We start from the raw sequence: 60331 nt of genomic DNA on the forward strand, positions 1-60331 counted from the left end.
TGACTAATCCCTGACACAGAGTAGGCAATCAATAAATATTTGTTACATGAATGAATGTACATTGTTGAGAATTTACCTCCACAAAAATTTTAACAGCCTTACATATATAGCATCAATGTACCCAAGTTATCTCACTACCTAGATCCCATTTCTTTTTTTTCTTTACATTTCTTTTTATTATTTCTTTTTATTTATTTATTTTGGCTGCATGGGGTCTTGGTTGCGGCATGCGGGATCTTCCTGAGGCATGCAGGATCTTTCATCGCGGCGTGCGGGCTCTTCACTGCTGTGTGCAGGTTTTCTCTTTTCTAGTTGTGGCGTGCAGGCTCCAGGGTGCATGGGCTCTGTAGTTTGTAGCATGCAGGCTCTCTAGTTGAGGCGCACAAGCTCAGTAGTTGTGGCGCATGGGCTCAGCGGCCCCGCAGCATGTGGGAACCTAGTTCCCCGACCAGGGATCAAACCTGCGTCCTCTGCATTGGAAGGTGGATTCTTCACCACTGTACCACCAGGGAAGTCCCTGGATCCCATTTCTGACCCTCAAACATCCCTCTGCACTAAGGCTTCAAAAATCCCAAACCTGAAGCCTCAACATCTACTTACATCAAAACATACTAATATACTCACCTATGTCCAAAAGAGTTTACTTTTACAAATTAACCTCAAATATCGCCACCTATTTAGTATTCTTGCCAAAAACATTTAAATGAGAATCTAATCATAAGGAAGCAATCCGACAAACCTGGACTGCAGGACATTCTGTAACACAGCTTAATTTATGTGGACTTACTTAAATATCAAAATCATGAAACATACACACAAGGGGGAATATTCTGGATTAACAAAGCAATGATAACCAAATACAGTATGTGATCCTTGATTTGATCATGAACAGAGGGTTATTAAAAATTAAAAAGCTAGGAAGAAAAATTCACCTCAAAAAAGACAACACCACATACTCAAAACTTTGTCTGGATTAGGAGTGGAATACCCTGAAACTAGAAAACAGTCTTTGTAACAAGTTTGTAATTTAACTCTGGATTTGTCTAAAACAAGAAACAGTAAGCAATTACTACCGTTCTCTAGGTAGAGCCAGGTGCGGGGGAAATCTGACCCAGGCCACAGGACACGGCCTGACCCATGGGCACATGCACCCTTGTGACTGCCACCGCAACCTCGCGTGGTGGGAGCGCGGCCCTGCCAGGTGGGGCAAGAAACAACCACTAGCTCCGAACAAAGTTCTTGGTTCCTTCACTTCGTTACAAATGCTAGATTATCCAAAAAGCCTTGAAAGCATTTACCTATTCAGGCTAGTGGAGTAAGATGATTTTTTTAAAACCTTCACACCACAAGCCCAAACCTGTGGCTGTGTTCCCCTACATATACCACAAGACAAGCACTGGGTAAAGATGAATATTTATTCACTTTACAAAGAGAATGGTATTAAATTGCCATAAACAGCTCCATTTATAGACAAATATAACTATACATTACACCAGTAGCTGACTCTAACTTTCCCAAGATGCTCTATATGGCTCCAGCTCTATTAGTTGAGCACAGAAATCTGTCTGCCACCGATATCAGAAGTCCCTCGGAGATAATGGTTTTATGTTTTACATATTCACAGGTGGGAAAAATAAACCCATCTGCCCAGCCCTTTCTTAGAGTTGAGCTTCCATCTGCATGTTCCCTAGAGAGCACTAAGCAAATACTGGCTCATTCTTTAAAAAAAAAAATTACTGATAATTTGAAAAGGCTTTTGTAGCACACCAAAATACTTTATACATACATAAAAAATCTTGAGTCGGATTTATTTTAAGGTAAACATACCCTAACACTGCCAAGAGTGGGTAATGAAAAGGAACACATTAAATTACGGAATTATAAAAATATTTTCTTTGGAAAAAAATTCCAACAAGGTTATCATTAATATCTAAAACCAAAGAGAAAAAATAAACAACTGTTCTTTGATCCATTAGTAATTTAAATAAAAATGAAAACCTCTTCAAAAGCAGCTGTAACTGAATCTTTTAAAAAGTTGCAGGTAATGAGCACTTCTAAATCTATACACTGATGATTCTTTACAGGCAACTTGCAATCAAGAAAAATCCTTAATATGGCTAATTCTTTAGTTTTTTAATTATCATAATTTTTCTGTGTTTTAAAAAAATACTTCACATGACAGGTTAAAAAATAAGTGGTTGTTTTAGGGAAGCACTCCAAATATTCAATCTGACCCAAATCAGATTACCACAGTCAATAGAGAAGCTAGGGATACTGGTGATTTTATTTTTTTTAGTCACAATCATTTTTACTCGTTTTTAGTTTATCCCTTCATATTTTATGAAAACGTACCAAATTAAAATTTTTCCACTAGTGCTGCTTCATACCAGGATGTGATGAAAGATACCAACCTGAGATAAGAGCTGACTCCTTCACAAAAGTCCAGTTCTTGAACCCTTACATGAGAAATGTCTTTATCTTCATTTACATCAATTCTTGGCATAACCAATCATACCGGGATATTACATTATAAAAATATACCATATATTGGACACTCATGTCAGTACACTGCAGAAAATGTATCTATTTGCTGTGTAAAGTTTATTAACATTTGAATGAAACTCTCTTATTTACACAGTTAAGTCTGGGGTGCTCAAGATAGCAAAGTGGCATGGGAGCCACCATTAGGAATTTGGAAATGTGCAGCGGTCCTTGGCATCTGTCACAGAGACAACCCTCCATAGGAGAACTCGGCAGCAGTGGGTAAGGTGAGCCAGTTTACATAGTTCGTTTGACTTGTTCTTCTCTGTTCATTCTTCTTCACTTTCGTTTTCAGGATCTAAATCAGAATCTCCATTTAATTCCTTTTCACTTGCCACATCTCTGTCCTCACCATTTTCTTCACCTTTTTCTTCAGCATCCTCTTCTTCCTCTTCATCAACATCCTCATCTTTTTCACTTCCTTTCTCTTCCTCATCTTCATCCCAATTATCCTGGTAGAAATATTAAGCAAGGAAAGCATGATTGAAGGCCTTGTTCTCACAGGGTACAAAGATATAAGGCAGATTTATGTACCAGGAAACAAATTACTCACATCAGAATCCTTATCTGCTATTTCATCATCAGACTCCTCTTCAGAAGATTCTGTAAGGAGGGGGAAACAAGCTTTAATTCTGTGATCAAAGCAGAGGACATAGCCCAGAAAGCTAAACAGAATCAGATTCCTGAATTTATTTTTAGAAATATATTCAGCTATCATCCATCTAAGAAGGAACATTGTTTATATTCTTATCTGCATAAAAGTACATGTATTATACTATTCCATCAAGATCTCATTGAGCAGGACAAAGTATCAAAACCCTAACAAAATCCCATCTAAAAAACTAAGTCATTGTACATTAACTATACTTCAATTAAAAAACTAATTAAAAAAAAAAAAACTAAGCCAAGGATGTGGAGAAAAGGAACCCCTGTGCACTGCTGATGGGAATGTAAACCGGTTCAGCCACCATGGAAAACATTATGAAGACTCCCCAAGAAATTAAAAATAGAATTACCATATGATCCACCAAGTCCACTTCTAAATATATACCAAAGGAAACGAAATCAGGATCTCAGATATAACTGCACTCCCATGTTCACTGCAGCATTATTTACAATAGTCAAGACAGGGAAACAACCCAAATGTCCACTGATGGAAGAATGGATAAAGAAAATGTGATACACACACACACACACACACACACACACACACACACGCACACACACACAAAATGGATTATTATTCAGCCAGGCAATAATAGGAACTCCTGCCCTTTGCAACAACATGGATGGACCTTGAGGGCCTTGTGCTAAATGAAATAAGTCAGACAGAAAAAGGTAAATACTGTATGATCTCACTCACATATAGAATCTACAGAAACGAGATTCAATCATACAGGGAACAGACTGGTGGTTGCCAGAGGTGTCAGATAGGGGTGGAGGAAATGGGTGAAGGTCAAAAGACACAAACTTCCAATTATAAGATAAGTCAGTCCTGGGTAGATAATGTACACCATGGTGACCACAGTTAGCAATACTCTAATGTTTATTTGAGAACTGCTAAGAGAGTCAATCTTAAAAGCGCTCATCACAGGAACAAAAGATTTATAACCGTGTGGTGATGGATGTTAACTAAACATTGTGATGATCATTTCACAATATATACATATAGGATCATTATGTTGTACCCCCTAAAACGAGCACAATGCTATATGTCAATTATATCTCAATAAAACCAGGAAAAAAAAATCGCAAAAAGTGTAATTAATTAATTCAGGTATGCTTTTATGTTCTTCAGTTATATTTTATAGTTTTCTCTATAAAGGTTTTGTTTCATTTTTTAGAGGTATTTCTAGGTACTGCATAGTTTTGGTTGCTGCTGTGAATGAGATCTTTTTTTCCTAAGACACTTCTGACCGGGACATTACGGACATACAATACATTATTGGGACATAATAATGCTACCAATTTCTTTTTGCTAGATCTTGGTACCTAGTAAACTTGCTTATCTGAATATTTCAATGGTGTGACTAGATTATCAAATAATGAGATGTACAAAGATGGAATTTCATTGAATTATTTTTCTCTATCTATTAAAATAAGTGTTCATGATAACCTGTTAACATGGTAATAACTACATTAACAGATTTCTTGATGCTAAGTCATCTTACAATCTTTAAATAAATTCTACTTGGTAATGACATATTATTTTACTTAAGCACTTCTGTAATCAATCTGCTACTTAGGATATTTGAGGATGGCCTAAGATGTTATTTTCTTGACTATACTTGTCCGGTTTTGACTCATGAAATGTCTAAATTGTTTGTGCACGACAAAAATGACTTGCTCCTTAAAGACTGATAAAAGTCACTTATAAAACCTGTGTCTGGTACCCTACGGGGAAAGGTTTTGATTAAATCAATTTAAAGCTATTAGCTTGTTCTAGGTTTCTATTTCTTTTTATTTTTAAGTCTATTTTGGTCATTAAAGTTCCCCAAGAAATTACCTATACCATCTAGGTTTTTTGTATTGGCATAGTTTGTTCATAGTGTTCTTCAAATCTCTTCCGTACCTAATGCCCTTTTTTGTTTCTGTATTATATTTGTGCCTTTGCTTTTATTTGATCACATTTTTGCCAGTTTTGCCACAAGCTTGCCCGTTTTATTAGGGAAGGTGTGTGTCAAAGCACGATCTCACACTGATGTTTTTACAAAGTCACAGAACTGGGTCAATGTGAAAAACTAAATGTTTAGCCTATGCCCCAAGCTTTACCTTCTTCATACACCAACTTTGCCTTCTGTGCAGGACAAGTCGGTCCCTTTGTTTTTTCTGACGCTGTAACCTGAAAGATAATCAAGTGCTATTGTGAAGTAGAGTGTAAGTTTATCTCAAGTATCACAACCTTCCCCAACAGTAAACTCATCCTCAACCACTATAATGGATGACCTTAATACGATGTAGATCAAATACAAGGCAAAAGGCATATTCATCAAATACAAGAAAGAATTACTCCATAAAAGCTGAAAATACTTTTAAGATAATCCAATTTCTTTCTGCGACAAAAAGCTGTAGAAATACCCTGTGACTCGTCGTTCATAGCACCACAACCACTCTAACTGTATTAACAACTGAAATATGACGGTGAGAACCTCCGAGTTAAAGCTGACACAGGCACAACTAAGTTTACTTACTGTCAAATACATAACATTTCCTAGTCAAAGACTAGGTCCTGATTTACCAATTTTTTGCTGAAACAGGGCACTTTCAACATTCAGGTAAACAATCCTTATTCCTCTCTCCATTCCCATCACATTCAAAAGTTCAGCACAAAACAATCTGATTTACTCACTTGCGTGATTAGAAGGATGAGCTTTCCGTGAAGGTGGGAGAGTTTCTGAAAAGTTTTTACTCTGCTTTCCATTAACTGGTACAGTGTCCCCAGCTGGGGTACCAGGTCAGGCAACTAAGGAACAACAACAACAACAAAATGATACTTTGATACTATTATAATAAAACATGGATAACAAATATATAAATCATGCTCAGATATGCCTGAGTATTCAGCCCCCAGCAAATGCTTGCACTTCCAGTGGCAGTGGCTGCTTGTCACACAGCCTAGCAACATCTCAAATTTTCAGAGGCCTTTACTGTCCTAACAGCAAAAAAATAATACATTAAAAAAAAAATAATGATGCAAGGTCAGAAGGAGAAACTGCAAGGAGAGACAAACCACAAGGTGGGACTTCTTTGTGTTGATCATATTATTTCAGAGAAGATCAACATAAAGGAGACACTAACTAAAGAGTACCCCCAAGCACATACCTCTGGGCTAAAAAGGGCTTCACTCTGAAACTTCCTCTCTGATGATATCACATTATCTACCTCCATTAGGTCCCAGCAGCTAGAGGAAGCCTTTTCACAGCTTCCAGAGACCAGCAGGACAAAGTGACAGGATACAAAGCTGACCTTATGGTATTTCAAACATACTTCCTGTTAATGAGCCCTCTGAGTTATACTTCAGAAATTAAAGCAGGAAATTATTTTCTTTGTCCCTCCAGAGCTTCAGAAAAAGGAACCCCACTCTTTGCCCTTTAATTAGCCTTTACTTGCCCTCCTATCTCTGACACTAAATAAGAGTGTTTCATTCAAATGTTAAACTTTAAACAGTAAAAATGAGAGTGTCTGTACATTACTAAAGCCCCCATGCCTAGCATAGTGCTTGACTTAGAAAAGGTACTTAAAGATATCTGATAAGGAAAGAAAAAATGAAGGAATGGTGGGGGAAAAGCACTGTTTTCTGAGGAGAGAAAACTGTTTTAGGCTGGAGTCCACCCTGTACCATACTTCCATGGTCTATTTTGCCCTAACCTAGAATGTTATAAGACTACTACTCCAGTGGTTATAACTTAGGGGTTGATTCCAGAAGGGATTTCACTACAAGTCCTCCTAGCGCTCTTTTTGCTTCTAAGCAATTCAATGAGGTCACAAAACGAGTGTCATCCTACGCTTGTGGTAATCTTTCCATGCCCGTCACCACGCCACTCAGACACTGCCCCCAATCCAACTCCCAAGATTTCCGTAAGCAGGGAAACCCAATATGCATTCTTACTGTTTCGTATCTCTTCCCGCATTTTAACATCCTGACAGAGATCTCCACAGACATACAAAGAACGAACTGCCGAACTCAAAACAGGTTAACCAATAGTTTTTCCTATCCCAAACTACTGAAGGAAAAGGATCCTGAGATAGAGAACAAGGGACAGCGATCAGGCAAGAACTGGGTGAAACTGTTAAGAAGGGAAGAGCTATATAGTTTAAGGAGTAATTAAAAAATTTCAACTATCCACTAAAATCTTTCAAGAAAACCTATTGTCCGGTTCTAGATAACCAAATAAAAGAAGAACGAGTCAACTGCATAATTTTACTTCTAGCTTAAACTATAATTAAATTGATGATGTGGCAATAACCCAGCTCATACTGTGACATATAAAACTGGTTTTTTTTTTGGTCTTGCTTTATGATTTTATGCTCCCTCCCTTCCATCTGTATAGGTAATCAAGAGCTGACAGTAGTCCCAGCAAAACGTCAGGTATTAAGATATTCATTTCATTTTTATCACAAGGTAATATAGACATGTTAGCATAGATATAAACTTTAAAAAGCTACTAAGTTTTTAGAAGAGGATGGGAGAGATATACAATGTAAAGATAATTTTGCTAAACAGGTATGTATATAGAAAAACACCTGAAGGCTAGTATGTAACTTTTCTCCTTTCTGTATTTTTCAAGCTTCTCTACAGAATATATATTACTTTTAAAATCTGGGCCAAAAAAGGGCGAGTTTATAAAAGGTAACAATGATGACAACGTGACAGTGCACCTGGGGAAAAAACAAATTCTTTAAAAGCAGCAGCTGATGGTTAAAGGGCAGATGGAGAGAAAATGGTTTTGTTAAGCCATCAGTTGATAATCCTTATCAAAGCCAAACTGTTCAGCAACTACAGATGAAAAGACTTACTGTGGATAAGTAGGATGCATGGATCGTTAACACGCATTTTAGCCACTGAACCATTAAAACAGCACTGAAAAAAAAAACACATCAACTAATATTCACAAATTCAAAATTAAATACAACAGAGTTATAAAGATCTAGAAAATGACTCTAATAAATAAACCACTGTGAATATGACAGTCGTTCATTCTTTCACTGGGTCTATTTGAGGTCTGTGTAATATACTCATCTTTTGAGGAAGGGAGGGGGTAGCAGGATGGACTAGATAACAGGACAAAAATCCCTTCCTCTAAAATAATTCAATTCCAGATATAAAACCTATACTTTACTTCGTAATTAGCTGATACCAAGGCAGTAGACTGGGCTCAGCTGACTTTGCATTTTATGCTCATATCTGAGCCCATCATCTACTCATCATCAGGTACAAACAGCAAAAGATTTCCACACCAACATTAAAAGACAAATATAGACCAAAAATGTAAGCCAGGCCTAATTAATGAAATCTTTAGATTTCCTCTGTGAGCTCCAAAGGCTAATGGAGCTTATCACGAAAAAAAACTTAGAAAAGAAAAACTATATTATAGACTCTGGTAATACTATAGTACAAGCTGAGATCTTTGAGATATCAACACCCTATATAAATATTAAATCACCAAATTAGCAAAAAAGACCCACAAAATTTAGTTATATAAAATCTTTCCTTGTAGTGTCTTAAGCAACTACCAGAGGCTGAGCAAGTTCTACAAATGGCCAGTTTTACACATCGTGATTAGGCCTAAATTATTAAGTAAGACTAATCCATTAAATGACCTGATATAATAAAGCTGAAAAACCTCAAATTTTCTGAAGGGAAAAACTATAATACAATCTTAGAAATAAGAATCATTCAATTTAAAGTAAGTGCAGAGAGCAAAATCTGACACTTTAATTTGAGTTTTATTAGTTAGAATTTGAGGCTACCTACTATGTAATCTCATGTTGCCAGACACTGCTGTTTTTAAACAATCACATTTAAAATACTTATAAAATCAAAGCAATTTAAGTCGCCTAAACATCTTACCTATTAGGATGTCCTTGTAATCTCTTTGTAAGCTGAGGAGGAGAAAAACAGTATTAGCAACAGTACTTCAGAGGCAGCCAATCTCCATCAATTCCCACGATAACACATCCATAAGAACAAAGGAAAAGAATGACTGCATTAGGAAATCATTATTCTTAAATTTCCTAACTCCTAAATGTTCAACCAATTTAACATAATCTAGGAATACATTCCCAAAATAAAAATAATTATCTGATAAAAATCTAGGCTAGGATTTATATGAATGAATGTCCAGAACAGACACAAAGACAGAAAATAGATTAGTGGTTGCCAGAAAACTGGGGGTAAGGACAAATGGGGAGTGATTAATGGGTACAGGATTTCTTTTTGATGTGGCACTTGCACAATCTGTAATATATTATAAAACACTGAACTGTACACCTTAAAGGTATGTAAATTATATCTCAATTTTTAAAATACATAGAAAAATATCTAGGTTAGGCAAATTTTGTCTGAGTAGATCTAGTGATCATCTATCATCGACTCTAAATACCCTGCTTGCTTACATACTGCAAATCCATTTCTCTAAATACTGGATTTTGTCTTTGAGTCATAGCATTAGGACCTTAAAACGAGAAGCGTACTCAGTTACCTCTTGCAACAACGGAATGACAGCATGCAGGGGCATCCTTAATACAGTTCTCTTTATTAGGTTTAAGTTCTTAGTTTGAAGTACTTTCTGTGAGAAAAAAAAAAATGTAAATAAGCATACTCAGAAACTAAGGACACTACAGGGAATACTGTCACTAAAAATTATCTTAAAAACCAAGCAATACTGAACTGTAGCAAATAAAGGTTGGGACTAAATGGAGAATGTTATATTATGTCTTATGGCTATCAGACAAGTACAGTCTTCAAGTATGAGGACATTTACTCCATTAAACAAGTTTCTGCTCCACAAATTCTAAATTCTTATAAGCTAATTTTTGATATAAAACAGAAAAGAACACCTCTCGACATTTAAATACAGGTATATACACCACTTTAGAGAACTTCTCAAACCTCTGTTTTATGAAACGTATCTTGTCATATCAACACAAGAGTGAGCAAAACACACTAAAATCACACTTACAAGGAAACATACCTTTTAAATGTTTTTGATAAAATTTTAAGCCAATCAAAAGATCATATAATGAGTGCTTGAGTCAAAAACTTTAAGGGTGAAACGCAGTCTCCACCCCACGTTGTATGGATAGAAAAGGAGATAGAGCAGATTAGTCCAAATTCTGGCAGGCCTTTCTATTTCTCCAAACCCCACCCAGATGCTTCATCTATAGGAGAGGGTGGGAAATGAGTCCTTTCAGGTTTCAAAATCCAGATACCCCCTTCCTCTTTAATACTTTTAAATATTTATCTTTCAAAAGGGTTTACTGGGGCTTCCCTGGTGGCGCGGTGGTTGAGGGTCTGCCTGCCAATGCAGGGGACACGGGTTCGAGGCCTGGTCTGGGAAGATCCCACATGCCACGGAGCGACTGGGCCCGTGAGCCACAATTACTGAGCCTGCGCGTCTGGAGGCTGTGCTCCGCAACAAGAGAGGCTGCGATAGTGGGAAGCCCGTGCACCGTGATGAAGAGTGGCCCCCGCTTGCCACAGCTGGAGAAAGCCCTCGCACAGAGGCGAGGACCCAACATAGCCAGCAATCAATCAATCAATCAATCAATCAATCAGAGAGAACATTTCTTTTAAAAAAAAAAAAAGGGGGGGTTTACTACTAGAGGAACTTCCCTAATGGTTGGTGCATGCTATGTTTTGGCTGTTGTTGCTATAAAGATCATGTTCAGGATATAAACAGTAGAGGTATTACAGGGCAAAAACATGGAAAGTTCATTTTCAACCTACTTTAATGGTCTTAACATACCCTTTCAGAATTCCCTATGGATTTTATTTGCTTGTAAAAATATCTTTACACCAAGCCCTTCTTAAATCTATCAAGTACTACTTAAAAACTATCACTGACATAATTACAGTTTATTATGCAAAAGAAAGATTATGTATTTTTATACATAATCATTGGGGAACTGACGGATGGACTGTCCTAATATTGTCATTTTCAAATAATGAGAACACAAGATCCAAAGCAAAATATGTTGAGAACTTAAATAATTCACAAGGTGTCTGATGATACTAAACATCCCTCAAATCAAGTCTTTGTTATAAATCAGTTATCACAAAGTTCCAACGATGTACAAGTTACAGGGAACATTGTCTGAACTAGTCTACAAATACTTTTTTTTTTAAATGAAGTACAGTTGCTGTACAATGTTGTGTTAGTTTCTGCTGTACAATGAAGTGAAATGTATACACATATCCCCTCTGTCTTGGACCTCCTTCCCACCCATCTAGATCATCACAGAGCACTGAGCTGAGCTCCCTGTGCTATACAGCAGGTTCCCACTAGCTATCAATTTTACACATGGTAGTGGGTATATGTCAATCCTAATCTAATTCATCCCACTCCCCCTTTCCCCCGTGTCCACACATCTGTTTTCTATGTCTGCATCTCTTTTTGTTAAGGTACTCAATTTTCACAGCATGTTCACCAAACTACCAGGTTTCACTGTCTTAAATGGCCAAGTAAAATAGTAGCACTTCAGGTCAAGGAATACAATCTTGAACTTGCTGCTGCACATTATTTATACCAAAAGCTTGGTTAAGAAACATAATGTAGGGCTGAAGGTTTGAAAAACACGAGGTTTGTGAAATCCTCTAGTGCTCTAAATGTAAAGTGATCAGATAATTTGTTGTCCAAACTGGGACACTTCTGTGAATGAAAGGAGTCACTATTAGTAATTACACCAAGTTAAGAGGTGTAAACCAGAACTGTCACAGGCAAATAGTGGTATGTATGGCCTAGCTATTTAGAAGTTATTCCAAACTGCAGGACAGAAAAATTTAACAAGCTCTCAGATAATCCTTATGCTCACTAAAGACAGAGGTTCTATGGTAACAGTTTTCAAATTAAAAACAAGCAAAAAAAAATAAGTTATCCCAAACCAAGCAAAATGATAATGAATAGAGGAGTTAGCATTATTAACTTCTGCCAAGACTATAAACCACAGCTACAAGTAGCAAGAAGATGATACTGAAGATGGGATTTTAAAAAAAAAACTTTACTGTATTATAACTGAAACATAACAGTGCACATTTAAAGTGTACTATTTGATCAGTTTGACAAACATATTTACCCATGAAACAAACACTATAATAAACATTCTATCACCCTCAAGTCTCCTTGGACCCTTTACATTCTATCCTTCCCTTCCACCCCACCGCCCTCAGGCAACCACTGAACTACATATTGGTTTGCATTTTCTAGAATTTTTCTATAAATGAAATCAAACTGTATGTACTTTTTTGTCTGGCTTCTTTCTCACAGCGTAAGTTTGAGATTCATTCATGTTGTTGATGAAGCAATATACATTCTTTACATTGCTAGATAACAATTTATCCCTTCATGTGTTCAGGGTTCTTTCCAGTTTGGGGCTATTAAAAATAAGGCTGCCATGACCATTCGTGTTCAAGTCTTTGTATGAACATTTGTTTTCAATTCTCTTGGTAAACATCTACGAGTAGAATGGCAGGATCTTATGGTAGATGTGTCCTTCACTTTTAAGAAATGGCCAAACTGTTCTCCAAAGTGGGCGTACTATTTTCCATTCCCCCCAGCAAGATATGAGAGTTCCAGTTACTCCACATCCTCCCCAATAGATGGTACTGTCTTTTAAATTTTAATCAGTCTATAATGGGTATGTAGTGTTATCTCACTGTGGTTTTAATTTGCATTTGTGATGATTAATGATGTATAATACCTTTACATGCACTCACTGGCCACTGGAATTCTTTTTTGAAATATGTGTTCACGCATTTACCAATTGTTTTTTATTTGAGTTGAGTCTCACTATTGAGTTAAGAGTTCTTTATCAATTCTGGATATAAATCCTTTGATATATAAGTTGTTTTTTTTCCCCCAGCCTGTGGCCTGCCCTTCCATTCTCCTAACATTGTCATTTCAAGAGAAAAGCTTTTAATTTTTATTAAATCCAAATGACCAATTTTTCCTTAAGTGTTTCATGCTTTTTGTGATGAACCTAAGAAGGCTTTTTCCATGCAAATCTGCATAACATTTTCTCCTATTTTCTTCTAGAAGTTTTGAGGGTTGGTTTATACATTTATGTCTGTGACCTATTTTTGTGTAGATTTTTGTATAAGATGTGAGGAAAGAGTTGAGATGCATTTTTTTCCATATAGATATTCAATTGATTCAACTGCAACTGTTGAAAAGACTTTGCTTTCCCAATTGACCCAACTTAGTAGTACCTTTACTGAAAACCAATTGCATGTGGTCTATTTCTGGACTATTTTGGTTCCTTAATCTATATTTATTTTTTCACTAATACCAAACTATCTTGATTACTACAGCTTTTTCTTGAAATGAGGTAGGGTAAGTTCTCCAATTTTGCTCTTCGTTTTATAATTACTTTGGTTATTTCATGTCCTTTGAATTTCTAAAAGGTAGCTGCTGGAACTTAACTGGGAATGTATTGGATACATAGAATAATCTGGGGGGAACTGCTCATCTTAACAATATTGAATCTTCCAACCATGAACATAGGTCTTGGTTAATTTCTCTCAATTTTTGTAATTTTCAATGTAGAGGTAGAAACATGTTTTGTAGATTTATCCTAGGCATTTTTTGGTACTACTGTAAATGGGAACTTTTAAGAAATACTTAATTTAAATAAAATTTTTAAAATATTTTAAAATATCTAACTCCTATGGGTGCCACAGATTACATAAATGCCTAAGCATATCTTTTTTGCATAAGCTATAGACTATTTCTTTAGGTCAAATTGCCACTTTCCTAAAAAGCCATAAACTTTAATGTCAAGTGCTCTACAGTAGGGATTTTTAACCTCACCTTTGGTCCTATGTTGCATACCTGACACTGCTCACTTTCTTCTTTCTTTTTTTTAAATATTTATTTTGGCCGTGCTGGGTCTTAGTTGCGGGATCTTTTAGTAGCGGCATGCGGACTCCTTAGTTTTTAGCATGCACGTGGGATCTAGTTCCCTGACCAAGGATCGAATCCGGGTCCCCTGTATTGGGAGTGTGGAGTCTTACCCACTGGACCACCAGGGAAGTCCCCTTTCATTCCTATTTTTAATGACCTCCTATTATATTTCACATATCCTCAGAAGGTACCTTTGGAAATGAGGAACATACTTTCCAGGGGAAAAAATATTTGATTTTTTTTTTTTACTTGCCTCTTTCTCTGTAGAATGCATGATATCCCAGGTAATACAGTATGGGAATACTCCTGTATTCTAGTTTTTATTTCTTTTTTCTTTTTTTTTAAAGGTTATTGACTTCTACTTAAACAATACAACGTATCACCTCAAAATCCTTAATAATGAAAAGGTCTTACACGTACAATTCTTTACAATTTAAGAAGTGCTTTCACAAACATCATTTCCTTTACTCTCCCAACAACTCTATGACACCTGACAAAAGTACACACTGTCACATCTGAAGTGCCAGATGATTCTAATCTGAATCTCTTCAAGCTTCTAGATCCAACTACCATTGTACAGGAAATATGACGGAGAAGAATTATATTAAATGATACTTGTTGGGTTAAATGACCCAGTAAAATGGATTTGCAGGAGGCAAAATCTAGAATGTGAAATCTCTTTAGAGCAAATAACCTAGCTTCCCCAAATTGCAAAAGACAGAAAAGGCAAATCCACCAAATAGTGTGGACTTCGTTGGGATCCAGTTTCGAAGAAAGCAAAGAAAAAAAACTTTACAAGACAATCAGCGAAAGACAAATACTAACTGGATATTTGATGATTTTAAGGAATCACTGTTCACCTTTTTAGGTGTGATAATTGTGGTTATGTTTTTAAAAGGAACTGCTATTGTTACAGTTGAACAGGGATATATTTGTGGATGAAATAAATAATAGGTCTGAAATTTGCTTCACTATAACCTGGGTAGGGGGTGAGCAAACAGATAAAACAATAATAGATAGATTGGCTAGTGCTGATAATTTTTGAAACTGGGTGATGGGTTCATGGTGGCCCACTGTACTATTAAATGTTTTGAAATGTTTCTTGGAAACAAAACAAAACAATAACTGATTCACTTGTACTACTGAAGAAGTTTTCAAAGCACAGTTAAGTAAGCAATGATGGCAGATAAGTTATATTTTTAAAACACTGTCAATTGTTTTCTATAGCTTATTCCTCACCAAATCCTCACCTAGGTTTCTACGCCATGTTAAACTAAAATTGACCCCCCAAAATACATACACTCACAAACTATTTTAAAAGTAATTTTAGGTTTTTAGATATGCCTGGTTTCCCCCCTCCTGTTTTGCAAAATCCCCTTAAACATAAATATAAGATATTCCCATTTAGATCAAAACACAAGTCAGAGAGACCTTAGTCACAGGCTGCATATTACAGTCACACCTATACTAAGTGGCACCATAATATCACTAAGAGTCACTAGCAATAAATGCACTTAGCAAATATAAACTGCTTTAATCTGATCAGGCAGTGCTTAAGTCCAATTTTTTACACTTAAATTTTCTCTACAGACCACTTCCAAATTCTGAATTTAAGAGGACCAAATTAAGCAACATCATACAAGCAGTCACCAACTTACAAACACAGAAATCGTGCCTCCCTTTTATATACCCCCAACCCTCTTGAATTTTTCCCTCAAACCTCCTATCCATTGCCAAGGTTCCACCTCACCGCCCCCTCTCACGGCCAGGGGGAAATAAGTTTCTGGAATCCAGAGTAAAAACTCAGGAACGCATTTTCCTACAGAAAAAAATATAAATTGTGATCTAGAATGCTGAGTATTATAATTCAGCTACACAATGTTTACAAAGGCTTTTGTGAACTAAAGCCTAAGAACCTAGTAACAATCTACAACAATATTTCTATGAGAAAATGCATTCCAGGTTCAAAATAATTTAATACAATCCCTTTGTAGGTTGGTGACTGTCTGTATAGTGCCACCAAGTGATATATATTTGACTAAACTCACAAAACATTAAATTCAAGACAGCTACATAACATGACTATTCACTCTGTAAATGTGCTGTCAATCACTTTCTAAGAAAAATTAACCATCTTAATTCATTTAAAAACTGCTATAATACTTACATTTAGCATTTCAAAATCATTACTTTCTAAACCTTGTGTGAGGAGAACTGGAAAACTGTTTGTCTGTGGAAGGTTGTCCTTTTCTTTTTTCGTATCTATATCCAGTGCTCCCAGGCGTTCTTCAATGCTAACCTACAGAACAGAAATGACCAGTTAATGTTACATCAGACAACACCTAAAGCAGTTTGGTCAAAGTACTTTGTGCTTATGTCTCAGAAGACAAAAACCACTGATTGATTCACACCTCAACACTGAAAAACACAAATATGCTCTTCCTCATTCCAATAGAATCTCATCACCATAAAGCCAATGTCGTAGACAAGTGTAATATCTGCAATCCAAGTTTCCAGACCTTAGTGAAAAAAACAACTGAAAACCATGATTTGAAAATGTAATTCATAAAAAACCCTCTATATGAAGATTCAAAAAAGACAAGGATCTGGCATCTGATTACTAAAGCACAAGAAAAGACCTATAATCACAAAAGCTTCCCCTTCTGTAATTATCCCTTGCCATCAACCTCAGATCTTTTGCTAACAAATATCATCAAAAGAGCATAAAGACAGTTATGTTCCCCCCAAAATTTATAAGATGTCTTCCTATTTTTCTCTTTGTTTGCTATACAAAAACTCACTTGTACATAACTAATCCCTTATGAAAGCAAATCTAACAATTACGTTCTGCCAGTCCCTCGGTAGCTCAATCAAAATACAAACGTTCTATTACTACCAAAGCAAACAGAGAGGCTTTGGTAAAGCCTCCTGTTTGGGTTATGTTTTATGAAAAACATTAAAAAGGTAGGAAAAAATTAAAGGGTAGGATCTAGGCCAAACTAGAGGAAGTTGGCACCTTATTTTTAAATCAGGTATCATGTTATTGAGAAACAATTTTTAAGAACAGCAATGTTATTCCCCAACCCCCCACCCCCAATAAAGCACGACATTTAAAATCAGGTAAAGAAACACTCTTTCTCTAATGATAAAACAGTTAAAATTCTAGATTATTTAGTCAAGAGTGACAAGTGAATGGAAGACAAAAAAGAGGATTTTTCACAGACAAGTACAGTAATCACAAGAGGGTTTTAAGAGTTGAGAAAAAATGAAATTTATACGCACTTTAAGAGGTTATAATGACGATCACTTTTAAAGACTAACTAGCATTAAACCAGCCAGGAATGCTCAGACAGCCAAGAGACAAGGCATCACTGGAACTCAGCAACATGCGAAACCCAATGAAAATCATCACAGCGTGTCCTGGCTTAATCTACAATTACCTTATGCAGCTAACAATGAACAAATGGCCAGAAGAGCACCCTCTTTAGTTAATAAGAGTTTTGTCCTCTCCATTTTCTGAAGTTTCAACTTTGGCTCCATCCAATGTAATTCTTAGAATCTCCCAAGTAATCTTAAATTTCAAACTCAAAAATGGTTAGAATGAGTGTATTACCTCATTTTCCCCTAATTTCCTCTTGCTCTCTATTTCCTCAGTCTGTGGAGGAGCAGGCTTGATAGCTGCATGATGACCAGGTATCCCAGGCACCAGAACTTTTGCTTCAGAATTCATCATTGGTGTTCTCACCTGTTAAACAGGAACAGTAGGGGTGTGACAAAGGAAACTGTCTTACTCCTTGCAAGATTTATTCCCAATTAGAAAACTAACAGCTTTTAAAAGGTTTTCCTACTGAAAAATTTAATGTAACTAACTCAATAGGATATGAATTAAAGATATATTTTAATTGAATACTGGCATTTAAGTATAATCTGAACATTCATGGTTTTAAAGCCTGCAACATGTAAGAGTAAGAACCAAGAAAAACAAAATCTACAGATTACACAATGACACACTGACTTAAAAACTCAGGGGACAGGGGTTCGATCCCTGGTCCAGGAAGATCCCACGTGCTGCAGAGAAACTAAGCCCATGTGCCACAACTACTGAGCCTGAGCTCTAGAGCCCACAAGCCACAACTACTGAAGCCCGTGCTCCGCAACAGAGAAGCCACCGCAATGAGAAGCCCGCGCACCGCAACGAAGAGTAGCCCCCGCTCGGCGCAACTAGAGAAAGCCCACACGCAGCAACGAAAACCCAAAGCAACCAAAAATAAATAAATAATTTTTAAAAAAAGTTAAAGAGTGAAGCTGTACATTTTATGACTACCTCCAATAATTGATCTTTGCCAGAAATGCTCAGACAGCCAAGAGAAAGGTGTCATCTCTGAAACTCAGCCAGAAGCGAAACCATATGAATGTCATCATAGCATGTCTTGGCTTTCCTTTTTTTCATTAGACTGCCAAACATATGATGTCTCCATGTAGATGCCACATTATATTCAAAATAAAGCATGACCAAAATGTTCTTATATCTGGTATTTAATTCCAGCCCCATCATGGATTTAGGTTTTATTCCACCCTGAAATACAGCATTCCTCTCAACAAAGTTTTGCCCCTTTAAGTACAGAAATTGATGAAATAATTTGATAAATCTGATACTGATATTTACTCAGTGATCCTGCACTAGGGGTGGGGTGGAGGAGGAAGAATTAAATAAATCCAAAGTCTTCAACTTCTAGTCACCTATTCACTCATTCGTTCAACAAATCAAGAGCACAGAAATGAAAAAAGTTTTACAGTCTTAATATCTAAAACCTAATCCCACAAAATTTGTTAAGACAAGATCATAAAGAGGATATTAAGAGTTTAAACACAGTATTACGTAACAATTCAATTCACTCAAATATCTTTTTTCTTAACTTCTAATATGTAATGCACTCACCTTTGTTACAGCTGTTTCTACTTTTGGGGCCCAGCAGATTGAAATATCTCTTACTAAACACATATGAGGTTCTTTGGAATTTAAAGCCTGGGAATAGAATTTTAAAGAGGGAAAGGGGGTGGAAGGGAAAAAAAAAAGTGTCAAACAAAGTAATCGGAAGTAAGAATAAAGTGAAAAAGAAATGCATTTTTATAAAAATACAAAAAAGTATAGAAGGCTTCCACAGAAAACTCCTGGTCACTCAGACTGATCACCATTCAGATTGATGCCATATGAGGAAAATGGGTAAACTCTGAAGATACCAGGCATAATGTTTACTTTCTTCAGTTATGTATTGCTCAAATCTTTCACATACGCAGTTTTAAAAGACTGACATTTAAAATGTAACAGATTTTAAAGAAAACATTATTAGCTCATCACCTTATAATCTGTCCTAAAAAAGACTGGTCCTACCCTCAATTTCCTACTGCTATCCTTCCACAAGCTAGTCAAAGACAAGCAATGCTGATTAACAAAATGCTCTAAGGTGAATCTCTATGTCCTGATATGGTATTAAACAGGAGGGGAAGTGAGATGCAGCAAAGTACATACGTATCTATAAGGCTTTAAAGTTATAGGTAATTCTCTATACCCACCTAACCAATATCTGGAAAGACACAAAGCACACAGGAAACAGGCTGCATCTGGAGAGTGAGGTTATGGGATCTACGTATGGTAAGGAGACGTATGTTTACAGTTTAACACTTCTCTCCCTTTCTTATCACACCATAACCATGTATTACATTTTTTTAAAGTAAGAAGTATTTTTAAATAGACTCAACAAGCAATTGCTTGAGCAAGAGATATTCCTCTCATAGTCTCACCATTGGACATGCTCGTAATAACTCACCAAAAGTCTCCAAAGAAACTTCTGTAATCAAAAAACCTAAACCACCGCCCCACCCATTACATTTCCACTTAGAATATTCAATGTGTGCTATTACTAAGGGATCTCTTATTAAGATTTATCTTTTGGGTAATTGGGCAAAATTCACCCATACCTGTGGGTACTGAGCACCTGAAATGGGGCTAGTCCAAACTGAGATGGGCTTGTAAGTGAAAAATATACACCAGATTTTAAAGACACAATACCAAATAAAGGAAGAAGGGGGGTAAAATATCTCAAATAATGTTTTATACTAAACATTAAAACGATATTTTGGATATACTGGGTTAAGTAAAATTACATAGTTGACCCTTGAACGATGCAGGGGTTAGAGGTGCCGACCCTCTGTGCAGTCAAAAATCCACTTATAACTTGTTCATAGTTATAACGTATCCATAGTTCCGCATCAGTGGATTCAACAACCTTGGATAGTGAAGTACTGTAGTATTTACTATCGGAAAAAATCCATGCCTAAGTGGACCCACACAGTTCAAAACTGTGTTGTTCAAGGACCAACTATACACAGAGTTCTCACAAGTTAAAATAAACCATCCACTGAAAAGTCCTTCAGTTAAGGGGAAATATATGACATCTTCTTAAGTATTCCAATAAGCAGACCAATATATCATTTTAAAATCATTCTCTTCCACAGACATGTTGATGTTGCACTGCTTTACTCCAGAGGAGTAGCTACGTACCACTCGCTCAATGGTGGGCTGAAACCAACTGCCATATACAAGCAACAATGACATTTTGTCAGAGCAAAAACCAGCTGCTAGAATAGGGATGGGTTTTGGTGTTGATTTCTTGCCTTTCCCAGGCGTTGCTATCTGAATTGTGCAGTTTGAAGTCAAAGGCTTTTTGCAGTATCTGGAAATGGAAAAAAAATGAGATTAGAAAATGTGAGATAGCATCTCACACTAATTCTCTGAAGTTGGTGTCATGAAATGTGACCCTCCCCCGGCCTCCACATCATCAGGAGTGACCAGGAGTGACCAGTGTCCCCAGAGCTCTTCATCTGTCAAGACTTCCTGTTCATCCATCCTGTTCTTCCATCTTGTCAAGAGTTCCTGTCAAGACTTCATCTATCCCCACCCTGCCAACATTCAAGACCTCACCACCAAAACCTGCCTTGAGGCACACTTGCTCCTCTATACAACTTTGTCAACCCTTACAAAAGGCCCCAAGCTCCCAAGGCTCTCTCTCTCACCACCCTGAGCTTCAGCCCCAAATGGCTCTGTTCTTGCCCTACTCTAATCAGCCCCATCTCTAATGGCCTCCAACCCCTGAAGCCTCACCATGACCTCTGCATCACAGTTCCAGGAGCAAAATGATCAGCAAAATATAAACAAAATTAGATCCTCAACTTCTTCGCTAAGAGCTCTCCTCACCTTGCTCGCCTCGGCAGCCCTCCCCACACCCTTAGTGCCAAGACCCTTGGCAATGATTCAAGTACGCTTCTTGTTCTTCACTAACACTTCAAGACAAGTAGTCTCTCCCTCCACCACCTCTAAAACCTTTGAAATTGCCATCACCAGCTACCAGCTACATTCCCCTCCTGCCATCATCCAATGGCCTCTGGGTCACTCGGCATTTCTTAAAGATGTGAGTGGCTGTCATTCTGTCCAACAATTCCGCTGAGGAATTCCTTTCTTAGTGACTTCCATATACAGCATGCAGTCTGATGATCCTTCTGACACCCTGCCCTCTCAGTTCCTTTAGCCTTCCACCTCCAGCAACCTTGTCCTTCCCTGCACCTTAGCCACACGCTCCTCACACCACAGACGTCTTACCACCACTAAGTACACACCCTCCATAATCCCAACTGTAAGCACCCCACTATCTTTCCAACTCACTCTTCCTAGTTTCCCGACTCCACAACCATCTCTATCCAGGATTTTTGGCCTCTGCTTTGGCCTTTACCCTTCTATGGTCTATTCTCTTCACATCAGATAGAACGACTTAAAACTTAATGTCTTAAAACTTAGGTCAAACCCCATCAATCCTCAGTTTAAAATCCTTCAACAGCTTACTACTGGCCAAGGACAAATGCCCAAGCCCTTACCATGGCCCACCACTTCTGGGCCCTCAATTATACATTCCATGCATACATATGACTATATAAATAAAGGCCTCAAGTGCTACACATCAAAATGTTAACAGTTACCTCTAGGGAGTGGAACTCAATGGAGGGAGACTTGAGTTTTATAATCAATTGTCTATGCATCCTGAATGTTTTAAAATAAGTGTATACTGCTTTCATAATCCCTATACTAGAATTGTAAAAGGAAGGGTACCAACTGACAATAAAAAGTTGAAACCATTTTAAAGTTTAACATAATTATGCACATGACTGAGTCTCAGACCATGTTTATAGCACATGCAAGAGTTGGCAAACTTTTCTATAAAGGGTCAGAGTAAACACTTTCATTTGGGGGGGCGGGGTGGGGCACATATGGTCTCTACTGGATGTGGCCTGCAGGCCATAATTTACTGACCCCTGGTCTATGACTACTACACATCATATCAGCAACTCCTCTCTGTCCACCAAAACACAAGCATTCACTGATGCACAAATGTGTGACACTATCAAAGTCAGAAATTAAGCCTTCACCAAAGTTCACAAGCAAAGCTTTCCTACTGAACCAATTTCTTTTAAAATAAAACTTGAGTTCTCACTGGGAATGTATGTAGTCATACGGACAAAGAATTAAGAAGGCTTTCAGAACAATCTAAATGAAAAGTAACATACAGCTAAGAATATTGAGGTGGGAGTATAAATAAGTAGCAAGTCAGGGAAGGAAAATAAATTTCTGACTTGAGAAACTTCTTACTTACCCATTTAATATGTGTTCAAAAAGATGAACTTGACCATCTCTGCAAACAACAGCTAACTTGACAGGCTAAAAGAAAAATGTAACATTAATAGGTAATATACTTTGGTCTACTCTAATAATTACTTATGAAAATTCAACTACCCTCTCCACCCTTCAAATAACAAGAGATAAATCAAAACAGTAAGGATGTACAACTCTTGAATTTAAAAATAATCACTGCCACCAAAATAACAATTCAAGTAGTTGTTGTCAAGCCTATAAATAAAAGTTTAGGCTAAGAAGACAGCACAGTCCATGAGAACGCAGCATGGAAGTTAGAGGAGGTAAGTCAACAACCAAGCGCACTGGCTGACAACAGGGAACCAACCGGCAGGCCCACATGTCAGGATTATTGAAAACGCCACTGCGCCCTGTCCTCTGCCCTTATGAGCACTCAACACAGAATCCAATGATCTACTTTGAATAGTCTAAGATTTTTGTTTTATTTTGTTCTCTCTCTTTCCTGAATCATCAAATCATCAAAACCCTGATTTTAAAAAATAGTATTTGTGAAGTCCAAAAACAAATTCTCAAAGAAACAAGCCACTTACCTCTTCTTTATTTTCTGACAAAGTCAAGTCAATATAGACAGGTTCGTCTGTAACTGTAAAAGACATCACTGCATTCTTCTCTTTGTTTTCTGACCGGACCTGCCTAGATAACAAAACCAATGATTAGATAGTAAGACATTAAAAAAAAAAAAAAAAAAAAAAGGCAAACACCTAAAGGGAGTTACAGCAATCGGCTCCCAACAGCATTTTCATCTTTTGAAAGCTAAATAAAGTAATTAAAGATCAAAATAAGGGAAGCATTTGTGTCACTACCATGTAACATGGTTGCATGGGAAAAGAGAAAGCATTAATGCATTTGTGGCAGATTTAAACATACAGCACCAATTCACTGGAGATAGTACTGGGACCAATGGATATCCAAAAAACAAAAAAAGAAAAACAAACCCATGAACCCCAATCCGTTCCTTGAACCATACACACAAATTAACTCAAAACAGATCACAGAACCAAATAAACACAAGACCTAGAACTTAAAAACTTCCAGGAGAACACTTTTGTGATCTTGGGTTAAACAAAGACTTCAAAACATGATCTGTACTTCATCAAAATTAAAAACTGCTTCGCTTCAAAAAAAAGACAAGCCACAGACTAGGAGAAAATATTTGTAAAGCATATACCTAATAATTGATTTATATTCAGAATATACACAGAACTCTCAAAACTCAGTAAGAATACAAACAACCCAGCAGAAAACAGGCCAAAATATTTGAACACACACTTTGTCAAGGAACATATCCAGATAGCAAGTAAGTACTTAAAAGATTCTCAACATCAATAGTCATCAGGAAAATGCAAATTAAAACCACACTGAGGGGGCTTCCCTCGTGGCGCAGTGGTTGAGAATCTGCCTGCAAATGCAGGGGACACGGGTTCGAGCCCTGGTCTGGGAAGATCCCACATGCCGCGGAGCAACTGGGCCCGTGAGCCACAACTACTGAGCTTGCGCGTCTGGAGCCTCTGCTCCGCAACAAGAGAGGCCGTGACAGTGAGAGGCCCGTGCACCGCGATGAAGAGTGGCTCCCACTTGCCACAACTACAGAAAGCCCACGCACAGAAATGAAAATCCAACACAACCAAAAAATAATAATAATAATAAATTAATAAATAAATAAAATTTAAAAAAAAAAAAAAAAAAAAAAAACCACACTGAGATACCACTACACACTTATCAGAATGGCTGAAATTAAATGACCATAAAGTGTTGGTGAATATGTGAAGGAATTAGCACTCTTATGCACAGCTGGTGGGAACGTAAAATGGTACAACCACTCTGGAAAAAATTTGGCAGTTTTTTAAAAAGTTAAATATACACCTATCGTAAGATGCAGCCATTATACTCCTAGGTAGTTACCCAAGAGAAATGAATCATGTGTCTGTACAAAGACTTGTACACAAATGTCCTTAACAACTTTATCTGTAATATTCTAAACATGCCAACAAGCCTGTAGACTGAGGTGGGGAGGGGGATTACAAAGGGATACGAGGAAACTCTTGGGAGCAATGCATGTGGCCACTGTCTTGATTGTGGTAATAATCTCACATTTGTATACATATGTAAAAACTTAATTATCCTTTTGCTTTAAGTACGTACAATTTATTATGTCAATTATAACTCATTGAAGCTGTTTAAAAAATCTGGGCACAAATTTAAAAAACTAAAATAAAGACTGAGTAACAGAGTAACAAGCGTGACTTACAAACATGATTCAAGATCAGTTTCTTTTTATTAACTAGTGAGACTTTATACATTTACCAGTAAACAGTCTTTCAGTATTTTTGTGTCTAGAAGAAAATTAAGAGTTGATTTGATAAATTCTAAATATTTCATGCATAATAACTTCTTAATAAAACAAGATTCACTCTAAAATGAAGTTACTCGTACTATATACATGCTCAAAATCACTGCTATCACACCACTATATACAGCAGAAGCTGCTATTTTAACCCATCAATATGAGATAGTACTTCCTCCTTGCAGTAATATGAAAGGGTTTTTTGGGTTTTTTTTAAATTTTAATCTTCATTCAGTGGCAAGAAGCCTTCAAATGTTATTTTCTTTCAGAAATGTGTCTTTCAAAGGTAATTATAAGGGAACCCTCGGCTTGCTCTACCTAACAAAACACAAAGTTTTCATGAATGGCCTTAGGGGGCAGCCTTTCAATATGCAGTTTTAATCTGTTTGTTTTTTATGGTTTACTCCTCTGTTACTAGGAAGCCCCAAGTATACACATACTATCTTCAGGATCTTAAGACAGCAGAAATCAACTTTTCTGCTATACAAAAAATTTTGGAGCTGGAGACCCCTAGTCTCAGGAGCCAAAGAGGTGAGGCATTAAAGACTGAAGCACCTCAGTAATGTCAGGAGATTGGGGTGGCTGATTTTAACTTTTCTGGCATTACTAATTTCTTATGTTAGGGATAAACCCTCTAGAACCAAAATAAGATATTCCAATAGGCGCTCCTCAAAAATGAGACACAGGGCAGAAAACCAACACAATTTGATTATGAGAGGCATAATTAGGAACTAAGCTGACGGCCTGGAGGTGAACAGAGGTCCACCTCCAGACTAATATGAACCTTCCCCACACGACTACTTTAAGAAATACATATTTGATGAGTCTCACTTCTGAGTAACTTTATATGGTCAAGAGCATGCTCAACTAACTGATCATTAGGATAAGAAACTACTTCTATTTTTACAGTCTCTACTTATTCTGTCCATGAACAACAGGTAAAAGAAAAAAAGTTAATTTCACCATCAGATGATGTTATAAAATCCTAGAAATTTCTTATTATTACTTTTTAAAATTTATTCATTTATTTATTTATTTTTGGCCGTGTTGGGTCTTCGTTTCTGTGCGAGGGCTTTCTCCAGTTGCGGCAAGCGGGGGCCACTCTTCATCGCGGTGCGCAGGCCTCTCACTATCGTGGCCTCTCTTGTTGCGGAGCACAGGCTCCAGACGCACAGGCTCAGTAGTTGTGGCTCACAGGCCTAGCCGCTCTGCGGCATGTGGGATCCTTCTGGACCAGGGCACGAACCCGTGTCCCCTGCATTGGCAGGCGGATTCCCAACCACTGCGCCACCAGGGAAGCCCCTATTTCTTAAATTTAAAAACTTTTTGATGGCGCTTTAATACCAAATTGATTTTTACTTTCAAAAGTAGCTTCAAAGGGAATTAGTGACAGAAACCACTGCAAGGAAAGGCTTACTGGGAATTCTCAGACACAACCAAGGAATTTAATGTCCTCAGTAAACCATCAAATAGGCATTAGTGCACTAACCCAGATAGTCATCTCTTTCAACAAAATCAGAGATTTTCCTAAAAAAATTTTTTAAAAAGGTTTTTAAATTGCCCAGTCACAAAAATATTCAGCCCACTTTATCTCTAAACAAGCATGGAGGAAGTTCTATTATGTAATGCTCTTAAATTTTTCTCATAAAGATCTGATTTTTAGGCAGGCTCAATTCCTCATTACAAGTCAATATAAAATAAATCTAACATTAAATACAATAAAGCAAATCTCATATTCATCATTTATATTAACCATATAAGATATGACCGATTCTTTCAAGGCAATGTTACCTCCCAAAATCCAAAAGACTACATACCAGACATTAAGTAACCGGTCATGTACTGCTCCAGATAAGAAATAAAGACCTGTAATTCCATCAAAGGGTAGGCTCTCATTAGGAGGTCTGATAGTAGTGAACATAAGTGATGAAACCGGCGTTGCATGTCCCGTGAAGTGCTAGAGAAAGTTAAATCTCATTTAGGAGAGGATGTAAAGCAGTAACAAAAATTAAGACTTCATATGTATTATAAACAATATACATGATACATATCTGAAATCAGAGCTCCAGACTACTAAGGTTATTTGTGCTATATTCCTCTCACTTTAAAAAACTCCATCCAAAAAAAACTGAACATTAAAGCTGTCCCTTCCAACTCCCGTGAGCCTACCCCACAATCTTTACTTCTTCCGTATTTATGTTAAAGATTCACTTCATTCTATCCATTTTAAAAGGGGTGCTTGGGTGCTCAGACACAGCCAAGGAATTGTAGGTCTTCATGTTACTCTCAGTGAGTCGAAACCACAATTTTAAGGCATCATCACAGCACCAAATGTTCAGTAACCCCTGAGCACACTCAAAATGTAATTCTAAATCTCCACAGCTAAATACAATAATATAAACAAATGCTGGATGCAAGCTAGAAATAAAAAATTACTATCATTATTATATAATTATATTATTATATAATTATATTATAATTATATTATTAATTATTATATAATAATATAATTATATAATAATTAATAATATAATAATAATTAATAATATAATAATATAATTAAGTAAAGATACTTAATTCAAATTCCACTCATTTCATTTTCCATTTACATTCATTCTTCCAATGCATGCAAAAAGGACATGTCTAATCTATTTAACAGACTTGGAGGACTACTTCTGTCTATTAATTGTACTATTTCATATGCTTGAAAATAACACATCTGTATTCTTAAAACAATATTCTTCGGCTCAGACTTCTGCCTTTCGCCATACTTATTCTAGACAACTGTTATGCTTACAACTAATTTGATTCACTCACTCTGTAGAGTTCTTTGGTCTCCAAAACCCATAGTTTGATTGTTCGACCAGCTGAAAGCAACATCTTTCCATCTGGGCTGATACACAGAGAACTGACGCTGCTATTATCACCTTTCCATTTGCTGTATTGTGAAGAGAAATAAAAACATCTCAATGAATGGGGAGGAAACTTAACTCAAAGCAAAAAGAAAACAAAAGGCAAACTAGGCATTACAAATACCACTCAAGGGGCTTCCCTGGTGGTGCAGTGGTTAAGAATCCGCCTGCCAATGCAGGGGACACGGGTTCGAGCCCTGGTCCAGGAAGATCCCACATGCCATGGGGCAACTAAGCCCGTGTACCACAACTACTGAGCCTGTGCTCTAGAGCCCACGAGCCACAACTACTGAAGCCCGTGCGCCTAGAGCCTGTGCTCCACAACAAGAGAAGCCACCACAATGAGAAGCCCACGCACCACAACAAAGAGTAGCCCAGCTTTCCGCAACGAGAGAAAAAAAAAAAATACCACTCAAGGTTCTATGCCAAACTGCATTCCCTAAAATCTTGACTCAGGTAACCAACCTTGGACATATCACCAAGGTAATGCTTCCCCAATAGGACAGAGAATCTCAAGAGGTACCAGGAAATGGGTTGATAAGAGTTATAAGAAGGTAAAACGGGTAGTTGTGTCTCCCGTGATCCATGAGGTGATTCTGTTAATGCCCAGGGAACTACCATGCTGGCTGGACCTCTACAAACCTATCCTATCCCCTCCATAGTTCCTGCATTCTCTGGAAGGCTGAGAATTTAATTTACTTAGTAACACAAATGATCTCTCAACCTACAGTACAAAAAGGTTATTTCTACCCCAAATCCACAAATATATGCCCCTAGCTGATAGAATAAAATATATTAGGTATAATGATCCCTTTCTAATACCACAAATATGATTAACAGCAAGAGTCTTTGCAAACTGTTGCATACGTTAATGCTATTTATAAGCAACAAGGAGCCTGGCTTGGCTATTCACTTATAAAATCAAGAAGTAACAGTAGCGGGACTTGCCTGGTGGCAAGCACAGGGAGTCCCATACAGAATAAACCCTAGGAAAAACACACCAAGACACATATTAACCAAACTAACAAAATTTCCGCCTACCAATGCAGGGGACACGGGTCCAAGCCCTGGTCCAGGAAGATCCCACATGCCATGGAGCAACTAAGCCTGTGCGCCACAACTACTGAGCCTGCGCTCTAGAGCCCGTGAGCCACAACTACTGAAGCCCGTGTGCCTAGAGCCTGTGCTCCACAACAAGAAGCCACCGCGGTGAGAAGCCACGCACCGCAACGAAGACTAGCCCCTTCTCGCTGCAACTAGAGAAAGTGCACGTGCAGCAACAAAGAACCAATGCAGCCAAAAATAAATTAATTTAAAAAAAAAACAAAAAAAAACAGAAGTAACAGGAGCAATCTTCTTACGAAAAAAGGTTAATTCTAAAGTGAAAGAAAACATATTGCTCTGCCAGTCACATTGGAATATGTCAAATTACTCATTTGGAAAAACAAAATTAGATTCCTGTCTTATATTACATACACACTAAACTTAATAACTTAAACCAAAACTAATTGATTAAAAATAAGTATTAAAAAAATACTTATGAGAAAGTTTTTATAATCATGGGGTTAGGAAAAGCCTTCCAAAGCAATTACAAACAAAGAATCACAAAGGAAGAAAATAATCAAGTTTAATTAAATAAAACTCTGTACCACAAAATAAGTCATAAAATTAAAAGCAAAAGGCTAAGAGAAAAAAATCAAAAATATATAGGCGAAGAGTAAGTGTGGAGGCGGAGTCAAGATGGCGGTGTGGGAAGAGGCAGAGTTAGCTTCTCCCCACAACTAGGGCGCCTGCTGGCCACTGGTGGGGGACTCTGACACCCAAGGAGAGGGGAGGAACCCCAAGGTGAACCGGTAGGACGCAGGGGGACTGGGTGGGGGAGAAGTGGAGGCCAGACAGGATCGGCACCCCTGAGGCCGGGGAGATCAAGAGGCAGGCTGGAGGGACTCTCGGGCAAGAGCCGGAGAGGAGCAGAGGGCCATAACCTGGCCCACTCGGGCAAAGGAGGCTGCTGAGCTCCCAGGCTGGTACCCCCACCTCCAAAGCCCCGTCTAGGTCTCCTGGGTCCTTGGGGGCATAGGAAGGAGGCTGAGGGGAGAACTGGAGAGGCAGGCGGGAGGGGCCTTCCCAGATCGGAAGAGCAGGAGAGGACAGGAAGGCGTGTGTCCTGCCCACTTGAGCCCAGGAGGCCTGCTGGGCTCCCAGATGAGGTCCCCTGCCCTCTGAGACCAAGCCCCACCCCCCATAGTCCCCAGGGCCTTTTCCAGCCCTGTGGGACCTGAGCATTGGCCCCTCCCAGCACCCAAACCCTGCCCTTGCTTAGGCCCTGCCCTCCACAGCCAAGGCTTTCCCCCCACCCCTTTCTTTTTCCCTCCTCTTTTTTACTACTCTGATATTGATGTCCCTTCCGATTGTTGATTCATCTTCTATATTCTTTCTAACATAACTGTTAGTTTCCTAGTCTAATTTTATTTTTTACTTTGTTATTGTTGTCTTTTTTTTTGTTTGTTTTGCCGCCCCAGGCGGCTTGCAGAATCATGGTTCACGAGCCTGGGGTCAGGCCGAAGCTCCTGCGGTGGGAGCTCCGAGTCTTAACCACTGGACTAACAGAGAACCTCAGACCCCAGGGAATATTCACTGGAGTGAGGTCTCACAGAGGTCCTCATCTCAGCATCAAGACCCAGCTCTACCCAATAGCCTACAAACCCCAGAGATGGAAACCTCAGGCCAAACAACCAGTAAGACAGGAACACAATCCCACTCATTAAAAAAAAAAAAAAGTCACATATGAAGGAGCAAGTAAAAACCTACAAGACCAAATAAATGAAGAGGAAATAAGCAATCTACCTGAAAAAGCATTCAGAGTAATGATAGTAATGATGACCTGGAATCTCAGAAATAGAATGGAGGCACAGATTGAGAAAATACAAGAAATGTTTAAAACAAAGATCTAGAAAACTAAAAAACAAACAAACAGAGATGAACAACATAATAGCTGAAATGAAAAATACACTAGAAGGAATCAATAACAGAATAACTGAGGCAGAAGAACGAATAAGTGAGCTGGAAGACAAAATGGTAGAAATAACTGTCGAAGAGCAGAATAAAGAAAAAAGAATGAAAGAACTGAAGACAATTTCAGAGACCTCTGGGACAACAGTAAACGCACCAACATTCGAATTATAGGGGTCCCAGAAGAAGAAGAGAAAAAGAAAGGGTCTGAGAAATTATTTGAAGAGATTATAGTGGAAAACTTCCCTAACATGGGAAAGGAAATAGTCACCAAAGTCCAGGAAGCACAGGGAGTCCGATACAGAATAAACCCTAGGAAAAACACACCAAGACACATATTAACCAAACTAAAAAAAATTAAATTCAAAGAAAAAATATTAAAAGCACCAAGGGAAAAACAAAAAATAACATACAAAGGAATTCCATAAGGTTATCAGCTGATTTTTCAGTGGGAACGCTACAGGCCGCAAGGGAGTGGCAGGATATACTTAAAGTGATGAAAGAGAAAATCCTACAGCTAAGATCACTCTACCCAGCAAGGATCTCATTCAGATTCGATGGAGAAGTCAAGAGCTTTTCAGACAAGCAAAAGGTAAAAGAATTCAGCACCACCAAAGCAGCTTTACAACAAACGCTAAAGAAAGTTCTCTAAGTGGGAAACACAGGAGAAGAAAAAGACCCACAAAAACAAACCCAAAACAATTAAGAAAATGGTAATAGGAACATACATATCGATAATAACCTTGAACGTAAATGGATTAAATGCCCCGACCAAAAGACACAGACTGGCTGAATGGATACAAAACAAGACCCATATATATGCTGTCTACAAGAGACCCACTTCAGACCTAGGGACACATACAGACTGAAAATTAAGGGATGGAAAAAGATATTCCATGCAAATGGAAATCAAAAGAAAGCTGGAGTAGCAATACTCATATCAGATAAAACAGACTAAAATAAAGACTGTGAAAAAGATAAGAAGGGACACTACATAATGATCAAAGGATCAATCCAAGAAGAAGATATAACAAATATAAATGTTTATGCACCCAACATATAGGAGCACCTCAATATATAAGGCAAATGCTAACAACCATGAAAGGAGAAATTGACAGTAACAAGTAATAGTAGGGGACTTCAACACCCCACTTACACCAATGGACAGATCATCCAAACAGAAAATACATAAGGAAACACAAGCTTTAAATGACACAATAAACCAAATAGATCTAATTGATATTTATAGAACATTCCACCCAAAAGTGGCAGAATACACTTTCTTCTCATGTGTACATGGAACATCCTCCATCTTGGGTCACAAATCAAGCCTCGGAAAATTTGAGAAAATTGAAATCGTATCCAGTATCTTTTCTGACCACAATGCTATGAGACTGGAAATCAATTACAGGAAAATAACTGTAAAAAACACAAATACATGGAGGCTAAACTGTGTGCTAATAAATAACCAAGAGATCACTGAAGAAATCAAAGAAGAAATTTAAAAAAACATGGAAACAAATGACAATGAAAACACGACGACCCAAAGCCTATGGGGCACAGCAAAAGCAGTTCTAAGAGGGAAGGTTATAGCAATACAATCTCACCTCAAGAAACAAGAAAAATCTCAAATAAACAATCTAACCCCACACTTAAAACAACTAGAGAAAGAAGAACAAAGAAAACCCAAAGTCAGTAGAGGGAAAGAAATCATAAAGATCAAAGCAGAAATAAATGAAACAGAATCGAAGAAAACAATAGCAAAGATCAATAAAACTAAAACCTGGTTCTTTGAGAAGATAAACAAAATTGATAAACCCTTTGCCAGACTCATCAAGAAAAAAAGGGAGAGGATGCAAATCAATAAAATTAGAAATGAAAAAGGAGAAATCACAACTGATACTGCAGAAATACAAAAGATTATAAGAGACTACTACAAACAACTATATGCCAATAAAACGGACAACCACGAAGAAATGGACAAACTCTTGAAAGGTACAATTTTGCAAGACTGAATCAGGAAGAATTAGAAAATCTACACAGACCTATCACAGTAATGAAACTGAAACCGTAATTAAAAATATTCCAACAAACAAAAGTCCAGGACCAGATGTCTTCACAGGTGAATTCTATCAAACATTTAGAGAAGAGCTAACACTGATCCTTCTCAAACTCTTCCAAAAAACTGCAGACACAGAAACACTCCCAAATTCATTCTACAAAGCTACCATCACCCTGATACCAAAACCAGAAAAAGTTATCACAAGAAAACTATAGACCAATATCACTGATGAACATAGATGCAAAAATACTGAACAAAATACTAGCAAACAGAATCCAACAGCACATTAAAAAAGGATCAAACACCATGATCAAGTGGGATCTATCCCAGGGATGAAAGGATTCGTCAATATACGCAAATCAATCAATGTGACACACCACATTAACAAATTAAGGAATAAAAACCATATGATCATCTCAATAGATGCAGAAAAAGCTTTTGACAAAATTCAACACTGATTTATGATAAACTCTCCAGAAAATGGGCATAGAGGAACCTACCTCAATATAATAAAGGCCACATAAGACAAACCCACAGAAAGCATCACAGTCAACGGTGAAAAACTGAAAGCAACCACTAAGATCAGGAACAAGACAAGGATGTCCACTCTCGCCGCTCTTATTCAACATAGTTTTGGAAGTCCTAGCCACAGAAATCAGAGAAGAAAAAGAAATAAAAGGAATACAAATTGGAAAAGAAGAAGTAAAACTGTCACTGTTTGCAGATGACATGATACTATACATAGAGAATCCTAAAGATGCCACCAGAAAACTACTAGAGCTCATCAAGGAATTTGGTAAAGTTGCAGGATACAAAATTAATGCACAGAAATCTCTTGCATTCCTATACACTAATGAAAAATCTGAAAGAGAAATTAAGGAAACACTCCCATTTACCATTGCAACAAAAAGAATAAAATACCTAGGAATAAACCTGCCTAAGGAGGTGAAAAACTTGTACTCAGAAAACTATAAAACACCGATGAAAGAAATCAGAGATGACATAAACAGATGGAGAAATATATCCATGTTCTTGGACTGGAAGAATCAACATTGTGAAAATGACTATACTATCCAAAGCAATCTACAGATTCAGTGCAATCCCTATCAAACTACCAATGGCATTCTTCACAGAATTAGAACAAAAATTTTTACAATTTGTATGGAAACACAAAAGACCCTGAATAGCCAAAGCAATCTTGAGAAAGAAAAATGGAGTTGGAGGAATGAGCCGCCCCGACTTTAAACTATACCACAAAGCTACAGTAATCAAGACAGTATGGTACTGGCACAAAAACAGAAATATAGATCAATGGTACAAGATAGAATGCCTAGAGATAAAACCACGCACATATGGGCACCTAATTTACGACAAAGGAAGTAAGAACATACAATGGAGGAAAGACAGCCTCTTCAATAAGTGGTGCTGGGAAAACTAGACAGCTACATGTAAAAGAATGAAATTAGAACACTACCTAACACAATACACAAAAATAAACTCCAAATGGATTAAAGACTTAAATGTAAGACCAGACACTACAAAACTCTTAGAGGAAAACAGGAAAAACACTGACATGAACCACAGCAAGATCTTTTTGACCAACCTCCTAGAGTAATGGAAATAAAAACAAAAATAAAATGGGACTTAATTAAACTTAAAAGCTTTTGCACAGCAAAGGAAACCATGAACAAGACAAAAAGACAACCCTCAGAATGGAGAAAATATTTGCAAATGAAACAACAGACAAGGGATTAATATCCAAAACATACAAACAGCTCATGGAGCTCAATATCAAAAAAACAAACAATCCAGTTAAAAAATGGGCAGAAGATCTAAATAGACATTTCACCAAGGAAGACATACAGATGGCCAAGAGGCACATGAAAAGATTCTCAACATCACTAATTATTGGAGAAATGCAAATCAAAACTACAATGAGGTATCACCTCATGCCATCCAGAATGGCCATTATCAAAAAATCTAGAAACAATAAATGCTGGAAAGGGTGTGGTGAAAAGGGAACCCTCCTGCACTGTTGGTGGGGATGTAAATTGATACAACCACTATGGAAAACACTATGGAGGTTCCTTAAAAAACTAAAAATAGAATTACCATATGACCCAGCAATCCCACTACTGGGCATATACCCAGAGAAAACCATAATTCAAAAAGACACATGTACCATAATGTTCACTGCAGCACTATTTACTATAGCCAGGACATGGAACCAACCTAAATGTCCATCGACAGATGAATGGGTAAAGAGCCATTAAAATAAACCAAATTGAGTTATTTGTAGTGAGGTGGATGGACCTAGAGTCTCCTAATACAGAGTGAAGTAAGTCAGAAAGAAAAAAACAAGTACCGTATGCTAACACATATATATGGAATCTAAAAAAAAGTTGTACTGATGAACCTAGTTGCAGGGAAGGAATAAAGAGACAGACATAGAAAATGGACTTGAGGACATGGGGTAGGAGGGTGAAGCTGGGGCGAAGTGAGAGTAGCATCGACATATATACACTACCGAATGTAAAATAGTTGGCTGGTGGGAAGCAGCAGCATAGCACAGGGAGATCGGCTTGGTGCTTCGCAATGACCTAGAGGGGTGGGATGGAGAGGAGGGGAGGGAGGCTCAAGAGGGAGGGGATATGGGGACAAGTGTATGTATATGGCTGATTAGCTTTGTTGTGCAACAGAAACTAACACAGTATTGTGAAGTAATTATACTCCAATAAAGATCTATTAAAAAAAAAAGAAAAAAATATATAGGCAAAGAATTAATACTCAGAATACATAAATAGCTCTTTATATTCAAGAAAGAACTCGAGTTTAAAAAAAACTCAAAATAAAAATAGACAAAGGATATATAAACAAGCAATTCACAGAAGAAATACAACTTGTCAATAAAGATGGAAACACCCAACCTCACCAATAATCAAGGAAATGCAACAATAATGTATGAGAACTTTTCCTTTACCCTCACTGGTTCCTAACATTCTTGACAATTTCTCACCAATTCCCAGAGCTTCAACACTCACCTGTATTCCTTATTCAACAGCTACTCACTGAATTGACACAAGACATGATCACCATCCTGACAAGCTTCCTGAATCTACTTCACCAATGAGCACTGAAAAGGCCAGCACAGAGCCAACACCACCACACCCCTGTCCCCCGTTACCTGTGTAACCCTCCTCCATCAGCAGAACCTGGGAACTTGTTAGAATTCCCAAGCCCCGACCTAGACCTACTAAATCAGATCTGTAAACACATATAACATATGTGCACATTAAAGCTTGAAAAGCACTCGATCAGAAGATTCCTCTCTGGGAAATGTGACAGGTTCCAGAGGAATGACCTACATATCCTGATACTGAAGGTCTCCCAATCACTCTACAAATGAAGCCCAGCAACTGAGCCACACACCCACAATGGCTTTCCAATCAGCTTTTTAATGTTTCATTTTTGAAAAACAACAGGCAGCCAAGGATCTCCAGTCACTTGAAGAATGCCTTTAACATGAAAGAAACCAAAATCAAACAAAAATCAAAACATTCTCAAGAGGGAGATGATAAAAAGTAAAAAAGTTTAAATCCTATAATATCTTCAGAGAGTTAGAAAATATTATACGCATGACAGAAACATGACGCAACAAAAAAGAAATACTCAAAGAACGAAAAACAGCTCCCAGAAGTTAAAAATTTAATTAGAGAAACTTAAAAATTCAATACAAGATTTAGAAGGTGAAATTGAAGCAATTTCCCAGGTAACAGAAGAAAAAGACAAAAGAGAAAATGAAATAAGGTAAGAAACCTAAAGGATTAGTCCAGGAGATATAACACCTAAATAACAGTATGTAGTATAAGAGAAAGATCAAAGAAAAGAGAAGGAATGAAATTATCAAATACACAGTATAAGAAGAATGCAGAACATGAATTCCCAGGCTAAATGGTCCCTCAAGTGTCAACATAATTCACTGACTAAAGAAAAAAAAACACAGGATATTTTAAAATATAAAAATAATTAACAATGAAAGCCAAAAAACCAACAAACCAATGCTTCAAAATCCTGAGGGGAGGGCTTCCCTGGTGGCGCAGTGGTTAAGAATCCGCCTGCCGATGCAGGGGACACAGGTTCGAGCCCTGGTCTGGGAAGATCCCACATGCAGAGGAGCAACTAAGCCCACGCGCCACAACTACTGAGCCTGCGCTCTAGAGCCCGCGAGCCACAACTACTGAAGCCCAAGCGCCTAGAGCCCGTGCTCCGCAACAAGAGAAGCCACTGCAATGAGAAGCCTGCGCACCACAACAAAGAGTAACCCCCTGCTCACCGCAACTAGCGAAAGCCCGCGCACGGCAACAAAGACCCAACGCAGCCAAAAATAAATAATTAAATAAATAAATTTTAAAAAAAAATCCTGAGGGGAATTATTTCCAACCCAAAAGTCTGTATCTTCAAATTATCAATCAACTGTGAGGATAGAATAAAGACACTGGAAGACATGGATGGTAAATTTATTGAGATTTTGCTTGTCTTCCAGGAAGCTACCAATTTGTGTCACCAAAAAGAAGGAATAAACCAACAAAGAGAAAAATGGGATCCAGGAAACAGAGGTTCCATCTGACAGGAAAATCTTCAAGATGATGAAAGGAAATCTCAGGATAATCACTGAAAGAAGGCAGAGAAGTCCTCCAAGAAATAAATGAAACTGGAGGGAAGCCTCCAAAGATTAAATAACTGATTGATTAACTGATGTGTCTGAAAATAAATGAGATTTACACTACTGCAGGAATGAGACTGAACTAATGACGGGTATATACAAAACTAAGCAAATGAACAATAAAGCAATTATAAACCCCAAGAAAAGCAAAATTTTGTGCCAAAAGTTAATATAAACAGTACAGTCCAAGTCTCATCTGTAACAATATTTAAGTAGGCATAATGTGAACAATGAATACTGCTTAATCAAAGTGTGACATTAAAATATCGGGAAAATGGGGACAGAAAAAGGTAGAGGCTAAGAGCTAAATCTTCATCTTCCATAGTAGGAAATCAACAGATAATACCTAAAATGGAAAATAAAATCAGTTAACTATAGCGTAAGAATGCCAAGAATGAAACTGGAAACAAAATATTGTATGAGACAGCACAGTTTGGATGAAAGCTCAGGCTGTGATTCAACCTATTTCTTAACTATAAAACAGGGATGGAGACCACCTCGCAGTGTTACAAATACAATACTGTGCATAACACGTTGAACGGTGCCTTGAACATTAGTCCCTATGTGAAGGAAGTGGCTTGGTGAACTCTCATCCAGACAGCATTTAAAAGTACAGCTGCATGGGCCCAACCCCTGACCTAGTGGATGAGAATCTCCACAGGCGTCTCTTTACAACTATGAGTATGGAAACTACCACCACAGGTAAATGGAATGCACTTACTGAACCTCTAGGCAAATGATTATTCTCTGCACCTCCAGCCCCAAACCCTCCTTAAAATTCTAAGCCTCTATCAGCACCCCTTCTGCTGGGACTTGCCTTTCATGTGTTATTTCAAATTCAATCTGCTTAAAAACTCTAAAACCACTTCCCTCTTCTGAGTTTCTATTAACTACACCACTAGACACCTAGTAAGTTCAGAAAGCTGAAAACTTAGTTACATTTTATTTAACTCCTTTCTTCACTCAATAGCACCCCCTCCCCCAATCCTACCCAAGATTCTTCTTGGTTGGTACCTTTTCCATTCTTCCTTCCCACTCTTACCATCCTATGCCCAGACTATTACAACCACCACCCGGGATCTAGCTTCTCTGCCTGTGAACTAGCTCTTTCCCATATATTTTACACAGTGCTAGCACATTTTCTTCCTAAAGCATTATTTTGGTTACTCTGTTCCCAAGACATTGACCTTCAGGTCTCATGCTTACCAAACAGAATCTAAAATTCCACAAAAGAAGTTTGACTACAGTAGAAAAACACTGTGCCAGAATTCAAGACAGCAAGATTAGAACTCCCCTGCCACTTATTAGCTGTAAGACCATGGGCATCATTATCGTCCTTAGGGTCCTCATCCACATAAGTTCAACCACATTCAACTGTCCACATTCATTGAGCATCTACTATGCAGTCAATCACAGGATTAGGTGCTTGAACTAGAAGAGCTGTCTGAGATTTTTATCTATGACACTTAAGGCCAGACTCTCTTATAAGATACTTTGGCTCATATCCTCCACCAGCCATTATTCCCTAATATGGGCCTCCTCTAAATTCCTCTACTGGGTTCCAAGTAAATCTTTAACTTCCCTTTCTCTTAGCCTTTGTTCCTGCCACATCCCCACCCCACCTTCCTTTCCCCACCCTCAAAAGGATTCTCCCACCCTCTTCTTTCCAAATCTTACCTCTCCTAGAAGACCCAGTTGAAATCCCTTCTCTTCCACCAGGCCTTCCCAACACTACCCTACTCATTTGACCAGTAATTACTTGCTACCTTATGGCATCTCTTGTGCAGTTATTTTACTCTTGTACCATTATTTAACTTTTATGTATTAAAATCTTCCATGTCCAATTTGATTAAATGTTCCTTGAGAACAGTCTATAACCTTACTAGTGTCTACATTCCCCAGTGTCCAATATCAAACTTTACTTATATCAAGAATATAGTCTTGATTTGTCAAACTCTAATGCATTCCCAAACAGTAACCAAGTTACCCCAGAACCATCAATGTTACTCACCACTTTACTTTGCACGTCTGTGTGTTCCATTCCACAATATGTTTATCATCTGAACAACTATATAAACAGCCATTGTCTTGATGCCACTGTATGCAATTGACTTTGTTGTCATGTCCACCACTCTGCAGATTTAAAAAAAAATTAAAAGAAAAAAAATAAAGCTCATCTGATATGACAATATGCACCCTAGAATCATTACTAAACACTTAACTAAAATGCTAGGCCTTAACCTAACTAAAAAAGCCTATCCATTAACCTAACTAAAATGCATCTATCCATTTCCAACATCAAAAATGAGATAAATCTTCTATAACTTTATCAAATGTTAACTTTCCCTTCTGCTGCTGCTGGAAAAACATACTTCTACATCGTAAGTCAAAGGACACTAGTCCTAAATGCCACCTGCTTTTGACAGGAATGCCAGCACTAAGCATGATAAAATACTTCATGTACAGTGGCAAAAAGTTTGGGACACTTGAGTGAACTAATAAAGTCAAATCTTAAAGGGTTTAAAATCATGTCTAGTTAAAGCTATCCTTGAAAATCCCTTTGTACCAAAACTATCTCTCAACTTTAAAAATCAATGTTCCTTCAGGGAAATACTAAATGTTTCCTTGTGTTGTAGCTCATACCATATGAATGAAACTTTAAACATACTCAGCATAGCAAGATGCTCGCTCACTCAGAGGCACACAGGAATGGAGACATCAACTGGGAAAGAGCAAATTCAAGTCTCCCGTCTCACACACATTCCAGGACAAGTTCATTCAGCAGAATTAAGGTGCTAAATCACCTACACTGTGAGCAATTATTGTTTTCAGTCTTTCCATCTGAATTCACATTAAATAAACATACAATGAGTCACCACTGTGTACATATCTAAGCATAAAACTCAAAAAATCACTACTTCTATCATACAGATTGCTCCCACCTCAAAACAAAAATGTGTATTTTCTAATAAATTTATTTATTTTTTGGCTGCGTTGGGTCTTTGTTGCTGTGTGCGGGCTTTCTCTAGTTGCGGTGAGTGCAGTCTACTCTCCGTTGCAGTGCACAGGCTTCTTATTGTGGCAGCTTCTCTTGTTGCGGAGCATGGGATCTAGGAGCATGGGCTTTCAGTAGTTGTGGTGCACGGCTCAGTAGTTGTGGCTCACAGGCTCTAGAACACAGGTTCAGTAGTTGTGGCACACTGGCTTAGCTGCTCCGTGGCATGTGGGATCTGCCCAGACTAGCGCTCGAACCCGTGTCCCCTGCATTGGCAGGCGGATTCTTAACCACTGCGCCACCAGGGAAATCCAAAAGAAAAATATTTTTAAAGGCTAAGTTCAGTTACTTCCCTTCCTTCCTAGCAGCTATCTACTCAAAGAACTAAGTCCTACATTATAGCCACACACACAAAGAACTGAACAAAGGATATGAACAGATAAATTCCATAGAAAGAATTCAGTAAGAAAATTTTTAGAAGTTAGTAATTCAAGAGATACAAAGCAAAACAAAGTAACATTTTCAGTCTGTTCATCTGCCAATTTGTTTAGCATTATAATATCCACCCTGGTAAGATTACAGGGCACTATCATAGGTTGCTAGGGGCTAGCGTACCTTTTTGGAAAGCAATCTAGCAAGTGTCCACTCATTCATTAGTTACTCATTCAACAAACATTTACTCAATACCAATTACATGCCAGGCACTACAAGAGGCACTTTCAATATATAATTACGTCTAAATCTCAAAGTCATGCAACGTAGGTTATATAATACTGAAGAGATGAGAAGTTAAATTACTTATCCTTGATCATATAACTAGGATTCAACCTCAGGATAGACTAGTTCCAAAGCCTGGGCCCTTTCTGCCTCACCACATCATCCCAACACTCCTTGCCCTGACCCTCTTGGTTCCTTTCTAATAAACTCATTCCCTGTTAAAGATTTATATATAATCCTGGGAGGTATCCAACTGATCTAAAAAGGAGTTCTAGGCTCCATCAGCATCATGTCTGCAGCCACAGTAACTGAGTAAAGCAGCTATCACAGTGCACCAGATACTAGGTACCTACTGACCACAGAAAACTGACCAAATCAAAGGATGGGACCCAAACTAGGTGGGGTAAAAGCCCACATGAGGACCACACTCAACTTGGAGGAAGGAGGAATAAAGGGAGATTTCCTTTACATATACCTCTGAATGCTTTCAATTTTTTTCAGTTGTATATTATTTTTATAATCTTTAATATAAAAACAAGTGATATATTTTTATTTTTATTTTTTTAATAAATTTATTTATTTTTGGCTGCGTTAGGTCTTCATTGCTGCGCATGGGCTTTCTCTAGTTGCGGCGAGCAGGGGCTACTCTTCGTTGCCGTGCGCGGGCTTCTCATTGCGGTGGCTTCTCTTGTTGCAGAGCACGGGGTCTAGGCACGTGGGCTTCAGTAGTTGTGGCATGCGGGGTCAGCAGTTGTGGCTCACGGGCTCCAGAGCGCAGGCTCAGTAGTTATGGTGCAAAGGCTTAGTTGCTCCGTGGCATGTGGGATCTTCCCAGACCAGGGCTCGAAGCCGTGTCCCCTGCATTGGCAGGCGGATTCTTAACCACTGCACCACCAGGTAAGTCCCAGCAAGTGATATATTTTTAAATGCAGATTTAAAATCAGATAAAAATTTTCACCTATCAAATTAGCTGGGATTTTTTTGTGTTAGTCTTACTGTTGTTTTAATGGAATAATCAACGATGGCAAAAACACTACTGAAATACATGTACCGTCCTTCCACTGCTGATACAAGTACAAATTAGAAAAGTTTTCAGAAAATTTTTATACTATGTATAAAAAGGCTTAACACTCACACCTTTGACTCATTAATTACAGGTTAGTAATTCTGGGAACCCGTGTAAGAAGAAAAGAGTTTTGTAACAAAAAAATCGGAAACTACCTAAATGGTCAGTAACAGTTAAACCACCAATAGACTACCCCATTTACAGGATTTTATGCAGTCACTGAAAATGTTTGTAACTAGTTCTCGACAAATATGAAAATTACTCATGTTGTAATTTAATGGAAAATATCAGAATACAAAATAAATGAACAGACAGAACCCAACTGTATTTTTTAAACATATGCATAAAGCAAAGAAATATGCAATCTATCAAAAGAGGATGTCTCGGTGATAAACTTAGGTACAATTGTTTTCCCTTTTCAACTTCAGGTAGTTCCAAATTGTCTATGGATAGATGTTACTTAAAAGAGAAAACATTCTTTTCTTCATATATACAGAAAGCATTCCTATATACAGACAGGAGTTAAGTGAACACCAAAAACATACTGTAGTAGACACTGTCTGAAATAAATTATGCCAGTTAAGTTACTGTCTTGCAGCACCAAGCCCTCACTTCTCTGCTCTGGACGCTGGGGCTCTGCAAACCCCATTTCTGCTTTGCCAGCCGGATCGTTAGTAGGCTCCCCCAATAAGGGTGCAGGAGGGAGACAAGGCTGGAGGAGGAACAATGAGGTGTTCCTTCCTGTCTCCCAGTTTGCATCACCCCAACATTTCTTCACCCCAGCAGGCGCAATCCTTTCGGCAGCAGCTGAACCCAATATGCAGTTTTTTCAACACTTGGAGAACCATCAGCTGCCTGATGGTTCATCAGTCTCATGAGCTGCCTTCAGAGACACCAGCAGTCAGCTAAAACCCCCTCCTCAGAGGTCTGGACCGCAAGTCTATGGGGCCACTCTCCCTCAAGAGACATCAGCACAGAGAGCAATACCTGCTTCTCAAAGGTCTGAGTTTCAGCAACAATTCCACCACCTCCCTCGTTCCCTAGCCCTGGAGGTGGTGCGCTCCTTCTGCAGCTGCTGTCTGTGATACTCAGAATTCTTTCTACCCTTTCTTATTTTAAGCCTAGTCAATAGTTCTTCACACTCTTCATATCCTGACCTACAATAATGACTAAGTTACCTATCACAGCTTTAACAAATATTACCATTCAAAATTTTAAATATGGAAGGGGCAGAAAAATGCCCCCATACTGCAGATCCAAAGCATATCCTGAGCTGCTTTGTTTTTAATAAATCTCTAATAATCAGTTTCCTGTCATCTCTCTTTTATATAAAATACACACACACATACTTACTATCAATTTACTGTGTAATTCTCCTTTTACTGTACTGTATAATAAAATACTACCAACTGCTGTACCAAGAGCCAACAAATCAACCTGGTTACTTGTCCCTATAGCTTCTGATTTCCTTTTTTTCCTCTGTGGACCTTCCTGGAAAAAAAAGAAAAAACAATTTTTTATTTTATTATTTCAAACACTGAGACATCATTAATGCATAAATGCAAATGCCCACTAGCCCACAAATGAATGTGACTGCTTCTAAGAAATTTTTTTTTAAAGTGGAGATGTGATTTGCTCTCAGATGATTTCTTTCTCACTACTTAGAAAATAATCACTCCAATGGGAAGAACTCATAATACTCTGTCCCCATCTCCTATCTCTCTGAAAAGACGGCAAATAGGATAACAGAGTATGCTCTCGGTAGTATTCTACTCTTAACAGGTCCAAACAGCCTCAATGCTGCTTCCACTTCTCAGAAACCAACCATTCCCAACAGGTCCAAATGAAGCCTCCACTCCGACGCAAAGAGATCACAGATCCATACACAAGCAGCCAAGGCTTTCCCCTTCCCCTCTCCCCCAAAATCTTTCCTTGCATTCTAGCTTCATTTTCAAGAAAAGGGACTCTAATGTTTTTATATTTATAAACATACAATTACTTCATTTAAGAGTCAAAAAGTGGTTGCAACTCGTACAGCAGTGCAAAGCACACACTAGAGAGGTTGCTCCAGTGACTCTTTAAGGGTCAGTATGAAAGTTCCATGTTGTCTTCGTGATTCTAATGACTTAAGAGGCACAAGTTTCAATATAGTGTCAAACAGCCCAAGACTTCTTTAATTCAAAAAATGAAACTAACAGCTCTTGTCTATCCGTCAGAAAGACAACCAATTGATCACAACATTAGAGTACTACTTTAGAGTTTATAATGCTGAATAATAATTTACAATTTTAGAACTTTTCTTCCATATGTTTAGAATTTTTTAAAATTAAAGCTTGCTAGCCTATGTTTTAGCATAAAGAAGTTCTGAGAAATCCATTCTTTTAGTGTAAAAGAGACCAATATTACAGAAAAGAGAACATTTTCTCCATAGTGGAAGATCTTTGCTCCACAGCACAAAAAAGCAGCCCAGGATACATAAAATCTGCCCAACCCAGAAAACCACCAATGAAAACTACGATGTTACCAGTGCATAAAGAAAATCAAGGAGCAGATTTATAAGGCATTTTCCATTTTTTTTCTCTTAGTTATCCTCTAGAGATGTTACATTTGAAGAACTTGATTCATTGGATACTCTAAGTCAACAAAAAGTTAAAAAGATTTAACAAAAAATAAGATAACTTTAAATACAGAAAAAATAATGAACATTTTGCAAGTCCTGAGAAATGTATCTACATTAATAAACTCAAAAGAGAAGTCACAATTAATAACTAAAGTATAAAAATGTCTGATGGTCCCCTCAGTAACATTTCTTAGTCAGGAAGTGTCCTAGGCCCCACCTTCAGTTACATGAATTTCTAAAGCCGCCTCTGAATGATTCCAGAGTGCAAATGTGGTTTCTGCATAAGGTTATGGACACAAATTTCAGGCAAGGTCAATAGAGGAAATTATACCAACCTACTACTACCTCATCAGAAAACTCTCCTCTGAAAGATTCTAGAAAGTATTTCTTCTATTCTTGGTTTTCCCAAAATCAAATTAAAATTATCTACAATGAGGTTTCTAACATATGAAACATAGGCTGGTCCAAATATGTATATGTTTTTCTGCAGATGTGAATTTGCATTAAAAAGCACAAAGAAATTTTAGAAATTAAACGTTAACATATTCAAAGCCCTGATTTCCCTATCAGCAAAATCTCTATTTTTGGGAGAAGCAAGCAGAGGCTAGTGGTAGGAGTATCACAGAATCTATGCCCAATTTTGAGGATCACTGGTCTAAACCTAAATAATAATCCAATTAATTAACCTCAAAAAACTAATAACTCATGTATGTTTTCTCTGAGTTGGATGATCTTTTTAAAAATAACTTCCCATTCAGCAGGATGTGCATGTCCAAAAAAGGAACACATCAACCAGATAAGAAGTTTATATAACCAGTGTGCATTTTAGTGAAATCTAATATTTTAACTATTACCCCATTACTAAATATTTCTGAAACCAAGAGTTTAGTGGTACTGATGATTACAGATTATGACAGACTTCTGTTGGCATTTTCTATCAGAACCTGTTATTTCTGTGATCAAAAATTTCAATACTCCCCAGAGAAGAGTAAATCAAAAAAACTGTTTGGCATTCAAAAGCATCCACAATTTGCCTCCAAACCACCTTTTCCAGTCTTATTTCCAATTCCATCCTTATATTACATTCCCTAATCACGAATACACTTTCCCATTTGCTTTTCCCTCTTTTGGGAGGGGCCTTTTTCTATCCGTCTCAATTTTCAATTTGGTTAAAAATCGATCCTTGCTTCAAGGTCCACCTCAAATATGATCTCTCCACAAACACCTCTTCTTTCTCTTATGACACAAGTCACGCTCTGCTCTGCATTACAGACACAGTATATCTGAATTGTCTGTATTTCTTCTTTAATGTCTTAGTCATACTGCTTTGATTCATGTCATGTGCACATTAATTACATGTGTAAATATATAAAGTAATGAAAAGGGTAGGCTAAAAATTTAGTTCATATATCTGTGATCAGAAAATCTGAGTTCCAGGGAACTCCCTGGAGGTCAAGTGGTTAGGACTCTGGCGCTTTCACTGCAGGGGCCCAGGTTCGATCCCTGGTCAGGGAACAAAGATCCCACAAGCCTCGTGGCGTGACAAAAAAAAAGAAAAAAAAGAAAAAAAGAAAATCTGAGTTCCAGAAAGTACCAGGAATGAAGACCAAAAGGATTTGGTCTATTACTTAGACTAAAGAGTCTTTTCCAATGTGAAAGGCTGACCGAGCTAAGCAATAAATGCCAACAGCAGTCTCAAGAAAGCAGTATTTGATCTAGAAGGCAATCAGAAGGCTGAATGAGTCTAAATGTGCATGATTTATAAAAGCAAGGCATAGTACAAATTAAGTGAAGACAGAGAGAAAAAGCACATCCAGGTGATGAGAAATCTGATTTTGATCAATTAAGCCCTGACTCTAGACTAAGATCCCAGAGTAAGAAAAGAGTTTACGTGGAAAGCCAATACACACACACTCATAAAAACATGTGTATATAGCTGAAACAAGTTTCACCAAAAAACTTATCCTTTACCATGCAAAATACACTCTAATATTGTCTACTTCATCTTTGTAATGCTGTCACAACCCACTAAATCTATTTCACAATCAACTAATGGTTCAAAACCTATTTTTGAAAAATACTGACCTCTAGTCACTGAAAATTATGGCAAAGTTTCAAGTTTCACTCTGCAATTAGTCTCCTATGCCATTTCTTGGCCTATCTTACTGTCACTTACTCTAGCAAATGTCTAAGTTTCATGGGTAACAATGAACAAAATGTGTGCATTTTACATGTAATTACGTACAGTATTTACATCAAAAACAAATTCTAATACACAGGAACTTCTACTTCTGCCAATAAGATTTAATAGGCAAACCATAGCCTTTTGAAGTTTAAACACTGGAGAGACCTTAAGACAGAGCATTATACAGGAACACAACTGGATTGTGCTGCGTCCCTAAGGGTTAGGACTGGGGATGCTCACATTTTTCCTAGAAACATCCTTAATGCTACTGTGCTTGCCCTGTCCAATGCCTGAAATGCCATGTGCTTCCTTTAATAAGCACTAAGATATATGGGGTCATTTTAACTGCAGTGACAGCAAAGTAACATAAATGCATTTACTGTGGTAGCCAGTCTGTTTCTTCAGGGCTCTACAGCAGTTAGAGAAGGAAAAATTGAAAAGTTTGGATCTTAAAGAAGCAATGAAATAGCAGGGTCAGTTCCTGGGTAGCTCAGCCACTTACTGTGCGCCTCTAGCGTATCATTTAACATCTCAGCCCCAGTTTACACACATAAACCTGAGGAACTCTAAAAACAGCATCCATGCATAGTCCATCAATCCAGCTCCTTGCACTTTTCTCATCATCTGAGGTCCTCTTCCCCCCAGACTCCATCACCCAAATAAAATGCTCAGCTATATAATATATACAAAAATCTTCTAATAACTATTGTGACATAAATGCAAAGAATTATAATCATTTTGTGACCAAGAACAAGGAGCAATCTAATTTTTCTAAAAATTTATGAACCACTGCTTTAGCTCCTGTTACCCAAGAAACCCAGCACCAACTCATTTTTCTCCACTTATAAGAGTAATGTCACCAAACTTTGTCCTTGGGTGGCAAACTGCCAGTTACTGAACCAGATGCAGAATACTCCTACAAACTGATTTACATGTAAAATAAGGGCTTAAGAGAGCATCTTAAAACTTAAGTGGCAAGGATCATAACCCAGGGACCTGGGAGCAAAGGTAGAAAATGAAGAGTGATTTGTAGCAACCACTATCTTTAAAAATCACATCCTCCCAACTCTCAATTCTGTGACTCAAGATCTAAGGTTACAGTAAGAGCACTGGACCAGGAGTCAAAGTACTTTGACTCTAGTGGCCACAGCTACTTCATTGGTTAATAAGGCTTTGGTGAAGTCATTTAAACTTTCTTAGTTCTGATTCTCAGTTTTTTAAAAATGTAACAATTATAGGGCATTTCACAGAGTCAGGTGACTAAAGTGAGAGCATACAAGTAAAAGGATACTGAAACCTCTAAGAACTTTTTTTTTTAATGTAGCCCAACTCTTTTTCAAGGAGGCCTCCAAAAGTAAAGTGACTTGCTCAATGTGACAAAACAAGTTTGAGTCCTGGATATGAAACCAAACCTAGATATTTTTCTATTGTATCAGACTGCTATAAATAATCCAAAACTGACTTTTAACAGGAAATTTAAGACCAGGCAAAAGTTTTACTCCTGAGACACACAATATGATTGTAAGTCAAGAGAAAATCAAGTGGGTGACAAATATCTGCCAGCCTAATATGAATGATTTGTTCCAGATAATAGAGAGTTAAGCTCTAAATACCTGCATTCTAGTGCTGCTTCCATTTTTGGTTTTTTGCAAGTTGCTTAATTTTCCAAAGCCTCAGTTTCTTCTTCACGAACAAAGCAAAAAGTTAGTCTTTATCTACCTTGCAGGACTAACCATGCAAATAAGAGGTAATAACAACAATTAACACTTGCAGCATTTACATACCAAGAACTACTCTAAATGCTTTATGCATCATTAAGTATGTTAACCTTCACAACCACTCTACGAGGTGAGTACTATTATTCCCATTTAGAAGCACAATTCCTACGATGAAGCCAAGCTTGGGTTCAAAGCTAGGAAGTATAGTTTGGGTCCATGCATCTAACCACTGCTCCACATTTCCTCTCACCATTAGAATTATTAACACTTTACAAGACCGTCAAAATACAAACACAGAAATTTGAAAAGGAGAAATATGCAGAGGGCTGTCATCTTAACGACAACTGATTTTTTCTAAAGTCCTAGTTTTGTGCTTGACTTAAGGGCCCTGATAAGGTCTCTTTAGTGATCAACAGGAGTCACTTCATCTAGAAACTATGAAAATCAAGCTTAAGATCTGAAAAACACCTCAACATACTCATCCAAAGTATAACAAGTTAGATGTATCCCTACTTTCAACCTAAAAAGTTAGCGGAAAGTTTCCTAGGATAGTCAGGTGGAGTTAAGATCTATACTAAATACTAACTTTTTTTTCCTTTTTTTGTGTGTATGTGTTTAAACACTAACTTTTTAAGGTTTACACACAGTGTCAGCTAAATACCACACAACTCAATACCTGATGCTTCCAAATCACACTGCACTGATTCGGGTTGGCTACCTTATAAATGCAGTTCCCACGTGCGTGTGAATTAGTGCAGATGTAGCCAAGTGACTCCACAGTGAATGACATCTTTCATTGAGTCCCTAAGAGTGAAAAGCCTTCCCTAACTCAGCAGTGCCCCGTGTAAGAGAAACTCCACCTGGACTCACGTTCGTTAGGTTAAACTACAACTTCACTTTACCTCCACATCCTAATGCAGACTTCAGACTTGGGGAAAAGGGGATGTATAAAGGGGGAGCCGAGCAGATGTTAAAATTTTAAAAGCAAGAAGGTTCAGATAGCTTAGAATGGAAACGAGCCTGGGAAAAGTCAACACTTTCAAATAGTCTCACATCCTGGACGTGGAAGAGAACACGTGGTGAGCCGGCCCCCAAGGGTGGGGGGTGGAGGGGGGTGTCCGGAAGCAAGGAAATAGACTTGTTCATTCTAACTGCCCAGCCCAAGGCTGATGAGCTGGGTAGGGGTCGGAGAAGAACAATACAGCCCCAAGGTGGGGCTCTATCAAAAGCCAGAGCTCTGAAAAGCGCAAGCAGGAGAGCCAGGCCTGGTAGCAGAAAGCCGCCCCTGGGGGACCCGGGGCCTCGGCGAACATGGCGGCCCCCGCGACGGCTGGGCCCAGACCGCATGGAGCCGGCCAGGAGGGCTCCAGTCCGCTGCCCGTCGGATCCGGCCGCGCCCTCTCTCGTTGCCCTCAGGACAGGCCACACACGGGGCTGACGGCGTGGGCCCAGAGCGCGCCTCCACCGCGGTCGGTGCCTCCTCGCCCCGGGCCTCGGAGGGCCACGCGCGATGCTGGACCGCGCGCCGCCGAGCCGCGAAGCGCTGAGGCTGATCCTGAGCGGCCACCCGCCCCGCGCCATCCAGCTCGCTTTACCTTGGCCTGCAGCCGCGCTGGCGCCCAGGCCAGGCAGGTGCAGGTACCGCTGAGGTGCGCGGAAGGCACGTACTCTTGGTGCAGCCGGTTGTTGGCTGTCTCCCACACTCTCAGGTGACCGTCGGTAGACGCTAAAGCGAAATAGGCCTGGCTTTGCGGGGAGAAGGCGCAGGGTACCCCCGCGGGAGAAAAGGGTTCCGCAACACCTCCACCACCCGCCGCCATTGCTGCTCTGGCTCCGCGGCAGCCACGTGTTCGCCTGTGCGCAGGCGCACCCGTACGGGGCGGGGCCTGGAGGGAGGAAGTGGGGCGGAGGGAGTGCAGGGAGCAGAGGGAGTGGCTCTTCGCGACGCAAGCGAGCGTTGGACGGCCTACCTGTGGACGGTGGCCCGGTGGGCTCAGTACTAACTTGTTCTGGGGACGTGTGGAGGGGCTTGACAAGACTCCTTCCTTTAAAAAAAAAAGAAAGAAAAAGGTTTGGGGTTTCTTTTTTTTAATTTAAATAACATGATTGAACGAAGTGTTTGAAAGAAATGTTCACTTATAATTCCGTGATTGTGACAACTGCTTCCATTTTTCCTTATCCACTTACAGGCTGTAATCATGTGTTCACATAACAATTTATTCAATCATAACAGTGTTAAAGTAACGGTGGGAGAGGCTATTCCCTCTTCTTTCGTCAAGATTTATCCCATGTTACTGCACCAAATAGACAGTTTAAAGTCTCCGTAACATTTCACCAAATCTATGCATTCTGATTCAAGAAATGCCAGCTACTGTTCAGCCCACACACAGCTTACTGACCAGCAGGAAAGCCATAAAACACTACCCTCTGGGCCATGGGAGACTCTTGAGTCTTTTACAAGTAGGGAAAGCCATGGTAAAATTTGCAGTTTATGTTATTTGGAAAGACATAAACTGATCTACATTTTAAAAGGCCTCCTGGATGCTGGATGGAGACTGTAGAGGGGCAAGAATGAAAGCAAAGAGACAAGAGAGAAGGAGGATGGTGGGTTGGACTCGAATGACGGTGGCAGAGGTGGTGAGAAGTGGTCCAAATCCAGATTTAATCTGAAGTTGGAGCCAACAGGACTTGCTAAATGGATTGATTGTGAAGGATGAGTAAAAGACACGAGTGAAGGATGACTCTAAGGCCTGAGAGAATAAGTGAATGGTGATACCATTAGCTGAATTGGGGAAACGGGTCTGGGTGGAGTGGAAATCAACTGTTTCTGTTTTGGACAGTTAAGTTTGAGATGCTCAGTAGACATCCAAATAGAGTTGTTCAGTAGGAAGTAAGATATATGAGTAGTTCACAGATATAAATTTTGTATGCATTAGCATACAGCTATTTGAAACTGTATGGTTAGATCATCTTGGGTGTAAGCATAAATAGAGAAAAAAACTTAGCCCCAAAAATGTGCCAATCTATCAGGAATAGGAAGAGGACCCAGCAAAGGAGATTAAGAAGGGATAACAGTGATGAAAGCCCAGGAGAATGAGATGCCCTGGAAAACCAAAATTTTTATAAGGATTTCAGAAGCAAGACATAATCAAAGCCATGTCAAATGCTGTTAAGATGAAGACTGAGAATTAATCAGTGAACTTGGCAAGATCAAGATCATTGGTGACTTTTCAAAAGCATTTTTAGTAGAGAGGTAGGGGAAAAAAACTCATTTTAGAGAGTAGAGGGGAAAATGGGAGGTGAGAAAGGGCAGAAAAGTATAGACAACTATTTCTAGGATTTCTATTATAAAAGAACATGCATGAGGGACTTCCCTGATGGTCCAGTGGTTAAGAATCCACCTTTCAACTCAGGGGACGTGGGTTCGATCCCTGGTCAGGGAACTAAGATCCCATGTGCCACAGGGTAACTAAGCCTGCGTGCCACAAACACAGAGTCTCAACAAAGACTCAACAAGCCAAAAGTAAATAAACAAATAAATATTTTTTTTAAAATGCATGAGTCTGTGTGAAGATAGGTCTGACCTAGAGTTAAGGATTTGTTAGTCATAAATATACAAATAAAAATAAAAGCTTATTTTGCACTTACTATATGTCAGGCACTATTCTAGGTGCTTTTTGTGTATTAATTCATTTAGTCCTCACAACAGCCCTAGGATGTAGAAACTATCAACATCTACATCTTTCCGATAAGAAAATTGACATATAGAGCTGGGCAATGGAGGAAGAGCTTGATTTCTAACCCAAGTCATCTCTGAGCACGGCAACCTGATCCAATGAGAGTATGTAGGGTTTATATAGATGACCCCCTGATACCCAAGCATATCAATTCCTTGACCTCTTCCCTTTCAATAATCTCTATGCTACACCAGCCACTCACTCCCATGGTCATGTCTCAGACCTTGCCATACAATAACTGCACCTTTTACATAATCTTAATTTCTACACACCACTCTGTAACCACCAACTCCTATCTTTCCAGCTCACTCCCTCTAGCTCTCAGCATCCAGCCACTCCTTCTACCCTACTGGACCATCAATTCATTTGATCCTACAGTCTTTTCACCAGCCCTCATCCCTACTCCCCGATGGCTGCACTTCCCTCTTAATTTATCCTAAACTCTGTCATTACAACCCTCAACTCCCTTGCCTCTTGCCCACAAAATAGTCTTGGTAAAACCACAAGCCTGGGGAATTCCCTGGTGGTCCAGTGGTTAGGACTCCGAGCTTCCACTGCAGGGGGCCCAGGTTTGACCCCTGGTCAGGGACCTAAGATCCTGCAAGCCATGCAGCACTGCCAAAAAAAACCAAAACAAAAGCCTGGTAAAATCTAACTCTCCACCCACAAGCAGCTGAACATGATTAGAGAAAGCCACAGCCACTTTACCAGGACACTCATCTACTTCGAATTCGTGATCACAAACTTCACATGGGAAGTTAATGCTAACAGATTATCAAACAGTTGTTCCCTAATCCATTCACTCTTCCACTGTCCTAGACATTAGGACAGACTGTCCTATTACCCCAAACCTCCTCCTCCTCCATCCTCACTCTCAGTGGATGATTTTGCTTACTATTTCATGAGAAAATAGAAGCAATAAAAAAAAAAAAAAGAAAATAGAAGCAATCACAAGAGCACTTTCACAAGCTCCCAATACCACAGAATCTACCCACTTGTGCTCCATCTCTCCTGGTATTATGGATGAACTTTCTGTGATCTTAGTAAAGGCCACCCTTCCACATAAGTTCTAGATCCCAGCTTCTCTTGCCCATTCAAGGATATTATTCCAAAAAGTCTTTCCTCTATCAGTGTCAATTTTTACTTCTCGACTTAATCCTTCTCAAGGATATTATTCAAGGATATTATTCCAGAAAGTCTGTGTCAGTTTTTACTTCTCAACTTAATCCTTCTCATCAACATATTAACATACTGTTATTTTTCTCTTCTTAAAAAAACAGAATTCCCTTGACCCCTCTTCCCCCCCAATTACTGTCCCAATCTTTTCTTTCCTTTAAAACAAAACTAAAAGAAAAAAGAGTAGTCTAATTTTCTCAATTTCTCTCCTGCAATGGGACTTTCAGCCCCACCTACCACTACGCCAAAACTCTTCTCAAGGCCACCAGCAAGCACCACATTGCTACCATATGTGTCCATTCTAAGTCTACATCTTACTTGACTTGTCATTAGCATGCTTGTCTTCCGTGACGTCGCACCCTCCTTGCTTTCTCTTACTTCTCTGGCTGCTCTTCTTATTCGTTTCTCATGGATCTTCCTCACGTCCCACTCTGTAACATCAGGGTTCCTTACAGCACTTCTTCTTTATCTGTGCATATGTCTTTCCAGAATAAAGACTGCATTCTCCAACCTTCTTTGCAACAATGGTAGGCCATATGACTATGGGCCAAAACAAAATATCCTTAAAGTGAGAGGGTATACTATTCTCCATTGCTTTTTTCTTCTTAAACCCTGGAACTGAAATGTAATGGCCAAAACTGAAGCATCCGTGTTGGACTTTGAGGAGAAAATAACATGCTAAGAATGGTAGAGCAGAAAGATAGCAGAACCTAGGGACCCTGAAGCATTATATACGTCCTGGACCAAATCCTCAGGACTTCTTTTATACAACAGAAAACAAACTTCCCTCTTGTTTAAACTACTACGTTTTGGGTTATGGCACATGCAGCTGAATCTAACTGTGCTGATTCTTTTCTATCCTTTGCCTCAGTTGGTGATACCACCAGCCACCCAGTTAGCCACTGTAAAAAGCAAGGAATCCACCCTGATTATTACCCAACCCCACATCTTAAGCAGCCTTTTTTATCTCTGAAGTAATTCCACGTTCAATTTCCTCATTTCCTTCCAATTCTACACCTCTGTTCTTGTTTGAGCCTTATATCTCTCACCCGAACTGCCACCACCGCTTTGTTTGGACTCCCTTTCTCCAGGCTGCTACATTTTTATGATCTTTGCAAATCATAAATCTGATCATTCTACCTCTCTACTTAAAACCCTTCAGGGACTTCCCTGGTGGCACAGTGGTTAAGACTCTGCGCTCCCACTGCAGGGGGCCCGGGGTTCGATCCCTGGTCAGGGAACTAGATCCCACATGCATGTGGCAACTAAGGAGCTGGCAAGCTGCAACTAAGGAGCCCACCTGCCACAACTAAGACCTGGCGCAACCAAATAAATAATAATAAATATTTTTTAAAATACTTGATTACTTTACAAAACAAAAAGAAAAATCTTCACAAGCTTGCTGACAATTATGGAAGAAATTCTATGCTGCTCACTATATGTGGACTACAGAACAATCTATAACCTGGTCTCTGTCAATCTCCCCAGCATCATCACTCACTCACTGCAGACTGCCTCAAACGTCACACCCCAGGCTCTGATCTGATCCTGGTTTTCTGCCCTGCCACCTTTGTTCTGGCTTCTGCTCTCTTACTCATGCTCGTAATTTACGCTCTTCCAATCCTCTCTCAGGCCCCAATGCCAACCCTTCATCCAACCTACTAACTAACAATTTAACTTAACGAATTCCTATTAGTCCTAAAGATAATAGGAATTATTAAAGATCCTATCTATCCTTAACAAAAGATTAGCAAATCAAGTCCAGTAATATATAAAAAAAGATTATATACCATGATCACATGGGATTTATCCCAGGAATACTAGGTTTAACATTCAAAAATCAATAAATCTAATATGCCATATTAATAGAATGAAGGATTAAAAACACATGATAATCTCAAAAGATACAGAAAAAGAATTTAACAAAATCCAACACCCACTCATGATTTTAAAAAAAATTTTAACAAACTAGGTGTAGAAAGGAACATCTCAACTTCATACAGGAAAACTACAAAAAAACCCCACAACTCACTTCCTACTTAATAATGAAAGACTGAATGCTTTTCTCCTGAGATTGAGAACAAAGCAATACTGTCCATTCTCATCAATTCTACTCAGTATTTTACTGGAGGTTCTAGCTAGTGCAATAAAGATGTTAATAATAATAATAATAATAATAATAATAATAATAATAATAATGGCATGCAAATTGGAAAGGAAGGAGTAAAAGTATCTATTCACAGATGACACAGAGAAAATCTCAAGGGATTCACAAAAAATTCTAAAACCAATAAATGAATGTAGCAAGGTCATAAGATACTAAATCAATATACAAAAAGATCAATTGTATTTCTACATGCTATCAATGGACAATCTGAAAATTAAATTAAGAAAACGATTCCATTTGAAATAGCACCAGAAAGAATAAAATACTTGGGAATAAATTTAGCAAAAGAAGTTCAAGACTGGTATTCTGAAAAGTAAAAACATTGTTGACAGAAATGAAGGGAAACCTGGGCTTCCCTGGTGGCGCAGTGGTTGAGAATCTGCCTGCCAATGCAGGGGACACGGGTTCGAGTCCTGGTCTGGGAAGATTCCACATGCCGCGGAGCAACTAGGCCCGTGAGCCACAATTACTGAGCCTGCGTGTCTGGAGCCTGTGCTCCCCAACAAGAGAGGCCGCGACAGTGAAAGGCCCGCGCACCGCGATTAAGAGTGGTCCCCACTTGCCGCAACTAGAGAAAGCCCTCGCACAGAAACGAAGACCTAACACAGCCATAAATAAAATAAATAAATAAATAAATAAATAATTTTAAAAAAAATAGCTGCGTGTTAACACCTTTAAAAAAAAAAAAAGAAATTAAGGGAAACCTAAGTAAATGGAAAGACATTCCATGTTCATGAATTGGTAAACTCAGTATTGTCAAGATGGCAATTCTGTTCAATTCGCCCTATACATTCATGCAATCCCTATCAAAATATTATCAGGATTTTTTTGTAGAAATTGATAAGCTGATCCTAAAATACATGTGGAAATGCAAAGGACCTAAAATAGTGAAAACAATTTTTTAAAAGAAGAACAAAGTGATGCAGCCACAGTACCTGATTTCAAAACTAACTATAAAGTGACAGTAATCAAGACAGAGTGATAACGCAAGTATGGACACATGGAGCAATGGAACAAAATCAAAAGTACAGACATAAATTTTTACTTCTAAAGTCAACTGATATATACAAGGTGCCAAGATAATTTAATGAACAAAGAATAGTTTTTTTCATAAATATTACTGGGCCAATTGGATATCCACATGCAAAAATATACACAAATAAGATGACAAACTACCAATTAAAAAATCTGCAAAAGACTTGAATAGACATTTCACCAAAGCAGATACATGAATGGCTAAAAAGCACATGAAAAGATGCTCAACATCATTACCTGTTAAGGAAATGCAAATCAAAACAACGAGATATCACTTCATGTCTACTAGGATGGTTATAATAAAAAAGACAGACAATAACAAGTGCTGGTGAGGATGTGGAGAAACCAGAACCCTTATCTATTTCTCGTGAAAGTGTAAAAAGGTACAGCTTCTTTGCAAAAGAATTTGGCAGTTTCTTAAAAGAATTAAACATGAACTTCCTTTGCAACCTAGCAATTGCACTCCTAGATACCTACCCATAGAAATGAAAACATATGTCCATGCATACATTTCATAGCAGTATTATTCATATGGCCCCAAACTGTGAACAATCCAAATGTCTATCAAGTAGTGAATGGAGAAACAAAATATGGTATATCCAAACAATGGAATATTATTTAGCAATACAAATGAAGTACTACTGTTATATGCTACAACATGGATGAGCCTCAAAAACATGCTAAGTAATGCTAGTTTTGTTTTCAAGCCTTTAACTTCTGCAGATCTGTCAATAACTTTAGCAAAATTGATCTCCACATATTTATGTTCAATAGTTAGTGCTGCTAGATTTGTCAATCTACATTTGCTCCCAATTGCTAGACAACATTTTGTAGTAATTTTAATTTTAAACAGTTTCTTTTACATGAAACAGCATACACACAAATAGTTAAGAAAAGGCTGAAACATAAGGTTGAGTTTGACATAAGGTAGAGTTTTTTCATAAAAATCATGTTTCATAAGGGATTTCAAATATCGTAATACTGTTCATGCCTTTGTTTCTTTGAGTAGCTAAGTAGCTTTCGGATGTCTCTACAGCTGAAACATTTCAAACAAAAATTCCAAGTAGTCTTGGAATGACCAGTTGAAGTTCTGCTTCTTGAATTTCTTGAGTTCTGCTTCTTCATCTTTATAATTGTTGTGCAGTCATTGTTTATTTTAAATATCCTGTTTTAACACAGGAATATGTGGTACCACAGGGGCTGGAGATGTGAATTATTCTTGAATAATTCTGAAACTTTAGGAACTTAAAAAGAACTCTTGGGCTTCCCTGGTGGCGCAGTGGTTGAGAATCTGCCTGCTAATGCAGGGGACACGGGTTCGAGCCCTGGTCTGGGAAGATCCCACATGCCACGGAGCAGCTGGGCCCGTGAGCCACAATTGCTGAGCCTGCGCGTCTGGAGCCTGTGCCCCGTGACGGGAGGGGCCGCGATAGAGAAAGGCCCGCGCACCGCGATGAAGAGCGGTCCCCGCACCGCGATGAAGAGTGGCCCCCGCTTGCCGCAACTGGAGAAAGCCCTCGCACGAACCGAAGACCCAACACAGCCAAAAATAAATAAATAAATAAATAAATAAATAAATAAATAAATAAGAAAATCCTTTAAAAAAAAAAAAAAAGAGAACTCTTATAAGTGAGTCCACATGTGTCAGGGCCAACTATATATAATTAGGAGTTCTTGGAATTAACTTTCTTATACACTGTAATGTTTATCAGAGCACAAGTAATAAAAATGTGCTAATTTGAAGCATACATATATACATACACACATACATGCATATGTAATTAAAACTCAGTGGTAGCCACAACCCTTGTTTAGAACTTGAGCCAATCAAATATTTGGGGGGAGAGAAGTATCTTACTACTGACATTGTTCAGAACAGGTGACACCTGGTGATAAGAGGAAGCCAACTGGCTTTCAGTTGGTTTTGGTATTGTTTTTGAATTCCTCACAGACAGTACACCTCTTTAGTGCCTGGATGCTGGGCAGAGAGCTCCCACCACTCTGACCTTGGTAAGACACTGTGTTTCCCCTAATGGACTGTGAATTCTCTGAGGGCTAGAACTACTCCCATCCCCCTCTCCAATCTCTGTACCCTCAGCCTAGCACAACGCACGGCACACAGTGGATACCCAACACATATTTATTGAATAACTGAATGAAACAGTGTAGGATAGGAGTAGGGAGGCTTCAGATGCAGGTAGTCAGATTTGGTGGTGGCTAAAGGAAATGGAGAGGAAATCCCCGGGACCTGACCACTGATCAGAGGTTGTGAATGTACATCTGTCAGTGTTGGAAGAGAGTGTTGCAGAGAGAAGAATCACAGATGACCTGGAATTTTCTAGCCTGGAAGTAACAGAAAATCATGTGATTTTTAAACTCATATAGGGAATATAGGAGGTCCAGTGTTCCAGAGGACTGGACAAAGGTGGAAATGATGACTTAGTTCAGTTTGGGCCATGCTGTTGAGGTACCAGCAGGTCAACCAGAGATGGTGTCTAGTAGACAGCTGAAAACACAGATTTTATATTTAATTTTTTGTTTAAATGATACAAGTGGCTTGCTAATAGTTTCCCATTGTCTTTTTCAATACTGAACACTGCTTCAGCTACTTTATCCCTAAATAGGCTTTTGAGCAGAGCTGGGAACATAACTGTTACTTATACAAGATTGTAAACATCCTATTGACAAATTTTAGGAACACAACACATTTTTTTTTTAATGGGGATTGCCTAAACTAGCTAGCATGCACCTGGGAAAGAAAATGCTAGTTGCCTTCAAATCCATTTCCCCCTTCTTCAATATTAATAATATTTCAGACTTTTGGTTAGGCTGATATTCAGCTGTAATAAAGACTAAATTTTCAGTTTCCCTTGCTGCTAGATCTGGCCATGTGATTAAGTCCTGGTGAATGAAATGTAAGCAAAAGTGATATGTGTGTT

At 38.5% G+C, this 60331-nt stretch overlaps 1 protein-coding gene and 3 non-coding genes across 4 annotated transcripts; all 4 read right to left on the reverse strand.

Moving 5' to 3' along the window:
* Positions 1 to 1397: 1397 nt before the first annotated feature.
* Positions 1398 to 51137, reverse strand: WDR43 (WD repeat domain 43). The gene is made up of 18 exons (XM_057558144.1): positions 50873 to 51137; positions 44108 to 44245; positions 39988 to 40109; positions 28085 to 28205; positions 27085 to 27224; positions 23454 to 23556; positions 22865 to 22929; positions 20725 to 20896; positions 19102 to 19188; positions 17776 to 17907; positions 16330 to 16461; positions 9744 to 9830; positions 9113 to 9144; positions 8059 to 8122; positions 5891 to 6004; positions 5314 to 5383; positions 3095 to 3144; positions 1398 to 2993 (listed from the first exon to the last, which is right to left on the reverse strand). The coding sequence occupies exons 1-18, from the start codon at positions 51095 to 51097 to the stop codon at positions 2811 to 2813; spliced, it is 2037 nt and encodes a 678-aa protein (XP_057414127.1). The 5' UTR covers positions 51098 to 51137; the 3' UTR covers positions 1398 to 2810.
* LOC114239036 (small nucleolar RNA SNORD53/SNORD92) lies at positions 17504 to 17579 on the reverse strand. Its single transcript, XR_003624238.1, has one exon. It is a non-coding gene; the product is annotated as a small nucleolar RNA SNORD53/SNORD92 (small nucleolar RNA).
* LOC114239035 (small nucleolar RNA SNORD53/SNORD92) lies at positions 18512 to 18589 on the reverse strand. Its single transcript, XR_003624237.1, has one exon. It is a non-coding gene; the product is annotated as a small nucleolar RNA SNORD53/SNORD92 (small nucleolar RNA).
* LOC114239037 (small nucleolar RNA SNORD53/SNORD92) lies at positions 27511 to 27595 on the reverse strand. The gene has a single exon (XR_003624239.1). It is a non-coding gene; the product is annotated as a small nucleolar RNA SNORD53/SNORD92 (small nucleolar RNA).
* Positions 51138 to 60331: the final 9194 nt, after the last annotated feature.

Source organism: Balaenoptera acutorostrata, chromosome 12 (genome assembly GCF_949987535.1).
Source record: "Balaenoptera acutorostrata chromosome 12, mBalAcu1.1, whole genome shotgun sequence".
Lineage (NCBI taxonomy): Eukaryota > Metazoa > Chordata > Mammalia > Artiodactyla > Balaenopteridae > Balaenoptera > Balaenoptera acutorostrata.

Bases quoted from the DNA above. Each gene is read 5' to 3' on its own strand.
- WDR43 (XM_057558144.1), bottom strand. From the start codon at position 51,097: ATGGCGGCGGGTGGTGGAGGTGTTGCGGAACCCTTTTCTCCCGCGGGG. The intron at 19,189-20,724 runs GTACGTAGCTAC...TTCTATTCCCAG, and splicing joins AGCCCACCATTGAGCGAGTG to GCTTTAAATTCCAAAGAACC. The intron at 9,831-16,329 runs GTAAGTATTATA...TTTTTCTCACAG, and splicing joins ATGATTTTGAAATGCTAAAT to AAAGTACTTCAAACTAAGAA.